The sequence below is a fragment of the Vipera berus genome, assembly GCF_964194415.1.
Source record: "Vipera berus genome assembly, chromosome: 3".
NCBI classification, from domain to species: domain Eukaryota; kingdom Metazoa; phylum Chordata; class Lepidosauria; order Squamata; family Viperidae; genus Vipera; species Vipera berus.
In genome coordinates, this window is record NC_138204.1 from 61110289 (window position 1) to 61182377 (window position 72089).

General features: G+C 38.0%; 1 protein-coding gene across 1 annotated transcript; it reads right to left on the bottom strand.

The window, feature by feature from the left end:
- Positions 1-7113: 7113 nt before the first annotated feature.
- SPATA6 (spermatogenesis associated 6) lies at positions 7114-52943 on the bottom strand. The gene is made up of 16 exons (XM_081325478.1): positions 52706-52943; positions 48744-48881; positions 47113-47161; positions 45490-45531; positions 45338-45369; positions 44395-44622; positions 36275-36361; positions 33248-33523; positions 30477-30555; positions 27340-27380; positions 26126-26307; positions 18681-18780; positions 18222-18277; positions 16375-16531; positions 12021-12139; positions 7114-7480 (listed from the first exon to the last, which is right to left on the bottom strand). Exons 1-16 carry the CDS (start codon positions 52754-52756, stop codon positions 7303-7305), a joined length of 1815 nt encoding a protein of 604 aa, XP_081181604.1. The 5' UTR covers positions 52757-52943; the 3' UTR covers positions 7114-7302.
- Between the last annotated feature and the right edge of the window lie 19146 nt (positions 52944-72089).

A 72089-nucleotide genomic window follows, 5' to 3' on the forward strand; every position in this document is an offset into this window, starting at 1 on the left:
TCTGAAATGGTATAGGTTCTCCTGCTTGAGCAAGGTGCTGGACTAGAAGACCTCTAAGGTCCCTTCCGGTTCTGTGCTGTTCTATTCCATTCCATTCTATCTCATAAAAATAGCTTGACCAACCCACAATCTTCTCAATACATTTTACATTGTTTTATTTCTTATATTGCATTTTATAGCAAGAACAACAGCAGGAACATTCACAATGTGCAACAATTTTGTTGTTTAAAGAAAAGAAATGCACTCTAAATCCTGGCTCTTTTCATTTATCCTTATTTCCCCGAAACAAAGCAGCTCTTTTAACAATGCAAAACGAAGCTGGTGGAACTGTGCCATTTCCCCCAGCACTGACAGACTGGCTTTGTGGACGGGACAAGATAAGGAACAAGGATGGCAAAGTACTATTTAAAAACCCACTTGGGAACTTAGACATTTACATTTGATAGAAGGGATTTAAACTGCATCACAAGACAAGGTGCACAAAATAATCACTGTTTATTTCTACATTGATTCATTGCCTCTAACTTCAGTTACCATACACCGTTCTCAAGGAAAAGGTAATGTCCGTGGAAGCTGTTTGCCAACTCACAGAAAATTAGCCAACAGAGAGTCAAAGTGATTTGAGGCTTATCCATGAGCAGATCCCAGGCTTTTTACCTGTTTTTCACATCTGAAATACTCCTTAACAAGCCAAATTGATGACATTATAGTTGAAAACATTCACAGCCACTTCACTTTGCTGGGAAAATGTGAAGTGGCTGAGAATCCACACATTTGCAGAGACCGCTGGGACATTCATTTAAGCAAGGCTGGAAACAGACACACTAATTTAACTATTTGGAAAGAGATGCTTCTTTCACATTCCTGTGTCTGCTGAACAGCACCTTTATTTTGGTGCAAATTCTTGCATTAAAAAAATGGGGGGGGGATTTACAGAGTCCTACTGGATGAAACTTGAACACCCAGTGTTACTGTAACTTTTGGTACTGCTAATTTCAGGCTCATTTTTAATAAAATGAGATTCCATAATAGTAACTGGAAAACATGAGGAAAATGAGGCGGGATATTTATCAATCGTGCAACAAGAAGCAGCTTTATGCATTATTTCAATGTTTCTCAATTTCAGCAACTTTAAGATTTGTGGACTTCAACTCCTGCAATTCCCCAGCCAGCATGCTAGGATTAAGAAACATTGCATTATGCTGGAGAACATTGGGCTGTGCAGATCTTTGTGGAGGCAGTTCATTTCACTGAAGGAAGAGCAAAGCCTTCACTTGCTTCATTTGCCTGCACTAATGCTTATGGTAGCTCGCAAAAGCTTTTAAGCATATGCCTCTTCCAGTTCTTGAAAGTGTCTCCAGGGGAGGTAATGATGAAACATGAACTGCATCAGCTCTTCACCTCAATACGACAGAAGGCGGTGCTTGTGCACTGCCGAGAACCTCAAAGAGGTGAATTAAAGCTGCTCCAGACAGATTTCATCCTGTTTAATCAGTCTGCATTTTCAGTAATGTAATGTATCAAAACAGGGTGGGAGACTTGTTCCGGAAGGTTTAGGAGCACTTTGCTTTCACTTTTACCTTATCTTTACTATGCTCTGGAGAGTGCAGGCCTCAAAGCAGTAGGTAGATACACAGAGACTGCACTGACAGTATTCAAAACCACAAATAGAATAGAATAGAATAGAATAGAATAGAATAGAATAGAATAGAATAGAATAGAATAGAATAGAATAGAATAGAATAGAATAGAATAGAATAGAATAATAGCTGGAAGGGACCTTGGAGATCTTCTAGTCCAGCCCCCTGCTCAAGCAGGAGGACCTATACCAGGGGTAGGCAACCTTGGCTCTTTTATGACTCGTGGACTTCAGCTCCTTGGGAGTTGAAGTCCACAAGTCATAAAAGAGCCAAGGTTGCCTACCCCTGACCTATACCATCTCAGACAAGTGACTGTCTAGCGGCTAGCCTCTTAAAAATCTCCAGTGATGGAGCGCCCACAATTTCTGGAGACAAGCTGTTTAACTGGTTAATTGTCCTCACTGTCAGGAAGTTTCTCCTTAATTCCAGGTTGCTTCTCTCTTTGATCAGTTTCCAACCATTGTTTCTTGTCCTGTCCTCTGGTGCTTTGGTGAATAACGTGACCCCCTCTTCTTGGTGGCAGCTCCTCAAATACTGGAATATTGCTATCGTGTCTCTCCTATTTCTTCTTTTCTTTAGACTATCCAAACCCAAGTCCGGCAGCCGTTCTTCGTATGTTTTAGTCTCCAGGCCTTTGATCATTTTAGTTGCTCTTCTCTGAACTTTTTCCAAAGTCTCAACATCTTTTTTGTAGTATGTTTTAGTCTCCAGGCCTTTAATCAGGAAGCCACACAGAACCCCATTTTTTCCTGAGTAAATACCTATACACTACTAGACAAATAACTCTTCAACTGCTCTACCATGTCAGTGGAACGGTGTTCTAGAAATCAAAACACTTTTACCTGGGGGCAAGCTTCTGAATATTTATTCAAATCAGGAACCAAATAGGAGAAAACTCACCATTTCGTCTCCTTTACAGAGAGATCTATGACTGTGTGTCAGCAACAGCCATTAAAAAACTCAGGATCTGTTTTTAATGTTACACTTAAGAGAAAACATTCTTCAATATTTGGATGGTTGAGCACACAGTAGGACTAAGATTACATTCCTCCATATCCGTTTGCTCTCCTGCAGGGAAGGAGGGAGGAAAACATGGAGTCTTAGGGAGATAAAAAGCAACCAGATTATTTTCAAACCTTTTGACATGAGAAGGTGGAGCAACCTAATAATCTAGCAGCTTTTCATCTCTTATTTATACTCATAAATCAGGTTTTGTTGTCTAAATGAATAACTGAAGAAGTTTCTTGGATGAGAAGCGAAATGCCTTCAAGGAAAAAGAAAGTCCAGTTAGTTTTTGAAAAAGCACCTTTGGGACAATCATGATCTGCATGACTGAGACTCTCCATAGACATTTTATTTTGTAGTTACAGATGTCATAATGGAATATGGCAAAAGCACAATGCAGTATTTCTTCAGATCACAGAAAACAATCACTGATGATATTTTGTATTAACTGTATCCATTTTTCCTTTGCATTCATCCAAATAGAAGATTTGTTTTCTCCTCGGTTCATCTACATTTTCAATTAGTATTTAAACAGTCAATCTAAACAAGCTATAGATTTTTAAAGGACTCTTATAGCACATAACCTATTTGACTTCCATGGCAATGATTAAAACCTTAACCATTAAAACCTTAAAACCCACCAACTGCTCTGGAAAAGAATATGTAAATTGTTAGTGGCATTTAGCCCTTAAACCTACAGTTTCTAGTAATTTTAAAGATGTTATATTCCAATAAAGTAACATTGCTGGGCTCGCATTACTTTTTATATGTATACTGCTAGCTGAGAATTGCCTAGTTTCTTTGTATTACGATACAGTCTAAAGGAAGACAGATGCTACAGAACATGGGGCCCTTTGACATTTTTATGGAATGGATTGTTAGGAGATTGTGTCATGCCAACCCAGCTTGCATTTCACATCAAGATATTTTTGATTTACCCAGTTACTTTCCAGTTACCTGAATCATTCGGATGTTCTGTTTTATTAAAGTTTGGTGCACCGCTTATATTTTATCTTGACACATTATGATTTTCATTACACGTCACCCTAAAAATGTTGCTAATGGCAAGTCCTAAATAAATTTGTTTATCTGTCCAAATTTTATACCTGAATCCTTATAGAAACATATTTTTTTAAAAAAATGGATAAACTTATCAGTGGAAAATGGGGGCAGATGGCACTATTATATGATGTACTTTGTGCTGGAAAAAATACAGATGAAATTATCTTTGATAGTCTATTTCTGGACGCTTTGAGAGGAAATATTCCAAAAAATACAACGTATTCTTTTTCCTGGCTTTAGATCTTTTGATGCTTGATGAAAGTGGGCAGCCTGTTCTGATTTGTTCATGTGGGATATACTGAGTGGAAGGCTAGAAAGGTTTCTTCTCGAGGGAAGTTTCAAAATGGCTGGTGAACATTTGGTGGCCTTTAGCAAAGAGATGGCAGCTTTGCCAATACAGTTCTGCCAAGACATCCTTTAAGCTCGCAAGGACAGAATCCAAATCTGTTCAGACTAAAACAGGAAATATGCAAAACATTGATATTTGGGTGGATATGATACCCCAGGATGCCTGAGGTTTTTTCTTTATATATGTAAACAATGCACTGGCATCTCCAGTAACATTGGGCTCTCGGGAAATTTGGGAACAAGTATAATAAGAGAGTTTTAAAAGATCTTGGAGGTCTTCCAGTGTAATCTCTTGTTAAATCCAGGATCAGCAAAGCAGGGTGCCGTGTATAACAATTAAGGTAATATACGTATAATATACAATGGACTCACTGGAGAAGAGCCTAATGCTGGGAAAGATTGAGGGCAAGAGAAGAAGGGGACGACAGAGAATGAGGTGGCTGGATGGAGTCACTGAAGCAGTAGGCGTGAGCTTAAATGGACTCCAGAAGATGGTAGAGGACAGGAAGGCCTGGAGGAACATTGTCCATGGGGTCGCGATGGGTCGGACACGACTTCGCAACTAACAACAAATAGTATACAATACTATACTTTCATACAAGTATGCATGCATGTCTGTCTGTCTGTACACACACAAACACAAAATCAGCCCAAATCAATGCATTACAGATTGGTACATAGATGGTTCTCAACTTCCAGACTCAGACACTGACTGCCCCAAATCACTCAGCTTGGCTAGAATCTGGTTTTTTCCCCGGTCCAAAACTGAACCATTCCACATTGTCTCTCACTCATACACATAAGGTCTACTTCTATGTATGTGTGAAGGAGGCAGACTCATGGGAATGGCACATGTTGATGAAATGATCAATGGACAACCACACTCCCTTGATTTGGACCACCCAATTGGCTTGAAAAGATTTGGAAAACCAAAACCAAAACCAAAAAAACCCCACACCCATTCAGTAGATGATGCAATTCAGCTCAAGGCGTTAACTGGAAATGACTTGCAGTGTGTTGAAGCAGTTGAAAAGAAGTTGAATAGGCCTTCACCCTACTGTGAATTGATTAGGACCGATAATGATAAAAGTCCCCCTTTTTTCGTCTCACTTAGAAAAAACACCTGAAACACATGTTTCGAGGCAGAAATGTGTGTAAATTGTTTGACCTGCACTTAGAAAAAGTTATTTAGCAAGCTTTGCAGGTATCACTCTCCTCTGTGAGGATTTTATCTGTATTCCTATTTGGGACAATGCAGATAAAGAAGTCAGCATCAATTTCCTAATCTAATCCCTGCCAATGGGAGGGTAACGCTGCACTCTTCTCACAAACATAGCTAAGAGTCAGATTCCCCAAATTATTGACCATACGTGTTATCAAACCATCTCTAGGTGCTGGTTGCTAGAAATGTCTCATCTCTGGCAGTAGGCTAGTTATCCACATTCCCAAATTATGGGCCAGAAATGTCAATGCACTATCCCCAGGTGCTGTCTGGTAGGTACCCAGTTTTATTGATAAATGTCTCTGACAGAGGATTCAATGCTTGGAGTTATGATCAAGTCCCTGATGAGATGTTCTTATCCAGTGATCTCCAGGTGTTTGTTTTAAATATAATAAAAGCACACCAGGAGCTAGGATGGTGTAAAACTACTGGTTCCAGGATGCTCGCCTGGCAAACTGAATGGATCTGTGTTGCTCCTTTTTTAAAATTCTTCTCCTTCCTACTTTCCTTCCACCCATCCGTCCCTCCCTCCCTCCCCTGTAGATCAGGGCAGATAGGTGTGATAAACAGCCAAGCATAGAAAAAGTTACTCCTCCCCCTGGTCTTCCTCTTCAATTTGGAAACGTTGCATGTTATTCTCATTCCTAAACAAAGCAGTGCTTATGCAAAAAGTGGCTCTGTTTAGCAGTGCTTATGCAAAAAGTGGCTCTGTTTAGCGTGTGTCTGTTGAAAATTCCTCTCCCTCTTTGCTGTGCTGGCAACAGCATTCCCCCCCCTTTTCTTCCTTCTGTAGTTGAACACTAAAGTAAAACAAATCACTTAGAATCAAGTTGGAATGTTCCTGCTGTGTGTGACACATCACGATTCAACCTGTTTGAAGACCTCTAGTGGACAATTCAACATTTCACGTGGGCAGCCTTTGCCATTGGCTGACAGCTCGTTTAATCAGAAAGACTGTCCTGATATCAAGCCTGAACCTCTTTCTTTCCTTACAACTATAATTTACTGGTTCCCTTCCTATATTCTGGAACTATGGATATTATATTCATTGCAAAAGACTGTGTGACAATCTTTCAGATACTTGAAAGCTGCTATCATACTTCTCATTTGTTTGTTTGTTTTTTGCAAACCAAATTTATTTTTTAAAAAAAATCCTTTAATTTTTCCTAAGGCTTCTTTTCCAGACACCTTGTTACTTTGCTAGTCCTCCAAAATCCAGTTTATCATTGCTCTTTTTGAACTGCAGAACTTCCTGAAACCTTCATTTCACCTACCGCTCTCTGAACTCCTGCTTCAATCTTTCCCCCATTTAACTGAAAAGACTATTTCCTCTACTTTTTTTAGAATAAAATACTGCTTTCCTTTCTCTCACTGAACTGAATAATTTGCTAAATTCTCAAGAGACTGTCATCTGCTTTTTGTACCACCTTGTATACCACTAGTCTCAAATATTATATAATTGTATTAGGTGGTTATTAATTAAAGTTCCATTTTTTACTTCTGGAAAGTGTAATAAATGGAAGTTATAGTTCTGAAAAATTGATGCTGTCGGACACACCACTTCACAATATTATTTTCATCACCACTCACGCATATGAAACAAAAATCCAATGACATGACTCAGAGCGAGAGGAATGATGATGATGATGATGTATTTCAGAAGCAGAGTTAGAAATACAATTCCAGAAGCAACAGGGAAAAACCTCGTATATTTGCACATAATGCAAGTGCAAAATCATGGACAAATGACTTAGATTTCCCTTAATTGAAAACTTGATGTTTGAGGTTGACAAACTAAAATTGCTGACATGCCTATAAAACCACACACAAAAAAAATACATTGTAATAAAAATCCTCCAGATTTTATTTTCGTATTGAAAATCCCAGTCTCAAAATTTCACATATGTATGTAAAAACAGTTCAGTTAGAAATAGAATAGAGTTATTAGGTAATTAATAATCTTCATAATTAAAAAATACTGATGTTGTACACTGTTCATTTTCACCTATAGCACTTATCGGGAATTTAGTTGGATTTATTCTTTGAAAGTGTGCTGGAAGCATTTCTGTACATGTTTCGATAGATTTTTTCCAGGCTGTCTTCAAAGATGGCTCTGTGGGGCTTATTTTTATACTCCGCAAGTTGATTGGTCCAATATTCACCATTATCCAAATGAACCATGACGTCTGGCTGGCTGAACGAACTGGCAAAGTCCACAAACACCCAGACCAAAAAAATAAAAAAAAAATAAAGCAAATCATTACCTTTCAAAATTCAGAAAAGAGTAACAGGCATTTATCATTTATTTATTACACTTAATATAATTTGCATTGTGTTAATCATAAGCTAGGGTAAGTCCATGAATGCTGACAAATATTTGCTTATATGAAATACTATTTAGAAAAAAGTACATAATGCTAAAAATATAATGTGCTGCTTGCCAGTCTGGAAAATTCTGGGAAGTGATGGTGATCTCTTTTTAGGAATATGTATGGTGTTATTACTTTCTATCTGCACCTGCATTTTAATCTGCCTGATTAGAGCTCCTGCTTATCAGTCTGCTTCTCATTTCAGTATCATATTATGCCTCAAGATTACACATTGCACCACTTCTTTCACACTTCAAATAGCATGCGGGCCTCCTTACCTCATGCTTATGTTTTTATATAAAAAAAACCTGACCTGCTGGAATGCAGCTCCAAAAGTATCAATACTTTGCACGTTTTACGCTACTAAAGGCAAATTTTCTTTTTCTTGTTCTCCTTTGGATGACCCTTAACATGGCCCTGTCAGTCTATTTATCACAGAAGTTGTACTTCCTTCTCCTTTCCTCACTGTGAAGATAAAAAGCTCAGATGCAGATTGAAGGAGATGCAGACCTGGCCTTGGGAATAGAGGAGATACGTTAATGGGAGACTTTCAGAAAAAATTAATTAGTCCTGAGAAAAACCTCAAAATAGCCTTGCTTTACTTTGGTTTGGTATAAGAAGAGGCAGAGAGAAACTCTGATAGGCTTTCAAGATTGTTATTCTATCCTACAACAGTAAAGAGCTTTTGGTGAAATCCCTGCTATGCCTGAGTTTGACCTTGCCTACTTCAAAGGTATAGCACATGCACATAATAGCATGTAACTTCTTTAATAAACTTTACTTGCCCTCAGACATCTGTTCTTACAAACTTTGAATAGTCTTGATTCTATTCATAGAAATATGTTCTAAACACAAATCCTCATGAATGAATTGTATTCTGATCAGAGTTTTGATAGTCCCCCAAAGTGCTTTTTTTTCAAACTACAACTGGATTTCCTTGATTTTTCTTGAAGACATTTAACTTCTCATCCAAGAAGCTTTTTCAGTTCTAACCAGCTGGTAGGGAATGAAAAGGATTTATACTCTGCAGGTGGCACTCTGAGGTTGTTGAAACCAGCTGGGAGTTAATCTGTATCCTCAGAGTCACCTGAATCAGAGTGCAAACAAGCGTGGAACATTTTGGGGACCACTGAAAGGCTGCATTGTAAACAGGAGATAAGTGTTGTCATTACACACACACATGCCCTTGAGGGAGGTATGTTCAGTTTTAACATAGATAGCCTTTTTCAAGGAATCAAAAAGTGGCCCTTTCTATCAAGAATGAACCTGACCGCTCTTTTCTTTTAGATGCTGAAGGACTACTGAATTCTATCCTTGTTGCGTTGCTTCTCCTGTGCTGTACCATGCATTTGTGTAGTAGTTGTTTCATTTTCTCCAATGTACAATTTAGCACTGCACTGCATATACAATATTGCCCTGTTTGTGTCTGGGTGTTTTGGTCCTTGCAGTGGACAAAAGCTTCTATCTTAATGTGCTCCTGATTTCTCCAATTCAGGTGACTCTGAGGACACAGGTTAAGCCCCAGCCAATCCTCAGAGTGTTTCAAAGAATATAAATCCTTTCCATTCCTCACCAGTTAGTTAGTTAGAACTGAAGAAACCTCTTGGATGAGAAGTAAAACATCAAGAAAAATCAAGCAAGTCCAGTTGTAGTTTGGAAAAAAGCACTTTCTGGGACAACCATGACCTGGATGACTGAAAACCTCCACAGAGAGTTTTAATAGTTTTCTCCTGTGTGAATAACTTTGGGACCAGGAAGACTGCCAAGGAGACTTGCAACTGGGTGTGCATGACTAACAGAATGCCATCTTACAATTATTCCTAAGTGAAACTTGTCTGTGATGGTGCCTGCTCCTGAAATGCTCTCTCTACAACAGGGATGCCCAACCCCCTAGGCCAGGGGTGTCAAACTCAATTTCATTGAGGGCCACATCAGCATTGCGGTTGCCCTCAAGGGGCTGGGTGGGTGTGGCCTGGATGGGCGTGGCCTACTGGGTGGGCGTGGCTAGAGTGCATATGGCCTACTGGGTGGGCATGGCCAGCTGTACATCGTTCGTATCAAGGGTGCCTATGGGGGCCTGGGCAGGAGTGGGACAGATCTGAGGGTCTCTGGCAGAAGGAGAGTCTCTGGGCCAGGGCCAAGGCAGTGGGGGCCGTTCCCTCACTGTTTCCAGGATGGCTTCGCGGGCCACATGAAACCACTTCACGGACCAGATCTGGCCCCCGGGCCTTGTGTTTGACATGTCTGCCCTAGGCCTTGAGCCCTTTGGAACCGGGTCCCGGAAGTGGTGGGTGAGCTTATGCACACATGCATCCCCACTTGCATGAGCGATGGGCACACAGGCCGACTGCTCATGCAAACGGAGGTGCACTTAGCACACCTGTGTGCCCACCACTTGTGCAGATCCATCCCCTCTCCCCACCCACCCCAGCCAGTCTGCAAAGCTGGAAAGATTGGGGAACTCTGCTGTACAACAACTGTGAAGTGCTTGCTAATATGTTGCCTATGGAAGTTCTGTGACTTTGTCTTTCTTATGTAAATATTATGGATGTGGATTTTTAAATATTTTCTTTCCATTCTATATCACTTCATTATACTGAAATGTCTTTTATTTGCAAACTTCCAAGATAGGAAACGGCATTGAAGTGTTAAGAAATGAAAACAAAAATAAATAAAATTAGCATTTGTTTGATTTAATAGAAATCAAGAGAACAGTTTGTTGATTACACCCTAAACATATCTGTATATGCCAAATTCTGAGTTTTTTACGCTTTCATTCTTGGCTTGCATCTGAAACAAGCGACTTCAAACTATCCATAATAACCTGGATTTGCCAACATATTACTCAGAGTTAGCTTCTAACAAATTCAAGTTCCTTCACTTAAAACTAGTCATCACAACAGCCTAAGATTTATTTACAAAGAGTAGCAGTGATTTTTGTTAATTTCAGATCAGCATACTGACAAGGTCAGCAGTCACTTTCATGCAGGGCCATTAGCCATCCCTTCCTCATGAGAAATCCCACAATGAAATGGACAGATCTACATCCATGTTGGAAAAAATGCTATCTTAACTGAAAACTACTCTGACAAGCTAAAGTGAAGTGATCTGGGGATTACAAGCAGAAATTGTATTAAGAGCAGGATAATGGCACTTACTCCACTTTCAGAAATACCTGTCATCTACCTGTCATATGGTTTTGTTCCATACCCTTTAGAGTTTCACAAGTTCCTTTCACAGTCACTTTCATACTAAATATTTCAACATCACATATCTTCTGTGTAGTCCCAGAGATTTTCAATCATTTATTTTAGTGTGAACATTTGGTCAGCAAAACTACTTCCTCTTTTGAACTCTAGTTTGGCATGCTATTTATGAGGACATCTTCAGACTTGAAACTGTCAGAATATCCTTCAGCCTCCTCATTTCCCAACTCGTTGACTGGTCTAGAGATGGGACAAACCCATCAGTATCTGACCTTACTTGAATATTAGCATTTCAAAGTCAATTATTCTCAATTATGTCGTATCACTTAAGAGTTGTAAATTCTTTATTCATGTATTGTACCTCCCAAATTGACTCCATCAGAATATAAATATATGGGTTACAGAAAAATTCAGCATATGTGAATGGTTGGTAACATCAAAATATGGGCTAGGTTCTCAGTTAAAAGGAGAAACTTTAATATACTGGTAAGTACAAACTCTGCATGCAAAAAAAAATATTCCTGGTTCAATTCCTGGTATACAACGGTGATTGGAAAAGCTCCAGCCTAAAATTCTGAATGTCACTGTTAATTATTGTAACTGATACTAGTTTAAATAGCTCAACAGTCTGAGTGAGTATAGTTTGTTATATACCATATAACAGTAAAGGGTTTATTTTTAGAGTGACATCAATACACTGTACATGATAGTAGTATGGCTTTTATTTATACACACAAAGACACAGTACTCAGGAGTTTCAGTAATATAAAGATGACCTGCATCACAGGCACATCTGACATAATTTTGGGCATTAAGTTATCCCAGTTATATCACTGACATGGAAAGCTACAAAGATACAATGACTGTTATGTGATTAATATTATATAGGAGGAAGCAAAAAGGCAGAAAATTGCATCTGCTAAAATCCACAAAGGTTCACTTTGAATTACATCATGGTTCACACACGCTAAATATCAAGCACAAATGACTTGCATGGAATTAGTGCAAGAAGTTATTTAAATTTAGTTTCTAATAGCTATAGTATGCACATAATATAAACCACATAAGGTCTAAACTTATGTCAGAGACAATCTGGAATTGGACTGAGAACTGAGGGTGGGGAAAGGAATAATGGGAAGAGGGGAATCATAATTAAAAGAAATCTTACCTGTTCTGAAAATTACTGTTTAAAGAATCTGTATGTGAAACATCTCTTTTTCTGAAATCTCTTGTCCCACTGGAGTCCCTTGTCTTAGCAGATTCTTCCTTTGACAAAGAAGTCTCATCCTAAGAAATAAAGATTAAAAAAAATCCAATAATTTTGTCTGATAGTCAAAACACATTACTTACTTTTTAAAAAGTATTTAAGCTATTTTAAGTTTAAGCCTTCCCCAGCAATATAGGGATAGTAACATGACTTTTATAGGATTTAAGTTACTAATAGAATACATGTGAACATTAATTAAAACCTACATCATATATTTTAATAATTAGAAACAATTTACTATTGTAAGGATCTACTTCAATCTACATCTTAAGAAAACAGAACTCTTGGAAGTTATTTTCTTCCAACAGGAATCATTAAGAGAAATTGATAATAGGCGTGCTAGACAGGATCTGGGGAATTCCCTCCACCATTCAATGTTTTAAAGTGTTCTCAAGCGCCCCCCCCCCCACACTCGCAGTTCTTCCAGGCAATTCAAATTGGCAGATTTCTAGGTGTTACTTCAGGAAAAATAACATCCATTCGGCTCCATCGGCACGATCATTCATCTTCTTATTGCTCAGATTCCAAGTGTTGCCTCTTTCCCCCTCCCCTTTTCCCTGGCTGTCAGTAAAGAGCAGATCTTCAGAGAGGCATAGGATGAAAGGCAAATGGCCACATTGTTTGGTTAATAGACCCAAAGTGAATCAACAAAAGGTTACTTTGTACTGTATCTAGGAAGTGAAAGTAATAAAACCCCCATGCATACCCCCTCCCCTTTTTTTAGTATAACAGAATCCAGGAGCTAGTAAGGATTAGTAATTTAGAGAAGATAGACAGAAATGAGTTATAACTGGATTCTGACACACGGCTCTCCTTAAAAATAAGAGAGATCCACCTGTAAAGAAAACAAAACAGGTATAAAAGTTAATCTGGCTTGTTAGGATACTCTGAATGAAACTTCTTTAAAAACTTCAGGGCTTTTACATGATGTTTGTGAACCCACTCGTTTTGTGAGGAGGGGAGGTGTTTCCATGCTACTAAATATTGAGTTGTCCCATGGTATCTTCTAGAGTCTAGGATTTCCTTTATTTCGAAGTGTTGTTCTCCTTCCGCCTGATTGGAGGTGGTGGTGGCGGTGGGATTTTTGGCCGTAATGGTGACTGTTGTTCTCTTTTCAACAAACTGCAGTGAAAGATTGGATGTATCTGTCTAAGATTTTTGGGTAATTCTAATTCTACTGTTACTAGGTTTATGATTCTTTTAATTGGAAATATATTTTGGTCCAAGTTTTTTACAGGGTTGTAAGGATTTTAGGTATTTTGTAGATAAATATACCATTTCACCTATAATGAATGGTGTGGGTTCAATTCTTTTTTTATCTGCTTGTGCTTTATATGCTTGCCTAGCTTCGTCTAGGTCTTTTCTAACTATTGGCCAGGTGTTTTGTAATTGTTCTATCCATTCTTTCAGTGATGGGATTACCAGTTCGTTTGGGGTTAGTTCTGGTGTGGGGTTGAAACTTTGACCAGTAGCTATTTGAAAAGGAGTGTAACCTGTGCTGGAGTGGACTGCATTATTATAGGCAACTTCTGTGAAAGGTAGTAGGTCCATCCAATTTGTTTGCTGGAAATTAATAAAGCATCTTAAATATTTCTCAAGTACTGAGTTAGATTTTTCAGCTTGACCATTTGCTTGAGGATGATTAGATGTCAGTCCCTGAGTGGTCCCTAAAAGGGATAAAAATTTCTTCCAAAATGCCGATGTAAATTGCACCCCCCTATCAGATATGATACATTGTGGTGCCCCATGCAATCTGTAAATATGCTGCATGAAACGTTTCACAAAGCGGTGGGAATCTTTTGGCAAGGGATGAAGTGCACCTGTTTGGAAAACAAGTCTCTGACCGTCCAGATTACAGTATTCCCATTGCTTTCTGGTAATTCCACTATAAAATCCATGGCTATTTCCCTCCAGGGGCTTGAGAGATTTGCCACTGTTTGTAACAGTCCGGGTGATCTCCCTTGCAACCTCTTTGCAGTAGCGCAAGTCAGGCAGCTGGCCATGTAACCCTCTATGTCCTTTTTAATGGATGGCCACCAAAACTGCCTTTTAATTAAGCGTAATGTTTTTACAAACCCAAAATGTCCTGCTGAGTTTGTATCATGGCACAATTGCATGAAATTGATCCTCTGGGTGGCAGGTATGTATAACTTCTCACCCACCCAGGGTAGTCCGTCTTTGACTGTGCACACGTCTATTTTTCTGGAACCATTCATCAATTTCCAAAGACTTTCGGAATTCTATTCCAGTTTGGCTATCAACCTGCGGCTTTATTTTAGCTTGGGCCCTGATGGTTACTGTTGCTGCCAGTTGTTGTTCTGGCATAAGTGGTTTAGTGTCAGTGGCCCGTGTACTGTTATATTGGGGCATGCGAGATAATGCATCCACCAGGAAATTCTTCCCCCCCCCCCCCGGTAAGTGTTTGAGTGAAACGGAATCGGTGAAAATGTTGAGACCAGCGGGCTTGTTTAGGAGTGTGTTTCCTGGGTGTCTTTAGTGCTTCCAAATTTTTGTGGTCTGTCCAGACCTGGAAGGGGATTTTATTCCCTTCAAGGAAATGACGCCACGTAAGTAATGACCACCTCACAGCGTAAGCTTCCTTCTCCCACATGGCCCAACATTGTTCTGTCTCCGTGAGTTTCCTGGACGTATATGCACACGGTTGCAATGCCCCGTCATTTTCCTGTAATAATACAGCTCCCACCGCCACATCGCTCGCGTCTGCCTGTATTACAAAAGATTTATCGGGATCTGGGTGTCTCAGTACAGGTTCAGCAGAAAAAAGTCTCTTTAGCCTCTCAAATGCTGCTTGACGTTCCATTGTCCACTTCAGGGGCTGGCTAGGTTTCACTGAGCGCCCTCCCACTAGTTTTCAACAAGTTTGTGAGGGGCATGGCTATTTGGGCAAACGAACGGATGAATTGGCGGCAAAAATTTGGAAACCCCAGGAAACTTTGTAATTGCTTCCTTGTGCAGGGTGGTACCCATCCTAATACTGCCCTGACTTTCTCGGGGTCCATTTCGATGCCCTGTGTGGATATGCGATACCCCAGGTAGTCTACTCTTTCCTGGTGGAATTCACATTTTGATAATTTTGCATATAGGTGGGTGGCCCACAATTTTTTCAGAACTGCTTTGACTAGATTAATATGCTCCTCTTTGGTCTCAGTGAAGATAAGGATGTCATCTAGGTAAACCAGGACCCCCTTATTTTTATTAGATTTATATACCGCCCTTTCCTGAAGGTGCACTCTTAGCACTTCATTAATTAGTTGCATAAAAACTGCGGGAGCCCCTTGCAGTCTAAATGGCAGGACTTTAAACGGGTAGCAACCCATTGGACAATTGAATGCAGTCTTCCATTCGTCCCCTTAATCCTAATGCAGTAGTATGCATTTTTTTAGATCTAGTTTGGTAAAAATCCTTCCTTTCAATAGGTGGGATAGCATATCCTTCATTAGGGTAGGGAATACAGATTACTTTCACTAATTGTGTTTAGAGCCCTGTAATCTACACATAGGCGCAGCGTGCCGTCCTTCTTCTCCCTGAACAGAGTGGCCACTTTGGGTTTGGCAGGCTCAATAAATCCCCTTTCTGGGTTTTTATTTATGAATCTTTCCATCTCCGCCGTCTCTTTAGGGCTCATGGAGTACAGCCTGGGCTTTGAGAGTTTTGCCCAGGGTTTGAATTCTATAGCACAGTCTGTGGGTTGGTGAGGGGGGGGGGGAGCTCATCTGCCCATTCCTCACTGAAAACTTCAGCAAGGTCCTGGTATTCTTCTGGTATTTCTGGTAGCCCCTTCTCTCCCCCCACTAATGCTGTCTCCTCTCCTGAGGTTGGGGAGGTCCTTTGGGGTTTTAAGTTCATATGCTCCCCCTCCGGGAAATTGAGTTCTGCTGTCCTCCAATTTACCCAGGGGTTCCATTTCTTCAACCATTCCAGCCCTAAAATCATTGGGCATTCCACGCCTGGGGTCACTACAAACGTTATGTCTTCCTCATGGGTCCCTAGGGACAGGTGAACTGGTAAGGTGGCTAGGGTAGCTGATACAAGACCTGCTATGGACCCATCTAACTGGCCAAAAGAGATTGGTTGCTTTAGTCTCCTCACCGGAATACCCAAATTCCCCACCAGCGTCGGGCTGATGAGGCAGCGGGTGCAGTCAGAGTCTATTAGGGCTTTTACTTTGACGGCTTCGGGCATGGAAGAAGCTAATATAGTCAGTCTTAAGGATGGGTGGAATGGATCCACTTACCAGGGTTTCTCCCTCTGAGCTGTCTCCCAAGGTATCCACCACCCCTGTGATGTAGGCTGGAGTCTTCTCCCAGTCCTTGGCAGGGGTTGGGGACTCTACAGCCTCTATCCCCCTCATGGCAGTTTCTTTTGATTTGCCTGGGGACTTCCCTGATCTCCTGGACGGTGATGGCTCTCATTTGTGTTGAGGGGCTTTTGAGCAGCATTCTGCGGCGCGGTGGTTTCGCTGGCTTGCATGTTTGCTCGGGCGGCGGGTGGCCCCATGGTTTCCATAGGCAGTGCCTCTTCAGTAGGTCTATCTCCGCCTCCTCTGCCAGGATGTACCAGTCATCGAGGTGGTGTGGGTCTCCCCGAGGCAGGCAAGCATCATACAGGTCAGTTTAGCTGCAGTTCTGCTGTTGTGGCTGCGTGATTCAGGTTTCTACTCTCTTAGAGAGACCAGGGTTTCTTTCATCAGGTCAATAGCTTTCTCTAGGATCTACTCTGCATGTGGTGCATAACTTCAGTCCTCTTCGCTGACATGCAGGAAGCTCTCCATCTTTTGCTTCCATTCGGGTTGATGGCCGCTTTGCCTCAGGGTCACTTTCCTAGATGCCTTTTCTCACTTGCTCTTCCTTCCAATGCCCATCGACCACCGCGGTTTGAGGTCGCGCGTCTCCACCACCTCTTCCCCGCAGGAATATGACACTTCAGCTTCTGATAGTTGGTGGGATTTTGGTCAGGGGGAAAGTTCTCTTTCCATGGGGCTTCCCTCCTCATCGTTAGACACTGTATTTTTTGCAAAGTTCCCCGGTAAGGTTCTTCCTTCCAGGTTGATCCTTAGTGCAGATCCTGTCTAATGTAAGGATCCACTTCAATCTACATCTTAAGAAAACAGAACTCTTGGAAGCATTTTCTTCCAACAGGAATCATTTATTAAGAGAAATTGATAGTAGGCATGCTAGACAGGATCTGGGGAATTCCCTCCACCATTCAATGTTTTAAGGTGTTCTCAAGCACACACACACCCCACTCGCAGTTCTTCCAGGCAATTCAAATTGGCAGATTTCTAGGTGTTACTTCAGGAAAGAAAAAAACTATTTGGCTCCATCGGCACAATCATTCATCTTCTTATTGCCCAGATTCCAAGTGTTGCCTCTTTCCCCCTCCCCTTTTCCCTGGCTGTCGGTAAAGAGCAGATCTTTACCGACAGCTAATGGCCACATTGTTTGATTAATAGACCCAAAGTGAATCAACAAAAGTTACTTTGTATTGTATCCATGAAGTGAAAGTAATAAAACCCCCATGCATACCCCCTCCCCTTTTTTAGTATGACAGGATCCAGGAGCTAGTAAGGATTAGTTTGTAATTTAGAGAAGATAAATAGAAATGAGATATAACTGGATTCTGACAACTATGCTATATCAGAAATCCATAAAGACAACTTTTACCTAGATGTCAAACTAAAAGTGAAAAGCACTTCTGAATAATTCATAGAAAATAAACTATTTCTATTTACTCTTAATCAAAAAGCTGAAAAAAGTAAGAATCCCTCACTGTATACCTCATTATCAATTTCTTGATAATCTCCCTGTCACAGAAAACAAGATTCTTCCCGAGTTACTTTATCAAAGAAATATTGAGAGGATAAGGTTGCACAACTCTCAGCAATGGGATTATCGTCCCCTTTTTAAATGTAAATGGTCTTCCAGTTCCTAAAGTCGATACACTCTAAGTCTCTTATTCATGGCTTCTGTATGAATTGATGAGGAGAATCTTGTAATTGACAACAGAGGAGTATCCAGCTGCTTAAGGATAAGATTCAGCCACCAGTTCTAAACAAGCCATTATGCTGATACTTGGACAAACCAAACTTGCAATAGATCCATTTCCCTTTTGTCTAAATGCATTTCTTTTTTTCCCCTCTAAAATTTGGCACAAAGCAAGAGAATATGCTCCTGAATTATTTACTCATGCCAATGAACAACTTGTATACAAACTGAATTAGAAGACAGAATTACATTATTTATTCTCCTATAGCCCTTCTAGTCCAGGTACCATTGAATAGTGCTTTGAAATGGGAAAGATATTTCCTGAAAAGTTGTCTCATCCCACAGAGAATGTCCTGGCGGCCTTTTCTTAGAAGTTATGGGGATGTTCTTAGCATCCAGAGAGAGGAAACTGGAATGCCTGAAGGAACCAGCAAGCTGAACAGTGAACTTCTGTGTGCTATCGCTGAAGGCTTAGCAATTGCATGAAATGGTTGCTAAGCCTTATTGCTTAAAACCTAAGGAAGGAAAAAAGATGCCAACAGATTTTCAAACTTACAAATGTTAGCCTTTGCCTTGCACTGTGCGTTCTTAAAATATTTTTCACTCGTTTATGAATCTCATCCCCATTTACTGGTGTGTTCCAACCTGTATAAAACCTAAATTAAAAAAAAAAACAAGTTAGGAAACTTTATATGAAGATTTTAAATTATAAGCAGGGGTTAGTATTTGGAAATGGATACAATACATTATTTTCACTTTTATGGATACGTATGAAAGATAAAGCTATCAATAGCTATTTGTTATCATGGCCAAATATTATTTTTAGAAAGAAAGAGGTTATATCTCTTAGTATCAACTAAAGAGGATGATAAATAGGAGAGTGCAACTGCACTTTATAAATGTACCTACTGGGCCATTGTGGGAAGAGAATGCTGGATATTCTTAATTCTGGTAATATGTAGCATATACTTTTATAACTACAAATGCATACTACAGGTGGTTACACTCACTCCTCCCATATTTGTCACTATAGTATCAGAACAGTATCAGATGGAATAAAAATAATTTAGTTAATGTACCACAAGAGCAGAAATCAGCAAAAGTCCTAATATCGAAAAAGGGAAAGCAGGAGAATCCAAGAAGCTACAGACCAGTTATATGCAAGTGTTTAGAAAAGAATACTATCATTAACAGATGCCTTCTTGGGTTTGTCAATAATAAACTATGTCAACTGATCATATCCTTTTTTATGATAAAGCAAATAGCTTAATTAGACCTTGAAATGTTGTAGAGCTACTGCTGTTTGATTTTGGTAAAGCATCCAATACAGCGGATCATATTGTATCTTTGTGTCAAGGCCAGATCAGGAAACAGACTCCACATGATCTATTGAAATTCTTCACTGATGCAAAGTACATTAACAATATCTTGAAAACTTGACAGAATTTCTCTCTGCCTTTATATCAAAGAGACATAAGGTAGGGTAATCTTGAGGGGTTTTTTTCACCCCATTTTCCTTTTCAGGGCTAAGTGGGTGTTTATCTCATGGCTACTGAATTCCTTCTTTAAAGCTATCTCCTCTCTCCTCTACACCTTGTGGCCAAAATAGATACATGAAAGTTAATACGGTTTAGTGGATTTTTAACTGGCTCAGTTGCATTCAAAAAGTGCTTGAAATTTATTTTCCATTTTTCAGGAAAGATGTATCGATGAGGTTCCACAAGAATAGTCCTCAGACCTACAGTATGCCATTCAACTTTACAAATAACATAGAACAGGGGTCCCCAACCCCCGGTCCGTGGTCCAGCACTGGTCCGCGGCATACCAGAAACTGGTCCGTGCATACAAGCAAAGCCCCATCCATGGGATTCAGGCAGTACACAAAACCACACTCCCTCCGGTCTGCAAAAAAAAACAACCCTCTCCGCAGAACCAATCCCTGGTGCCCAAAAGGTTGGGGATTTCTGACATAGAAGATGGAACTAAACTGGTGTTTATTAACCTTGTAATGATATTAGTGGGATTGATCAACATTTTAAGAGAATAAGTTTATAGTTCAAATTTATTTTGACTAGTTGCTATTCAATGGTGACAAATATAAGGACCTACAGAAAGATCAAAGATGTCAATTCAGGATTGGAAAGCTCTATTTTTTAAAAAACCAAAGACAGAACAAAGATGAGTGGATTAATTTTTTTAAAAGGACATGCAAGTTGAATATTAGGCAACAATTCCTGATGCCAAAAACCGGTTAGCATTGAAATAATCTGCTAAAAGTATTGTGGATCCATCCACCTTAGAGATTTTTATAAAAAGAGCAAGAAAGCCAAACGTCACCAATGGCTTAATGGACGCCTGCAATAGAGTTTAACCAGATGGCTTATAATATACCTTCCACTTTGTACATGCTGCAATTCTATGATATGTACATGACTTAAGCAGACTTAATTTTCTAATGTATGATACAAAAATCCTTTTCTATAAAATGTTTATTTTTTTCCTGAAATGACAGAAAAATCCACTAGTGTGCGCTATAGCTTAAGAAATGTTTACTGATCATTTTGTCCTCAATCTTCTAAATGGAAACAAGCATTACTAAGTATTATTTGTTAACTTTTTTAAATGAATGTTTACTTATAATATTAATGAAAATATTTATATCACTGATATCACATATTTACATAGCACTATACTATACTATTCTATATTATACTAGACTAGACAAGACTAATCTCAGTTACTTTTTAAACATACTTTTAGAAAATAGAAAAACTAAGCAACCTTTTAAATCATTATGGTAGCATGTATACCATGCACAGGTCACCATACAAAAAAGCTGTATGTTGTAACAACTCATCATCTGTTATATTCTTAAAGACTATAGAAGACATTTTCAGAAACTGATATTCAAACTGTATTTTAAAAATTATAAATAAAAGTATTCCCATAATGCAAAGACTCTAACAAAAATTGGCTATCACTATCTAGATCTTAAAAATAGGATTATGACATTACCAGTGCTGCTGGAATATATTATTTTACTGACTTTACTTTGACCTTTACAACTATTATTTCTGTTATGCTTTCAATTTTCTTTGCCACTAGCAAACATTTTATGTCTGTTTAAATTGTTACTGACTCCTATACATTACATAAACATTTTATATATGTATTCCTCATTTAGCGACTGCGTCGTTTAAGCAGTTATAGTGGTGATGAAAAATTAACTTTGTGAGTCCTCAAATGTATGAGTTTCATAGGCTGCAAAGTAAAGGAAAGCTGAAGTAAGATAGTAAAATTGTGATCTTTTCATTTAGTGACTGGTTGGCTTAACAAATTGCCAATCATAATTGGGTTGCTAAACAAGGACTACCCGTATATAGGACATGGCCTAGAATAAGCCAGATCAACAAAAGACTGCTTATAATTTATTTCAAAGTTGCAATATTTACAGAAATCAACATTATTGTATCTGATAACTGTACTATAACTAAAAACATTGTTCTTTTTTGTAGGAATGATTTTTTTAAAATGCACAAAAAATGAAAAAAAAACAAGAAAACTTATGTTCCTAAACTTAACTCTTCCATATCTGAAAATACAAAATGAGGAATTATAGAACGCAGTTTTACGTTTGCCTACTTTCATCTAAATTCCACTTCATTTCAATGAATTCCATTCCCAAGTCGGTACTACTATATAAATAGGCACAAAGCACGGGGAATTTCAAACAAATGCTTGCTTGCTTATTAGCACAAAAATTATTTGCAAAATTATTACAAATATATTCTGCAAAACACTGTGGCTCTTTATTAACTTCTTTCCTCTTTCAAAAGAACCTCTCAGGTTCAACCCTACATCTATGGCTTCCATGATTTTTTTTATCATTTTCAAATGCAGAGGATTTGTGCTGAGAAGAAAAAGAAAGTCCACATACAAGGACAAACTACCATAAGGGGGAAAAATCAATATACCTGTAGTACGGAACAGATGCATGTCTACAGTGCAAACAGCTATTGTGGAGTCTGGTGAAAGGAGATTACTCTATAGCTAAAAAGAAATTGCTCTATGACTGAAATAGCTAAAATGAATTTTTGAGAACTCAACAACGAAACAAGCTTGAATTTAATGCATTAAGACAGCAATGCTATGCACAATTGTAAGTTCCACTGAACTCAGCAGGACCCACATTTCTGCACCCCAAAAAGACTTAACTGTAAAGGAGCTAACAGAAAACAGGTGGGTTATGGGAATTCACCCTGAGTAGTGGAACTATATGTTGAGAAATGATCTATGAATTACTCTAATGCACATCTGAAATTAATACCATACTATGTAGAAATGTACAATGTGTAACAAAAATAGACTGTTTCAAATATTGATTGTATAAATTACTCATTTTCTGTTGAAGATAGGCATGACTTAAGTGAAAAAAGATTTTTTTTATAGGTGCTTCTAGCAGGAAAACAAACAAGCCATTTTCTTGCCCAACTGCAGTTTTTCTCTGCCACTGGGAGGAAAAGGTTGCCTTGTCCATTTTTTTCTCTTTCAAGTGAGTAAAGTGGCAGGTGGAGAATAAAGGTCTGTATTTTCCCTGAAATCTTTCTTCCCTAATTGGTTACCTACTACGACAACAAGAGTTTACATAAAAAAATTATCAACTTATAATTATCAATTATAATTATCAACCTTATCAAGGCTTATACTGAAAAGTCCTAAGCATTTTGAGCAGTCTCAGTCAGCTATTTATCCAGAAAATACCAATAAACATCAAGGTGAATGGCTAACTTCAATAAAATAAATGCAAGTGAGCTAAGATAGGGGTCCCGAACCCGTGGTCTGTGGACTGGTACCGGGCATGCCAGCAACTGGGCTGCACAAATAAGCAAAGCCGCATCTGTGGGATGCAGGTAGCATATAAAACCATGCTCCTTCTGGTCCGCAGAAAAACCTCTCTCCACGTAACCGTTCCTTGGTTCCCAAAAGGTTGGGGACTTCTGACCTAAGATCTTGAGAACAATAATGGGAAAAAAAGATTTCAGCTTAATTGTCCTATGCCTTTCAACCCCTTTTCTATAGCAATCAATTGATCCACTATCTTTCTTCTAAACCCTTTTAGCATCTTGCCTTAACAGGTAACAACTCATTTGATATGTTTTTTTAATAAGCTAGTACAAGTATATTTGGAAGCATGATATTAGTCCTTGCTTCTAAGGAAAAATTTAATGGTAACTTAACAGTTTGGAGAATTACCTCATTTATGTGAAAAATTATACAATATACATTTTTTAGACTGTATCTTTAGCTGTACCTTTAAAATTTCCTCCCCTCCCCTTTTCTTCCTCTCTTTTTAACTTCTTTGAATTGCCTGTGTGTATGTGTGTGCATGTGTATATAGAGAATTGAAAATGTGCTTCATGCTTTGAGGTATTATATAAATGGAGGCTATCAGATTCAAGAGTGATTTCAAATAAGATCATTATGTTTGTTCTGACAAATATCTTGGAGTACTTTGAATATAAATTAGGTGGGAGGCTTTGATTCATATATTGAGAAATTAATTTCTCCAAAAAATACTTTAAAGATCTATTGTTTTAGCTTCTAACAGACAAGATCAAGTTCTGATGAACCATAACAGACAAACAGTAAAGATCAATAGTAACCGTGATGAGCTGTATTTTTCTTACTCTATAGGCCAGCCCGGTAGTTTCGTCAATTATCAATTAATGTTACCTAATACTGAGTAAGTTACCCTGCTAGAATTTATTGTAATTAATAAATAAATACATGAATAAATGTAAAGAATAGCATGATTTTATAGCAATGTAGCTTCTTAGAATCTTTGGCAACCTTCTTTTAAAATCAAAAAGCAACCAAGAAAAAAGAACTGAAAAGCTTTGAAAATTACATGACTATCAAGTCTCTGAACCTAATAACAAAGAAAAGATACTGGTAGATCACAAAGAGTAGAAAGGAATATTGAAGAATGGATTTGAATGCCAAATAAATCTCAGGCTGCCTTTGTAGCCATGAGACAGCAATCTGTCCATACCAAGTCTCACAATGAAGAAAAATAAAAACATACAGTAAGTATCCAAACTTAAAGACAATTATATACATTAAAACAAACAAATAATACTGTAGTATTAATTTTAATACTAATTTAGTGATCAGGGAAATACAAAATGGAAAAAGGGTGAAGTAAAGAGTCAATGTATGAATTTTCTCCCTGCTCCCATCTATAAAGAATTACTTTTAAAATGGGTTTACATCCATCAGCGAAGACATTTCCATTTCTCCTAAACTGGAAATAACTCATGTTTCATGTCAGACAATATATGATTTGCAGTCTTCCTTGTCTCTCAAACCATTTGGGATTAAGGAAAAAAATACACAGATCTTATGCATTATTGCTGGTACTCTACGCATTGTGTGAAAGGTCCAGGATATCAGAGTAGTTAAAAAGCAGTACTGTCATAGTTTGCTACCATACAGAAAAACTGGCACATTAAGAATGGATTGCAGAATTCTTTCTGGTATCTGGATCATCCTAAAATACAATGAATGCATCCTGTGTTTACAAAAAATATTTTGGTACTGAGTTAAGAGGCAAATTCTATTTCTAACATTCCCTAAGTGGAGACACAATAACAAGAAGAGCTGTGGTGCTGTTAAAATCTGGAATGCAAGTCCCAAACCAAGCTAAGGATACATTCTGCATGAGATAGTATATATTTTACATGATAAAAGGTACAGACTTAAATGAATCTTGAAATAACACTGAAATGAAACTTTAGCTGTTATTTCAGTTTATTCTATGAGGACCAGGATAGCTCAGTATTTCTTAAGGTGGTGGCCCTCAAACTTTGTGGTGCCGTAATCCCTAAAATAATAAACAAATTTGTCTTACATTTAAATGATAAATAAAATTACTAGATTACTCTGTGTATAAACCACCAGATCTGCCCATACCATGTCCAAGCTCCAAGCTCTGCTTGGAAAACCTGATTGTCAATTTTATTCTCCAGCTGATTGTTTTGGTTTTCTGTGTAGCATGTGTTGTCCAGGGTAGACTGGATTTCTAAGAAGTTCCCAACGTGCTGGTATCCATTTTGCTCATCGCCTCCTCTATCACTACCTTCTTTCTCCCAACAATGGAACAGCATCTAAAGGCTATTTCCACCATTTAAAGGCTCTCTTCTATGAATTGTCTTTGGCATCCCTGATATTGAGAATTGCCACTGTAGAATAAAATCCTTAAAACCCAAATTCTCCTTCAACTGTTTTATGTCTTTGTTGCTGTAATCATCAGAATTCAAGGCTTTTAGTTGCTGCTCCACTGGAGAAGGAAAGACGGGGAAAAAGGCGGTGGCAATTGATGGGACTTGCAAGCGGAATGTGTCATAGCAGAATTCAGAGATCTTGAAGCCTTAGGTTTACTCCAGATAGAGGCTGCTACCGTGACAACCAAATAATCATTCAAAGAATACAGAAAGATAGCTGGCTTGTCCACTTAAGTGGAAGTAGTTTATCAAAGCCCACCCCCATTAATGTCCACAATCAAATTTGTTTGCAATAAGGGAGCTACAACTCACAATATGAGAACTCCTATATTAAGGGTATCAAACTGTGGCAGATTGATGCATATATTTGAATAAAAGGCATTTGGAAATAACAGTGGCTGACCTGTACAGCCTGTTATTGTCAGACGCTCTATAGTCTAATAGTATGTATTGCTAATAAGGAATTTATCTACTTTTCACTGATAAATTAATGTGGATTAAATACCAATGTTGATTCATGTACTGCTGTATTGGTATAACATTAGGTATAATTCAAACTTAACTTTTTACTGATTGCCATACCAGATTTTAAACAATGGCCAATATTCTTAAAAAGTAAGACCCTGATTAAAGTACATTCCAACTTAAACACTGAAAATTCAGGATAAACATGAAGACAGCATACTATTTTAAATTTTCCAAAAATATGTGTCATTACCTTTCTCTAAGAGATGAGCGATTTATCACAGGAGTTGAAAAAAATTTCTGCAACGATGCAGGTGCTGAATGTATTAATAGACGATCTGAATAAACCTGCCTACTGCTCATTTTTGTGATCAAGTGCTCATCATAGGTGTCAGGAAAACAATCAAAGTATTTCTCATGATGCGATCCAATAATCTGTTTAGAAACACACATACACACAAAAAAAACCCTCCAAATGATCTTTGTAGAAGATATAGTTAATGTCTTGGTTAGATCTGATAGTTAATTGTTAACAATGTAACAAATACATTTCATAATATATTAGGATGATTGCAGAGGCAGAAATGAAACGTAAGAAATTCAATTCTTTCCATTGCCAATGCTATTTTTTTCTGTCAAATCATGTAATTTAACATTTCTACTACAAATTTCAATTTTCTGATATTTATGTGAGGGGTGTTAAATTTAATTGTTTTATACAACTAGTTGGATATATTTCTTTGTTTTAGGCAACAGGGAAAAAAGTGGGCAAAGACTATCAAGTTGACTTTCAACAAGGACATATGTAAAATCCTACCTTTGAGAAGAAAAAATCAGAAACACCAAGTATGGGGAGGACTTGTATTGGCAGTAGTACGTATAAAGATCTGCATTGGTCTGACCACACCTAGAATCTTTTGTCTAGTTTGAGGAATTGTGTTTCTAGAATGGCCCTGCATACTCCTGCACACAGAGAGTGCCAAGATCATAAAGAGCCTGGAATAATTCTTATGAGTTATGGTTGGAAGCTCTAGATATGTTTCTCTCAAAGTGACATGAAATAAACAGTGGGTTTTAATTATAATGAAGTAGATTTCAGTTGGGCATAAGGAAAATATTCCTAAAGATATGAAGCTGCTCAATAATGGATTATTTCAGAAGATAGTAGTTGTGTTTAAACAAAGGCTTGAGTTCATCTGCTGGGAATGATACAGTAAAGGATTCCTCAACTAGGTAGGGATTTGGCTATGATTTCCAAGTTCCAATCCTTTCATTCTACTATTTTGATTTCAGATGTTCAATCAAGAAATAAAAAATGTCCTTTAAGTTTGTGAATTTTTCATATCTTAACTCAAACATATACTCGCTGATAAAGCAGGTGACAATGACAATATTGTGCAGAAAATCAAAGGATTATAAGAGATTAAATCAATTACAGTTAATAGACTATTCTGTTTCTGTACTCACTTCAGTATTTTTGGGTCTGTAACTGCCAAGAAGGCTAGGATCTTAAAAAGAAAAAAAAGTTAGTAAAATTAAAGCATTTTTATTTACAATGATATTAGTAGTAGAATATTTAGATATAAAGTCATTTTTCCAAAAATACACAAAGTATTTTGGAAAAGTACAATCATTTAAACCTTTAAACTGAGAACACTGGTTTGCTTGAATACTAGTCTTAATTGTAATAAAGTAGATAAACTAGTATTTAGACAGTGAGATATTTTTCATTTGTGACATAATTATTCAAACTAATTCAAGAGCCTCTGTTGCCAAGTCATTATTTCTGAAACATTTTTCGCAATAAAACCCATATTTTTCTTTTTTGAGGTCTTCTCTTAAAACAGGCTACCATCACAATGCACCTGAAAACTCAGGAGATTTCAGAGACTTCTTCCCATCCCACTAAGCTATAATCATCTGAACATGCTTTCCCACTCCAACATCCGAGAGGAGGCTGTCCAAAATTCTTTTTCTGATGTATATGGGACCCAGGAATGACAACTGAAGAGGAACTAGGAATAGGCAAGGGTTGTACTCAATTTCAGTAGGAGGTGGAGCCAAATGAATCCAGAAAGAAGCACAATATATTTTGGCCTGCCAATTGCAATTCCTATTCCTAGTTCTTCTTCAGCGCCTGCATAGATTTCTTGCATATTGCCAGGCAGGAGATCTGATCAGGAAGAATACAGCTCTGAAATTATCAAGACTCAAATAAGGCAGCATTCTAGGTTTGAATGTGGGGACATGGTGGCATAGCGACTTAATGACATTGGAAATGCTGACCAGAAATGGTTTACACTCCAGCGGTTCAGGGCCAGCTCTGCGAAACCGCTTAAGCTCCTGCTGCTCATTCCCTGGCTCATGGCCACCCAGCAGTTTGAAAACATGCAATATTGCAAGTAAATAATTGGATGGGAAAAACCTAGCTGCATTCATATGTGCAGAGAGCTGAAGCTGGTGCTGGACCTGGCCGGAAGTGAGGCAATGCAACATGAGGCAAGGTGAGGTGAGCTGAGACCAGCAGGAGTTCAGAAGAGCCAGCAACCTGAGCACTGCGAGTCAGCTGATATAAGCTAGCTCACCCTCCTGGGGTGTACTAAGGATAGGCAGACAAGTACCGAACAGAATGAACTGGCAATTCAGGCTGTCAGGACTGCATTGTGTCTAGCATTTGTAGATTTCCTTGACATTGTATGCCGTACCCTTAATAAATAATCACAAATGTATTCTATCACTGAAAACAAGGACCTTTGGGATAGCTGTTAGGTACAATTTTATTCCACCTAGCATTAATTGCTGTCTTATAGAGACATATTTTGATCAACAGAAGACAATTGTACAACTAAGATCCTAGCATGTATCCTGTTATAGGATGTATGAATGTGCATTTTTATATTCAGCTTTCTTTTTCAATATTCTGCCTCTGAGTTTTGCTTCTTTAGAATGCCTATCTATAAGAATTGGATTTTTTTTCTTTCTGAATAAAATGCTTTCCTATATAGTGGTCAGCAGCTCTCTTCCCCGACTGGAGGAAGGATTGATAAGTATCTACTTTCCTTCTGTTCCAATTTTTTTAGCTAAAGATGTTTTTCCTTGTTAACCTTTTTATTACCACTTTTCTGCATGCAAGATCTCTTGAGGCATCAAAGTCCTGCCCTTCTCTCACCTCCTGATTTCCAAAGAAATGTCTAGTTGCAGGCCATTCAGGAACTGTTAGTCTTGAATTACATCATTTCCAATCACCAGTTCCTCAGAAGGAGGTAGCAATATAAGAGGGTCAGTCCCATAATATGTATCCATTCAGAAACTAAGGATCAGCATGAAAGCAATTCAGATCTAGTTCTAATAATCAGAGGTAGCATCCATCCACCCATCCAACTCTTAAGCCAAATAACAGTTCCTAGAAGTAGAATGCACCCATAATAAGTGTTTTAAAATATAACAACAAAGCTTTTATTTAAATGTTTTCGTTTGTGGTAATCTTTTAACACTATTGAACACAGCACAATTGGCAAAACAACTATTTTGATCTTACTTTATAAAATGAGACAATCAATTTTATATTATAATATATAAAACAAAAATTAAATTATTTAAAGAAATTTAGTGTTTCTTTTCATTTTAATATTGTATGGCATGGGAAACACGGCAGACCTTTTTTCTTCTTCTATTAGATATCACTGAAAATATGTGATTTACATTTTAGCTCTTTTGTGATTATGAAAAAAAAACTGTGACATGTACTTCTCCCTCACATACCACTGCAACACGGAAAGAAATGCCAAACAGCTTCCACATCTCCATATATAATGGGGGGGGGGAAATTGTGGGATATCAGCTAAAATGGAAAAGATTTAGTATACATCAAAGTATAAAACGCTATAAACAGGATGTAGATAATGTGAAAAGGCTTTACTTTCAAGCACAGCAGTTTATTTAGATGAATTATTTTTTATCCCAAGGACTATCTATAATGATAGCATCCTCTCTTCTCAGACTACTGAAGGTTTTTTCAACTAAAATCACATATTAATTGATTGCTAAAAACAATCCATCTGAATAGCAACAGAAACCAACCAACAAAAATACTTCTAGGACACATAATAGTTTAACTGTAAAATAGGTCAGGGAAGAGGCAAATGCTATAGGAAAACACTATGCAAAAATATAGTTTTCCTTGAACAGGTAACAGGAATGAAACAACAGAACACATAATCCAAGAGATATAAATGGGAAACAAGATGTAATATACTTCCTAAAAGTAATTTAAGTTTATTTTGTAAGACAACAGAACTTAGTTTTTTATATCAATTGTGTGACCCAAGTCACAAAATTCCCACAGTAAGAAACTGAATGACTTTTAAAAATTTCTACAAAGAAATTGCTGCCAATTAACTAGAATTGCACTAGCAGCTTTAAGAGCACTTAGAATTGCAGTATTTTTTGAAACATGTTATGTCAGTGAAAATGTAAGAAATAAGATACTTTTCTCCTGAACCAGAAATGTCAATGAACTAGACAAAGCAAAAACATAATTAAGGCCACTAAAATAGGTTTTAAACCTGTAACTGCCACATCTTTTGTACGCTAATAATACTTGCCATAGGCTGCTCCTTCTTTGTTATTATCCTTAGGACGACACCAAGGATGAACCTGAGGTGAGGGAGTCAACTCTTCAACCTAAAATGAAGTAATTATTAAAACATCTTAATATAGATAGTACTCTTTAATGACCCTAATTGGGACTAGCAATTGTGCCACTAAGCAAACCTGCCACTAAGTGTCAGGAAGGGAGGGTATGTTAAGGGCCAATTAAAGAATTTCAGCTGGCAGGGACTAAGAAGAGAACTATATCTGCCATTGCCCCTTCCCTACAGAACACCTTGCCCCCAGAGGGGAGGCTGGCCCCATTCTCCTGACCTTCCAAAAAAGCATCAAGACCTGGTTCAGATTGGTTTGCAACCTTAGGGTAGTTGGTAGCTTGAGAATGCTCCCTCTGGCTTTTTAATTTTGTTTTTGTGTTTTTATATAGTTTTATGGGTTTTATTGTAAACTGCCCAGAATCACTTAGATAATGAGATGGGCAGTATATAAATTTGATAAATACATGTGAAAATAAAATCACATGACTGCAATTCTGTTTTCCAGCTGGAAAGAGACAAGGCTATCAGTTACAAACCATTATGAAACCATACATTCGCCCATACTTTGTAATGCCCAAGTGTCTGCTTACTGTCTTGTATACATCAAAAGCAATGCAATTGTGCTGCAATGTAAGGCTGGGAGCCATGAGTGTGCTGGGCAAATAATTTACAGTACTCTGTAAATATGGTGGCAGGGAGTGTCAAGCAAAGGAGAGACTGCCTACAGAAATTGCTTACTTCCCCCCTCACACTCATTGCAGAGTAGAGAGAATGGAGAGAAAGAGACTTCAAAAGAATAAGCTGTTTGTTCTTCTACACATCAAGAATAGTAGCATTGCACTGGCAGTGAGAAAGGGTTAGGCAAGAGATTATCTACAGAAATAGTCTACGGTTCTCCCCGTAGAGTAAGTTGTCTGCATAGCAAACTGTGGCTCCACAGACTGCCAACACCATCGCACTGCTTTCAGTGCGTAGAACAGCAAAGAGCTTATTTTCTTGCTATTTCTTTCCCTCCAATCAATCTCAAAGGGCTGGGGAAAAAAAAACACAGGACAACTGTACCTGTAATCGCGGTGACATGACTGAGGGATACTGTGAAGTCTTAAATGGTCTGCAAAATTATTTTTTTGCAGCATCATACATTTGAACTGTCACTGAACAAATGGTCAGTGAGAACTACCTGTTTAACGTAAAGCATGGGTAGAACTATGCCTTTTCAGACAGAGCTGGTCTGTAACGTGGGGGTGCCTCCTGGACTTACCACTCCTGATCTAGAGAACCTTTATATATCCGCATCTGGCACATTAGCTGCAGCCTACTCTTTTGTGCACAATCACTCAGGCCTGTGTCACACTGCAGCTGAACTATTGCAGTTTGTTCTCTGTATGACTGGTCTTGAGAGCTACTGGGAAGCTTCAAGTATTGCAGCATACAGCTTCAAGTATTGCAGCATACAATAGCCTGAGTAGTAAACTTATATATTGGAATTTATGCTATTCCAATCCAGAAAAACTCTTAACTGGCAAATATTTCTTACTTTCAATAAGGTGATTAAAATAAAATAGTGTGACAAAAAGTTGTCTAACACTATCAAGTAAAATCACAAAGAAAATTATGGCCTCAAAGAAAGAATAGCCATTCAGGCATGTCCAAAAGTGGTGTTCCTAATTCATATGAGATCCTTTTCTAGGGAATTTCATAAAAAGCCATGTTTTTAGTTTTCCTAACACTCAGCAGTGGGACTAGTTTGCTCCTTGGAGGTAAACTATTCTTTAAAAAATGACTGTAGCTGAGGTTTGACTCCTCAGGCACTGCAGATAACACTACCAAAACAAAGGGCCTTGAGACGCAATCTCTACCTCCCCATTGCCATAAAGGAAGCACTGTAACATAGTGCCCCCCATCTACTATAACCTATGCAGAAGGATACCATGGACAAGGCTACTGAAAGTTGCTGAGATGTTCAGCATCTTCAGTAGGATTGAACTTTCCTTATTCTGTGCTTGCCAAAGATCACTTAACAGGGCAGCTGAAGCATTTTTTATTTCATATTTAAACCAGAATCCTGATGGATCGGGATCCAAGTAATTTATTTAATTCAAGATTATCTGAAGCTATATCTCAATCACCTATTCAACAACCTTCCCTAAAAAGAAAAGACTGGAGCCAGAATAGCTAGGTTGAGCAACAGCTTCTTGGGGACGGGCACAGTTCTACTTCTTTCAAGATGGAATTAAATGCCTTAAGTTGCTAGATGTTACAATGACCCAGCAGCCAATTCTTCAGCCTGGATTTCCAACAGAGAACTGAGAGCTTCAAACTTACTATAATGACACAGGTTTGGATTTGAACTCTTACTCATGTCCCAGCATACTTATTTGTCTTTCTTATTCCACCAGAACTCTAGGAATCTCATCTCCATTCAATTTGATTGAAAACAATAAAGAAATGGCTTGCCACTGCTTTCTTTCAAATGTTTTTCTAATATCTCAATCTAGCCTAAACTCCTAGAATTTCTGATGATCTCCCATTCAAGAGCTTTAACCAAATCTGATCTTGCTTAGTTTTTTGAGATCAGGTAAAGAACTTGAATGCTACTTAATCTTTCCTCTAGACCAGGAAAGAACTAGTTGTCACAAAAAGTGTAAAATTAAGTAAAAAATTTCTAAGATAACTGGAAGAGAAAGATTTGATCTATGCTTAAACTGTTACTGTTGGAGGGTACATACACGACGAATTACAAATGGAGGTCTGTCTGTTTCTTTCCTGAAATCAAATGGCCCTAGGTCTAAGTGAGCCAGGCGTTGTCTGATTTGCAGAAGCTCACACATACGTCTCTTTGTATAAGGAGAAGGAGATCGAGAGAGAGATGCTACTGTGGGTTGTTCATAACTCTTTGTTGCTAAACAGGGCCTGTTTCTCTCAGGTGAAGCTTTGTTCTTCTTTGAAGATTTGATCTGTCGCATTCCTTCTGTAGATGAATGAAACAGTCCATCTACATTATCCTGAATTAAAGGAAGAAATTATTAAGACTAAAAAGCTTCAAAGTATTTGGTCTCACCACTGAACATATCATAACCAATAATTATCTTGCTTGATATCTCCATAATTAATGAATAATTCTGAGATCACATATTTTGCTTATGTTGAAACCTCAAACAATCCTCCTCAATTTATTTTTAAAAAGTGGGAGGGGAGAAAAAGGAAAAAAAACCTAAGAGATAATAATTTTATTAGATTGTCCTTTTTTCTAACCATATGGCCTGATGGATGAGTTCTTGGAAACTAGAGTTTCCACAAAACTTCAACCAGTTTAGTAAATTATTATCTTGGCTTCTAAATGAAAGAAAGCCAGTTTTTCTATCTTTAGCCCCATGTTTCCCTACTATCTAACACTATTTACTGCCTCAGTTACCCTACATCTGAAAGGAACCATTTTCCATGGTCTGAAAGAATAGCAAATCTACCTCAGCTAGTTGAAAAATGAATACTAGAACCCAAGATGGTGTGCTGATCAGCGGGCAATTCCTTTTCTCCTGCTGAACAGCTGATTTCATGGCCAAAACTGGTTATTTGGTTACTTACTCCCTGTTTTTGAAGGGGAAACTAGGAAAGACCCAAGATGACCTTAGGATGACCATTTACCTATGGAGAAGAGGGATCTAGAAGACCTCAGTTCTCGCTAAGGAATGACCAGAAGGTCAGATCTCTTGCCATCTTTTTCCTTTAGCTATTCATTTTTTTAAAAAGGTTGTCTGAACTTTAATTCCACTTTCTGAAGTGTTTCTAATCTTTGATCTACATTTTAACCAACTAGTCAACTACTTATCTATCCTACAATCCATTGTTGGACTTTTATTACTTTCTTCTGGTTTTTTATTTTTTACTATTGAATTCTAAACCACTTTCACATTCACTGTAAGGAAGTCAGTGGTGAAAGTACATTTTCTGGCAGCAAAAGTCATCCAATTGGACTTACATTTTATACAGGATTTTATTACAAGTTTTGTTCTTTTTAGCGCTTAAAAAAAGAGTTCTGATCTTTATTTTTTAACTTTTGATGGAAAAATTACCTTTCTAGTAATCACTTTTTATTCTGAAAAAAAAATAATCTCAATTTTTCTCTGTGAATGGTAGGATATGATTTATCTGCTTCTCTTGTCCTTGGAAGGAAAAGTGTTTTTTTCACAATGTTCACAAAGCATTTGAAAAAAGAACGCTGTACAATTCACAGGGATTTTTTAAAAATGTAAATAAAAATTTGATAGGTCAACAACAGCTTTGAACCAAATCCAAGATGATACCCCAAACCAGGAAATAATAGTTGGGCTTGATTTGCAACTTGATGAATTGGAATCTGATTTATTGCTGTCAGATATGAAAAAGAAAAAAATCTGGTCTGAAAATTATAGATCTGCCAGAAAAGATTGAAAGGAATATGAATACAAGAAATTCTGAGATAATGGAATTGATAAATGATGGACTGGACTTTCTTGGCAAGATGAATGCTGTTTTTAAAAAAAGACTTTTTGAACAATGGATGCTGCAGAGATATTTACAACAGAGTCTTATGAACCTGGGAAATGTGATGCAATTTTTGGCAAAGTTCCCAATTAAAATCCTAAGAAAAGGTTTTACTATTAAATGCCAAACAGATATTTGATCCTGAATGGGGTGATTTGTAGTAGATAATACAAATAGCAGTAGCACGTAGGCTTATATACCACTTCATAGTGCTTTAAAGCCCTCTCTAAGAGATTTACCGAGTCAGCATATTGCCCCCAACAATCTGGATCCTCATTTTACTCATACTCATTTACCAAGGATGGAAGACTGTCAACCTTGAGCTGGTAGGATCAAACTGCTAGCAGTTGGCAGAATTAGTCTGCAATACTACATTCTAACCACTATGCCACCATGGCTCTAGATCAGGGGTGTCAAATTGCCGGCCTGTGGACTAGATGCGTCTCGCCAAAACTGTGCCCAGCCATTGCTGGCAATGGGAAAAAAGTTACGATACATCACGGCATGTCACATGATGTCGCTAGTTTGACACCCGTGCTCTAGATGAATAACAAACCGTGGTAGACTTTCAATGAATTAATTACAGTAACAGATTGTTAACAGAGGGCTTACGTATGTAATGTACTGTAATATATGATATGTCAGATTGGGTTGCAAATAGACATAAAAGTTTATGAATCTTGGACCTGTTTTGCAAGAGGGAAGCTATTATTGTTGCAATAAATTTGTTAGTGTTCAACTAGGGAGGATAATATGTGTTTTTGTTTTGTGTCCTTTTAACTCATCTTTTTTTCTTATTTAATGTTTTGTCTAGTTTTGTTTTATCTTTGTTATTCTTTTCCCTTTGGATGTTGTATTTTATTTTCTGAATAAAATAAACATTTATCAATAAAAAAGAAAAATGAATAGTAAAAAGCCAAAGTTTTTCTACTGACAGTACTTAATGATTATATCAAAAACTACACAGAGTGAAGGAAACATTTACCACAGGAATAATAATATTTTGTTTTGCTAACAGATGATTGTCAAATACTTTTAACTATTTTAACTGTTTTATTAAGCATATAAGATTTTACTCAGCAGTCTTTCACTTTCAAGCAAACATTACAATTTAAGCAATCTTTTATTTAAGAATGAAATTTACATGAAGCTTCATAAAAGTTATTTCAACGAAGTACAAAAGAATAAATGTAATAAAATATTATAGGAACTGTTTGCCATTTTATACTAACCTGTTTCTGCTTCTGAACTTTTGGTGAACTTAACAGACTGTCTGAAATAACACAAGTTGTGTGAAACTTCAATTTTGGTGCAATTCCCTAAGAGACAGTAATTGAACATAAAGCTCCAAATGAATAGATACATGATGACAAAGAAATAAATGATATACACTGTAACAAACTATTCCTAATTTTAATAATTTCTTTTGTTAATTTCAGCCTTTAATAAAAATAGACAGAACAGAAATAGTAAATGTCAAGAAGATAACATTTGCATTTTTGACAATTCAATTACTAGCAATTATATTGCTTTTCTGCAACAATTAAAATCTGATGTTATTTCAACTTGTTGCTTTTTAAAAGCATTTCTCAGGAATTTTCAAGGCATATTATATAATACTAAGTAAAAGTAGACATTCTGTTCAGCCATCAATCACATAATTTCTAAATGTTTTTTATACAAGTTTTATTGATCTTTTGATATTTACATATACATGTATTTATGAAGCAATACGGTGGTTGGGTAGTCAAAATAACAAATAACAAGTTGTAAGTAGTTCAGGTTGCATCAACAAGGATTCCCTCTCTGATTCCATTAATTATCAGATAGTCAAAATAGTCAAATTAATACATTTCTAGTTGTAACCTAGTCAATTAACAAAATTTTCAATATATTTTCATTAATACATATCAATATCCTGTTTTTAAATTTTATCTAATTGCAACAGAATATTCTAGAATAGCCTATAATATAAAAAAGAAAGCTTAATTTTTGGGTGACCCACAATACCCTATTTCAATAAAGAATAATTCTCTTGTCTATAAAACTTACATTGTTCATTACAAAACATTCTTATGTTTTATCATTAAAATCTCATTTTCATCTTAACAAATCACCAATTATTAGGAAGTTATTTTGTCTTAACCATTCAACAACTATTAAAATACTATCTTACATCGTCTTAACCATACATCAATTGTTAAAATAATATCTTTTGATATATCATTCCAAATTCTATAATATAGTTCAGAATTATATTCTAAGAGCTTACTTTTGTCTTCCCTTACAGATCTAAGACCTAAATGTAAAATCAATTATATTTTTTAGAGATTCCCCTTAATCCATTGAAAGGTATTTTTATACTCTAATCTTAGGAAACCCTCCCAAAAAAACAAGTTCAGTTTTTTTTTTAAATCTAACTCTTGCCTTCTTGCCTTACATTCTCAAATATATCTCCCTTTCTTCCTAAACCCCTTATTTGAATCCAGGGAGAGCATCCAAATATCAGTTTTGCAAAGAAAATGTCCCCTTTGTAACCACTGAAGATTTGTTTTAATAGTTCAGTTTTTGATGATTGATGTAATATAGTTGTCATTAAATCATGCATGTCTTTTCCTTCTTCCAGTTCCATCTGGATTAGGTAGAGAGTAGTAGATGGTTGTGATGGTTGTCATTTGATTAGTTGCATTCTCACTAAGGTATATTTGAAGGCCTTTAGTGTCTTCACTCTTAATATTGCTTTCTTCAGGTGCTATTGCTTTTTGAGCTATAAGTTTTGTAGTTGATGTTGAAATTTGGACTTTAAGATTCTCTGTAGATTGCATTTGTTGTTCTTTGAAATCTCCTGTTTTAGTGTTGGTTTCTATTTCTTCTATTTGCTCTTGGATTATTATTGCCTCATTTAAGGTCAGAATTTGATTTGGTGGCTTTAAGTTGTCAGATTTTTCTTGCAATTTGGCTTTAATTTGCTCTGTCATTGCCAAAATCGTGTCCAGTATCAGTTTATAATCAAGTGGTGGGATATATTCATCCATTTTGTTGTTATTTGCAGCTAAATCTTCCATGGAGGCTATTTTAATAATAGTCAAAGATTATCCACCTCCAAGAGTTGTTTTCAGTGACAGGTGTTCCCACACTTATCTTTAAAAGTAATGTCAAGGACAGCTCTGTTTTTCAGTCAATTCTCACAACAAGAGAAAAAAATCACTTGCTGTACCAGGTTTCGCCACAAGATGTCATCACTAGCATATACAATGCAATGTAGAAATTACCTTTTTCCCCCATATTAATATAAAACCTTTGCAGCATTAGTTCTTTTTTTTCTTTAATTCACAGCTTAGAGAGGAAATAGGGTAGTAGATCCCCACCAAAAAATAGGAACTTTTTAGTAAACACAGATAAAATTACTCAATTCCTTTGCTAAATTACTTGATTTTCTTTAAGGCTTTAAGATTTGTTCCCAAAGTAAATATTTGCCGTTTTCTCAAAAAGTGGGGAAAAGAAATTTTCAGGAAAAGTCCCACAGGAAATTAGTTAAGGGAGTAAAAAAGGTAGAGTCTCACCCAGGTCCTCCAGATTGCTTCTTTGTGCTAGGTAGTGCTTTTGGCTTTCAGCAGGGAGCAGCTTAATGATCGGCCATCTTGATGGCCGGTCTCTTCTTCTTCGGGCCAAAGGAGTTGTCCCAGATTCAAGCGGAGGGCTGCTGCCCTTCCGCAATCGCAGGGAAGGCCTCCTCACAGTAGTCACCCCTCCAGGGCAATTTTTTACACTTTTCAGGGTCCTCCGAAAGAGAAAGAACGGACGGCAGGAAGCTGACTGTTCCTGCACGTCCGGAAGCGCCGCATGTGCAAACTGGAACCATAACTTCTAAATGTTTTGAAATATATACTAGAGAAATGAGGATATCCTTTCTAATAACTTATCATTTCTTTCCTATTTGTATTAAGTATATTAGTGATGACAAAAGACATTGTTTACAGCATTATTCTCAAATTTGTAAAGCAAACAACCAACCTAAGTAGAATGGTAGTAAAGGGTGCTGCTCTTCCTTTCTTGAACATGAGTACAGTATCTTTACCCAAAGCTTATGTAAGTAAGGAATGAAGTGTTACAATTCAAAAAAAGTTGAGTCAATGTAATTACAAATCATATCATTTCTGATTCATGAATATCATGGATATATGTATATACTGTCTTCCTGATTTATACCTAATCATATGGTTTACTCATCAAGCCCACTACTATTTACTCTCAACATCACCAAATTTCTGCAATATTAAGAGAACTATTTTGTGTTGTTAATGATCCTTTGGATCAGATACTAGGTTTTGAATTTAAGATTTTTCAATGCAAAACACGTATCTTGATTGTAAGCTATGAATTTTCACTTTGCTCTTTACAGTGTGTGATAGTAAAAACAAAGGAGAAATACAAAAGTACATCCCCAACTCACTGATTTAGCAATACATATCAAATTAATTTAATGTTAGCAAGAAGAAAGTTTAGACGTCCGGTTTGCTGAGCCATCCGACATGGATGTCTGGAGTATGGCTCTCATCTTCCACGTCCAGTTTCACATCGCTGGGGGGTCCTAAAAGGGCCAAAGAGTCACCCTGGAGGGGCAACCAGCAAGGGGCTTTTCCAGAAACACGGGGGAGCTGCAACCCCCCCCCATTAGTGCCTGCATTCCCTTTGAACTGGCGGACGAAAGACCGGCCATAGTAATATGGCCAGTTACTAGGTTGCAGACAGCCGAAATAATACTTACCACCAGGCAACATTAAAGCAGCGTGGAAGAGACGGGGTTAAGATTCCTCTCTTATACCTTAATCTTCTTCTTTTCACCTAAATAAGCTGCTAAGTACCTTCCTCCCTGTGGAGAGGGAGGGGGAAATTCAACCCTCCCTTCAAATAAGCAGCGAGCAAGCTCAGGGGTGTTTTTTAAAAAAAGTTGAAAAAAGAAACAGACTAAAAGAAAAGAACTTTCAAAGCACTTGGGGGACACCCAGTGGCTAAACCTGAAATTGCAATCTGACTCTTTTAAAAAAAAAATAAGAAAACATTTAAGAAAAACAAGATAAGATTAACCTTGAACACCAGACGTGAAACTCCACCATGGAAGTTTCAAAAACAAATCTATGCCATGTGGGAAATATCCTACCAAATTTATCAGTTCCTTTCTACAGCTGGCGATGAAATAAGACCTTTTGGAAAAGAATTAGAAAGCATCTCAAAGAAACAAACTCAAATTGTGACTACAACTAATATTTTATCGGGACAGAACTTAACAGAAGAAATTGAACAATCAAATACATTGGCAGAAGAATTAACTATTCAACAAGTACAGACTTTTGAAGACCAAAATGAGAAACAGGAGGAAAAAAATTTATTCAGTCCAGGACAATTATATTAAGAGGTGAAAATAATGAGATGATTTGGCGCTGTTAACAGACCCCTCAATCCTTCAAAAATGGAGACTGAAGGGCTACTTCAATATGATATAACAACACAAGAATGGTTTGATGACCCTGAGGCAAAGAAGCGAAAAATGACATGGCAAAGGAAGAAAGCAAGAATAAGATTGAAGGAATATGGACATACTTAAGAGGCCTGAAATAGATACCGTATATACTTGAGTATAAGCCGAATTTTTCAGCCCACTTTTTGGGCTGAAAAATTCCACTTCGGCTTATACTCCAGTCAACAAAAAAAACTTACCGAGGACTTGTGCGCGGCCGAGGCTTTGGTGCTTCCGGGATCGCGCGCACCTCTCCCAAGCCACCGCCGTCCGAGACCTGCAGGTCTCCGTTCCTCCGCGCCCTGCCTGCCTGCTTCTTTCAGCTGTCTGCCCATCAGCTGTCCATAGGGATGCTGCAAAGCTCTCCTTCTCTAGGCCTTGGACTCCCTCCTGGCTGAAGAGTAGATGAACCAAGCCAGCAAGGAGACAAAAAGTTTCTGCAGCTGTTTTTCCTCTGAAGTTTTTTTTTGTTGTTTTTTTTAAAGTAATCTCCGAAGGTTATGCCAGAAAATGGAGGACGCTGGGTCTTTGCAAGCTTTAGCTGTCCGCCTGGCTGCCTGAACCAAGCCAGCAAGGAGACAAAATGTTTCTGCAGCTGTTTTTCCTCTGAAGTTTTTTTTTGTGTTTTTTTTTTAAAGTAATCTCCGAAGGTTATGCCAGAAAATGGAGGACACTGGGTCTTTGCAAGCTTTAGCTGTCCGCCTGGCTGCCTGAAGGCCGCCCTTTTCAGGCAGTCTGACAGACAGCTAAAACTTGCAAAGACCCAGCGTCCTCCATTTTCTGGCACAACTTTTAGGGATTTATTATTATTATTCCTACTACTACTATTACTACTACTACTACTTCAGGAGTAAAAAGTTGCAGAAAAAAATTCTCTCCTTACTAGCTTAGTTCCTCTACTCTTCCATCTGGAGCCAAGGTAAGATTTTAAAAAGGGATATTGGTTGGAAGGCAGAGGGAGAGTTTAGTTTTAGCATCTAAAAAAAGGGGGGGGGGAAATCAGCGAGTACATCCCAACCAGCTTTTTATGTTTTTGTTATTGAAGAAATATGGGGGAGGGGGAGGGGTTCTGGGGTGGGTTGGGGAGGGGATAATATTGTAACTTCAATAAAAATTTTCAATAAAAAAAAAAGAAATATGGCTTTCTGGGGGAAGGTGGGGAGGGCGTTAAGGAAGGAAAGGGTTTTTGGAAGCTCGTCCTGAAGCTGCCTTTTGTGCAAGGGGCCTTTTCTCAAAGCCTAGAGAGGCAGCTTTGTTGCCTCCCCGTAGACAGCTGATGGGCGAACACCAAAAGCTCCAAAAGGCTAGGGAACTAGTCCCAGAACACCTTGGTAGGAGGAAGGGCAGAGGCAGAATTGGGAAAGAGGTAAGACAGGGTTTTCCTTCCCAGATGTTTCTCTTTGGCAAGACAGCCAGCTGTGCTGAAGCCCAGTATCTGGGGGTGGGGGAGACCTGAGGCAGGCGGGCTGGTGCTTGCATTAGGCCTCCCAGGATCTCCCCCACCCTCAATTAATGACCAGTGCACTCTTTAATGAATGCACTGAGGAGAATACGTATGGCTGGTCATTACTTGAGGCAGTTCATTTAACATTATTTAATGGCAGTCTCCATTAGGGTCACAACCTGAAGACTATCTGTGCAATACTTATCAACAGAATGTGTGGCTGGTACAGTCTATGACATATCTGTTTTTCCCCCTCCTAAGCTTATACAAAAGCTAACAGATGTAGCAGAAAAATGCCAAAGCAATCAACTAAAGAAGTTGAAAGAGATTTGTGAAAGGTAAAAACTACTTAACAATTCTTTTGACTACCATTCTAGATGTACTTGGAGGGGAATAATCCCCTGTCAGGACAGAGGGAGTCACTTCTGGGTGAATGTGTATAGTGAGACCTGGGGAGGTTTGGGGAGGCGCCCAAACCTCCCCAAACTTCGGCAGGAGGAACGGAGACCTGGGGAGGTTTGGGGAGGTGCCCAAACCTCCCCAAACGTCGGCAGGTCTGCGCGGAGGAACGGAGACCTGGGGAGGTTTGGGGAGGCGCCCAAACCTCCCCAAACTTCGGCAGGAGGAACGGAGACCTGGGGAGGTTTGGGGAGGCGCCCAAACCTCCCCAAACGTCGGCAGGTCTGCGCGGAGGAACGGAGACCTGCCGACGTTTGGGGAGGTTTGGGGAGGTGCGCGCGTACCTCCCCAAACCTCCCCAAACTTCGGCAGGTCTCCGGACGGCGGCGGCTTGGGAGAGATGCGCGCGATCCTGAAAGTACCGAAGCCTCGGCCGCGCGCAAGTCCTCGGTAAGCTCCGGGCGGTCACTTGCTTCGCGTCTCCTGAGGGAAGGGGGGGCGACTGGAACGGGCGTGTTTCCTCGCCTGCTGGGCGCCGCGATTTGCCCGGGGAACGCGCGGGCCCCGAATGGCAGCGTGGAGTGAGGAAGCGGACAGCCAGGGCTTCCCCGAGAGCCGCGGCCACACAGGGTATTCCTGTGTATTCAGGCTTGCAAAATGGCGGATCGAGCCTCTGCTGGCGGCAGAGGCTTGCAGAGCGCGGATCCAGCCTCCGAGGCATGCAGAACGGCGGATCGGCTTATACTCGAGTCAACAACTTTTCCCAGTTTTTGGGGGTGAAATTGGGGGTCTCGGCTTATACTCGAGTCGGCTTATACTCAAGTATATACGGTAATACCAAAATAGACAGGATTGTACTTGGATTATGAGAGATTGTTTTGATGAGTAGATAAAAATACTAATTAAAAAAACAAAATACAGATGTATGAATACTAACATTGAAATATTGAGCTCTTTAAATGAAATGGATTAAGATGTATATATGTTAAGAATGATACAATGTAACTAATATACTTGGATGTAGTGACATGAAAGGATGTATTAAATGTTGAAACGGGAGAAATTTTGGTTAATTTTCAATATGTGGAAACTATAAATGAGAAATAAGAATATTATATTGTCCTCCTCCTCTTTCTCCTCCTTACAATTGGTATTCTAATGACTACCATTCTTATATTGTACTACTAACTTGTTGATATGGAAATGAGATAAATAAGAAGTGTATTTACATTACTAGGTATCGGAGAAAATTGTGTAAAGGGAAAGGTGGTTATTTAGAAATATGAAAATGAGAAACTTTAAACGTTTAATTTTAATATTAATATAAAATTAAAGCTGGAAAAATATATAAGGTGTTTTGATGTCTTAAAGATGGAATGTTAAAATATAAAATATACCAAGGTATTGACAAATATAAGAAAACTATTAAATGACTAATGGATAGCAATGAGAAGTATGTTAATTTAGATAAGAGATAATATGTATTAAAGGAAACAAGAGAGGAAATATTGGTTACAACAACTTGGAGATTTGTAATAATATGTATTTGTCTGAAATGGAACTATTGTAACCCAGACACCATGTTGCTTTTTAAAGATACTATTGTAATATTGGAAAATTAATTAAAAAAATAAAAAAGAAGAAAGTTTATTTCAAGGAGAAAAAAAGAATAGTTTTCCAACAGAGAATAGGAAAAATAAATAATATCTTAGCCTACTGGGCCATAATAGTTTGCATTTACAATTTTCAAGAATTCTTTTTCTTCCCTTATCTGCAGTTCTAAGATGCCCTGATAATCTCCTGTCCAAGCACTACTTAGGAATGACTCTCGTTACCTTCTGAGTCCGGATAAGTTTCATTATAAATAATAAAAATTAAAAATGGTTCTATATGATTAACCATTAATATGTCAAATAAAACCCAAATATAGATGAACATTTGTATTCTTGTGTTCTTGTGATGTATTCTTGTGATATATAATACACACTTACTGTAAAATCATAGCCCTTTTTCATTAAAACCTCACGGATTGAATTTCGTGGTTGATGGAGAAACTTAGGAGCAGGAAAAAGGAAATCTCTTGTATTTTCTTCATAACTGGCTAGAATTTCTCCCACTGAAAGTGAATTACATGTTTTAACTGAAAAACAGTAACTACATATTAATACATAGACATATAGGCACTGAAGCAAACAAAAAGAGACCATGACACAACAAAGCTAAGAATGTTTAGATTCCCTTGATCCCAATAGAATATAAATATGAAATTTCATCTTTGCTGGCTAATGCCACAGAGCAATATCCCATTAGATTAGAAAAGCCTAAGACAGTACTAATCCAAGATGGAATCAAAAAACTATCTTGAAATGTTTATGGTGATATCCAAGGTCAACAATAAATATGGCTTCTTTTGGTGGAAGTAAAATATTAAACATATTTTGATTTTGGAATTCACCAACAATATAATCTATAAATTAATCAAAATAAGGGTTCCTAAAAATCATGGCTTTTTGAAATGCAATAAAGAAAACAAAATTATTGAGAGGAGCTAATATTATCAACCCAAATTTAATGTTCAACAATTTTGTATGCATGTTTGTGCGCCACTTCAGAAAACCTACTTAAAATTATGAATCCAAATTTATGCACAACAAGAAATCTGGGATGACTGTGAAGGGTTTGTTATATTTCTATTCTATTTCATTCAAAAGTAAATAACTACAGAACCAATTACCTTAATATTGCAAAGACAAAAACTGGTTAAAATTACTGACCTCTACACTTTGATCAGCATTTCTTAGTAGGCGCTAAAATCAAATAAGTTGTTTCACATATAAAATAAAATGTGTATACATATCTGAAAAACTGTAGGAAACTGATCACAAGATAAAATCCATGTACAGATGTTGCACTGAAGAATCAATTCAAGTTTTAAGAAGTTGGTAAATACTGTGCACAGCTAGGACCTATTAATGGACAAACATTGTACTCTAAAAACATTTTCTTAAGAACTATATTGTATGGAATAACTTGTCATACACAAAAAATTACCATAGAACTGTGTTACAAAAACATTGTTACTATACCTGGAGGAACAGTTTGAATTAACTGAACCACTGATGTGTCAGCTAGAAAAAGGGGAAACTATAATCAGAAGTCATTTTAATAACAAAGTTAAAAAAACCAACAATCAGATTATCTGTAACTTTGTACAAATTATTGCATTTGTTATAATCATGGACATCTATTGGTTACTGGGGGGTAGAGAGAGAGAGAGAGAGAGAGAGAGAGAGAGAGAGAGAGAGAGAGAGAGAGAGAGAGAGAGAGAGAGAGAAAGAGAGAGAGAGAGAGAGAGAGAGAGAAAGGGGGGGCAGTTTAGCTCCTAACCATCCGGATTCCTGTAAATTGGATTTACTGACCAGAAAATGAAATTATCATGAATCAGATGATCTAAATGCTAGTTGTTACTCTTGAAGTACAATCCTTTACGTAGTTTTTCTTTCAAGAAGGAATGCTCTTTTTTTGATTGAAATTTTTTCTACCCCACATTAGATAGCGATAAAGACCCAAAGCATTTTCCAGTAAGCTATGAAATCATACTGAAAGCTCCAGGTGTCACTTTAGGTTAGAAATTGATATTTGATCTGTGGAGCAAAGTCCTCTCTTTCTTTATCTCAAAATATCCCCGTCTTGCCAGGACTAAAGTATAAGACAATGCAGAATCATAATTGGAGTTAGAGAATGTTCTGTGCTGAGCTCAAGCATTTTGGTCAGTAGGTAGATATATCAGTAGGTATACCACATTCTAAATAATAATATGATAACTTTTCTCATCACTACTCAGTAAGAACATGCAGCTAATTTCTCAATTTAGCTGTTTCTAATACATAAATCTGGCATATATCAGGTGGTAGGTAAATGTTTTTGCTTTCAATTTTTTTCAGCTCAAACCAGGTTTAATAATTTCTTATTTATTTTTACTGTAGTTTTGCATACCACTGTCTGAAAGCTTAGTGGAACTTACTTCTGAGGGAATAGGATGCAAAGCTAAGTATTTAATTAGTACACCTGTACCCAGTATTTCAGGCATAATGATGTTCAAGGCAAACTACATAGTATCTGCAGAAAGTCTTCCAATTTTTTTTTTATTAATCCAATTTATATCCCGCCCTTCTCCGAAGACTCAGGGCGGCTTACAATTTAAAGCACAAATCAATGTGCTTAGCAATTTAACACTAACTAGACTCAGACCTATTTTTAATGCCCTTTGCTGAAAAACAAACTGATGAGCATCTTAAAAAATCAAAAATAATGAACCTGAATACGCAATAATTGACATTCTGTCTTAAATCCTATCATTCTCTTTTTAATCACCCTTTTGTTATTTAGAAATATTGAGGAAATGAAAGAGGGCCTGTGACAAACCTCTAAAATCACGAAAATTTCAGTTATTTAAAAGCAGATGTTTCTAGAAAATATACTAAACAGTTATATATATAATCATCTAAAATATTAATGAGATGTTCCAATGAAATCATTTTTATTTTAATAGTTTAATTTGAATTTCAATTATTTCAGAGAAAATTTCTAATACATTACATATTATGACTGAGCTTTTTCTGAAATATCCAATTGATTTTTGATGTTGTATACTATAAAATAATTTATACATGGAATAAAAAGTAATTTAAAAAAATCTAAAAACCTACTTTTAAAAAGTTCAACAAGATCTCCTGGGTCAACTACATCAGAATATACCTAAAATGAAAGTTTTAGAAAATGAAATGGAACAATTCCGCTAAAACAATCCTTAGGACATTTAACAAATATGATCACTATAATAATTTAGAGGAGTAAGTTATTTAAGGGAATAAAACAGTCAAACAACATCAGCAACTTCTCACTGCAACAGAATCTTTTTTTCTAAGCAGCAGCTATTTTTTCTGTTGACTTCTGAACTGTTTTGGCACTGGCTTTGACTCTTAAATTAAAAATTGACATAAATAATAGGTGCAAGTCTTTTACTTTCAACCTGGAAAAACATACCTTTTAGAAAATGAGCAATTATTTTCTTTCATTCTAGTAGAGGATGGAATATCACTTATATTCTGTCAAGGAATTAAAATATTCATTCAATATATGTCTACTCAGAAGTAAGTCCTGCTAAGTTTACGAACATGTATTTTCAGACCAGTATAACCAACTGGGAATTACGGTAATCCCAATAAACTGAGTAGGACTTGTTCAGTAGATTCCATAATTAAGATTTGATTCCATAATTAAGATTTGATTTGATTCCATAATTAAGGTTTGATCTTAATTATGAACGTAGTATGAACCCAGAAAGCAAGGCTGGAAAGTTTGTTAAGACCATGAAGCAGTTTATTTATTTATTTATTTATTTATTTGTTTGTTTTTATAAACCGCCCTTCTCCCGAGGGACTCGGGGCGGTGTACAGAATAAGGTAGGCATACAGAATGAACAATAGTGAAAACAAACAATAGTAAAATACAAACTGGGACCCCAGATGTTATGGCAAGGTTTGCAATTTTGTGCTGTGCTGAAAAAGTGAGGGAATACTTTATTTACTTCAGTGTCATAATCAGCTACCATCACAAAATGAAGCATGCTGAATCAAGTTTGGAAAAAATATAACTTTCCTAGAACTGATTTTTAAATAACCTTTATTTTAAAATGCACAATTTAAATCCAAACACAAACACTCCCATTTTGAACAGTTTCCCTGTGGTTTCTGATGTTGACAATATCCATTTATATGAAATAGCCACAGTTACACAGTTTTACCATATTGCTGGAAAATTTTATTCAGACCAAAATATACACTGCAATGTAAGGAACAATAAATAAAATCAAGACTGCCAGAAAAATATTGTTATATAGTAAACATAAAGCATAATGCACAGGGTGTCTATAAAGCCATATCTGTAAAGATTGCTCTATGTATTTTCATAAAAGTTTCCTTTTTTTAGAAGTTCTTTTCAATAGTTCACATACTATAGTTCACTCATGCCATTCAGGGACCAAACTGTCCTATTAACCAAGTGACTGTAGAAACAAATTATTTCTACAAATAGAATGTATGCAATTCCTGAAGAATTCATAATCTGCATTTCTTCCATAAACAATAGCCTCAGCTATTAAAAAATAACTTTAAAATAAAAAATGCAAACAAACCTACAATACTTACATAAGCATTAATTCAAAAATAAAGTGAGCTGAAAATAAAATATTACAGAAATATGTATAAGAATGTGGTAAAGAAAGTGCTGGAAGAGGAATTATATGTTAAATGTTACACATTATATTTTAAGTACCTACTTTTTCAAACATTAATTTCTCATCAAATATCAGGGGAAATATTGCACGAACACATGAAGTTTTCTTATGTTGTCCAAAAATACATGCACTGACATAGACATCTTCTCTGGATTTTAATGCAACACCTGGACATGTTACCTGAAAGAGCAATTATTCATATTAACTATGACTAATAAATGTTAACTGCATGAAACGCACAGTAAACTTGATGAGCATGATTATAAAAACAATAGTGATGATAATGCAACCATCCCAGGTACCTATAAACTACAATCCAAGTTATAGGAAATATAACTGAACTTTTAAATAAATTGCAATCAAATGGTTGTACACAGTCTATGCATCATACTTTGAGCATTCCTTGATCAAGAATAGCTAGTTAAAGAGTTGGGGAAGTTGAAATTTTCTTCCACTATTTGTAGAATACTGCTCTTTCTGATGTGTTCATTTATTCTTTCATGCTAAAAAAATTTCTGTTTGATTACTTCTTCGAAATGACAATATATATTTTAGTAGAAGATGAGTGGATGAATAAATGTTTGGTGATATGGTAACATTAGCAACCTGTAATAATAATTTCAAGAGTAAATGTGGGAATTCAGTATCTGGACATCTTGTACAAGCTACTAGCTGTATATTAGAACCCCCATTAAAACCCCAAACCCACTTCCCAAAAAGCACAATTCCAGCTCCACTCACAATGGTTAAATGACAACTTACATGTTGCACCATGACACTAGCTCTGTGATAGTAAAATGTCATTATGGTGAACTCAAGTATTGAACAAAAAGTATCACAATGCAGAACACTGCTCTCAGAATTCTGATGAAATCTGTGGATCTTGTGGATGCCTAAGCCCACCCACATTTGGAGCCTGGTCCTGTGTACTCTTATTAAATTTGGTGTGATGTTCAAGATGAAAGAAGTTATGCAGCATTTCTTTGTTTCTTGAATAAGCCAACCCACTACATCAAACCAAGCAAATCACATTATGCCTTATTTACCCATTCACATTGAGAGAAACCATGGGTGGTTCCCCACTTTTGTAAAATAAGACATTGTTTTCTATAATCACATCTATGTTTATAATGGTTCCCACTTTAAGCTATATTAACCCTCTCACAGTAGTCTTCCGGAAGTGCTGAAGATAAGTGTATTTGGAATTAAACTGGGATTATCTACCAAAGATTATTGTTTAGGCTTACTGTTTCTTGCTCTGCTTGAAATTGAGATATATTGTTTTAATATGTCATCTGCTCGTGTTACCATGAACATTCCAATTTATTATTTACTGGTACATGTTGTGCATGTAAACTATTCCATGTCTTGACAGCTATGGAGCTATGCACATGTGATAAATAAAAAACTAGAAAAATAAACCCAATTTGAGAAGCAATTTTCTCTAATATTTGTAGATATTTTATGTATCAATTTAGTCTTGCTGAGCTTTTGGAGGAATAGATAGTTGTCTTGTTTTTTTATGCAACATATAAAACTTTTACCAAAAACAAAGTAAGTATCCCCACTTTATAGAACAAGGGCAAAACCAAGCATAGTACCAATTTCTGAACAGCAGTTGTTTAGCCACTCAAGTCATTGTGCACTAATTTTATAAATCAAACCAGGAGCAAATATAAACCATTAAGACAGTGATTCTCAAAGAGTGGTCTGAGGAGATCCCTCAAGATCTTTCAAGGGTCCAGGAAATCAAAATTATTTATCAGTCTATGTTAAAAAAAGAATACAATATAAAAAATCCCATCAAACAATCTGAAAAGCAGTAGTGACAGCTAATTTTAATTTTTAATACAAAAATATTGATAAATATAACCCATACAATGTTCTTTTGGGGTCCTCAGCATCTTTAAAAGGAAAAGGGTCATGAGAAGAAAAATATTAAGAAACACTGCATTAGGAGAATAAGATTTCTAAGCCATTATCTGGGCGGCATAAAAGAACAACAATCAGATCAACCATCAGGTTAAAATTAATATTTTTTCTTAAAAACAACTGCAAGGTGGAAAGCGTTTACTCAATCTGGAATGATCTGATGAGTAAACGCTACTTTTTCAGTATTTTATTTTGTACATCTGAATTGCAGCAATACTCAAGAACTAATCTATAAGATACACCTGTAGAATTCACTGGCTTTCAAATTTACACTTGTTTTGTGCTTGATCCTTTTTCTTTCCTATGCCTTTGAGTCATTGTTGACTCCTGACAACTTCCTGGACTAGTCTCTGTACTTTTCTTGACAAGATTGTGAAGATCCATGTACTTATGGCTTGTTAGTGACAGGCCTGAGGCAGGACTGGAACCCATAGTCTCCCAGTTTCCAATTTAGTGCCTTAACCACTACACCAAACTGGCTCTCTTGAGTCTTTGTATGCAGTTTTAATTTCATAAAAATATTATTTTAGGGGGGGGGAATTCATTCACGTAAAAGCATCTAACTGACTATGTTTGTGCATGGACACTAAACCGGTTTGGTTACAATCTGAATTGAAACAGGAAATCTAAAATCTATAGACCAGACTGAGAATTGGAAAAAAAAAATCCTGGTCAAAGAGAATGGCACTATTTTTCTACTTTGCCAAGAAAACCATATGAATAATATCCATGCAGTCAGCACAAGCTTAGCTATTCAAAAGACACTTTACTCTCCCTCCCTTGTCCCCAAGAATGGATACATTTAAGAAACAGAAATGTTTCTGCTTTATGAAAGTGGTACTGTAATGCACTCAGCATAAATATGTGGATCAGATTTGATATAGTGAAGGCAAAGAACGTTACAATCTACTAAATGGTAGTGCATTTCATGTGAAGTTTGAGAACACACACACACACACACACACTTTTCTCATCTTGAAGCCCATGAAAGAGAAAAAAATGCTGGCTTTAAAAATATAGAAATGAAAATACTTGAACAGCACTGAATTTAACCAACTGAAATTCTTCAAAAGGACAGACGTAGAGCACACACAAAAAAGAGACAAACTTGTATTTTAAGACTGTAACTGGCCAGAAACAAGAGAGAGATGCCCGGATGTAGTCTAACGGTTAGTTCACCATTGAGGAAAGGAGAATGGGGTGAAAAAGAGCCAATTTTCTAAAGGGTCATAGATACTAACAGAAGTGCCAGATCTTGGCTGTAAAAACCCAGATGTTCACTGAACGCTTAGTGGTGCTCCGGATTTTTATTTTTTTTATTTTTTTTTTTTTGCAGAGAGTCTATGGCAGGGGTAGGCAACCTCGGCTCTTTTATGACTCATGGACTTCAACTCCCAGAATTCCTGAGCCAGCCAAGCTGGCTCAGGAATTCTGGGAGTTGAAGTCCATGAGTCATAAAAGAGCCGAGGTTGCCTACCACTGGTCTATGGCAACCAGGAGAGTCATGAAGTTAAGAGCGTCGTCCGTTCCATAAGAAGACTCGTCAGTTGCTTAATGTCGGGAGAGAGGGAATTAAAACAAGGCGGAAAGAAAATACTCCCACTAAGAAGCCGCCTCCTCCTCCACTGGCCTTTAATTCAAAGGGCTGCTCTCGAAAAAGAGGAGCGAAGCCTCGAGTCGGCCTCCTCGCAACAAGAAAGGCAACCCTCCCAAGGCTTCCCCACGTACAACGCTTCGCTCAGGAATCCGCCCTGAAGCTTTTCTTAGCTTCGCCGCCAAAAAACCCAAGTTCTCCCCTTTCTCGAATCTCTCAGCCCCCCCCCCCGCAAAAGCCCCCGTAGAGATACAGCGTCCCTCTAAAGCTGGGGGTCTTCAAACTCGGCCCTTTTATGACTCATGGACTTCAACTCCCAGAATTCCTCACCCAGCATGCCTGGCTGAGGAATTCTGGGAGTTGAAGTCCATGAGTCATAAAAGGGCCAAGTTTGAAGACCCCTGCGGGGCCCTCCAGGACGCCTTTAGGCGCTTCCGGCCAGCTCCCCTCCCCCCCCGGTCCCCTCAGGCTTCCTCACCGTACGGATGTGCAGCTCCACCACGCAAACGAAACCCTTGCAGGGCGCCATACAGGCCGCCTTGTCTCTCAGCCGCTAGGGGAGAAGAGCGGACTGAAGAGGGAATGTGTGTGTGGGGGGGAAGGGGGGGACCCTGTTCCGGCCCTTCACCGGACGCGTTGCTTGGCTAGGCCCGGAGCGCTCCGGACAGACTCTGTTGCCATAGCGCTAGAACGCTAATGGGCCCCCCCCCTGAGGGCAGGAGCGAGAAGGCGTGGCTAACGTATCTACGGCCGGTTTGGAGAGCCGAGAAAGCTGAAGCGGGCCGAGTGTCGTCACTTCCGGTTCCAATGGCAGGCGTTATCGCCTCCTGGGGCCATTGACCGGATAAGAATGGAAGACGTTTCGGTTTGAAAGGTTTTAGTTTGGCAGATGAGGAAGGGGAAGAAAACTCTTCCCGTTTTGATACATTGGTTGGAGTGTACGTTTCTGAAATTGTCCAAAATTATATAAAGGAAGATACCCAAATTGCCGTTATCTGTGATTCCCCTCCTCAAATAACTAGGCTTTTTTTTAATGGTTTGGATTGCTTAATCATCAGCCTTCTAACTGACTAATTAATAGGGAAATCAGTCGGAAAAGTTTTAAATTACAATTGATGCTGATGATACAATTGGTGCCTCTTTGAAAGAGTAAGTGAAGGAATATTGTACAAAACAAGAGTAAGTGTTGCCAGAAGAAGAGACTCATTAACATTTTCCAGTTTTATCTTTTAATTAGCAGACCATAAAAATCCTCAAAGAGAAACACGGTTTGCTTTCATTAGAAAACAAGCTGCAGGATATAGTTGAACTAAACTACCGGTAACTAGAATCTTGTTTATGCCAAGGTAGCAATGCTAGTTGGAAATCTTACCTTAATTCAGGTGAAATGTACTTAAACGTTAAGTTTCAATGCATACAACATTGGGATCACCTAATTTCTTCTCCCCCCCCCACATAGAACTAGAGCTAACAGCAGTCTTAAAAGCAGACTAGATCACTATTTTTGACTCTGATGTGATTTGTTTCATGTATAGTTTTGCATGGACTTAATAGCAAGTTACTCAACATTGTTTGGGTAAATTGTACATTGCCCATTGTCTCTTTCATGGGACCCAGCCGTCGGCTATCCAATATGCAGTTAGAAAATGAACTTACTCATGAAAACATCTTCCTGTGTTAAAAAGAGGGAATATTATGGATGTCTTTTCATTATGGTGTCCAGAAATCACCATGCCTTAATGAGGGGCTTGAATGTTTTTTGAATTTTGTAAACTCTTTGTTAGGTGCTTTTTTTTTGGCTAATGAGTGAGGTCAGCATGACACATGGGAAACCCTTTATGCTCCTGGGCCTAAAAGCTCATGTGAGTACCATAGTGGTAGAGATGGAGGTAGGACCTAGTTGGATGAGGTGCCTGACCTGGTGTGTATACAACCAGCGCTTAGATAGGACTGGGGGGAAGGGAGTCTTGAAGTTGTACCTGCCGAACTTTGAGGTTTGGCATCAGCTATAGTTCAGTGGAGGAAATGGCTATTATCCTAATAGTGAGACCAATCAAGCAATCAACTTGCCTTCATTGGGTGTGGGTGCTCCATCACTGGAGTCATTCAAAAAGAGACTGAACTACCATTTTTCTGAAATGGTATAGGGTCTCCTGCTTGAGCAGGGGGTTGGACAACAAGATGTCCAAGATCCCTCCCAATGGTGTTACTCTATGTTCTACATTCACTTCCACAAGATTTTCCCAAATCATTGAGTGTTCTCAGAGATGCTGTGCCACAGGTACCTGGATTGCCACCAGACAGTGTTGTATCCAGGCAGCTTGGGAGTTGGCACCATGGACCTGTGCAAGCTACCAAAGTCCTGATGTATATCAGTGGTCACACTTAAATCTCGTGCAAGGTAACTTGGACCTTGATTGGAGCTTTTACAGACACATTATGAAGAATATTCTAGCTTTTCTGTTAAATAAAGTTGCTCAAATACACTTAGAAGTGTATTCTGATTGGGCTATCTCCATTGGAGATACAGTTTTGTGAGGTGATTCAGTTTGTATGTTACTCCTGATTAAGTAGACAGGGTCTTACAAACTATGAGCTTTGCCAGTTGATTATTAGATCCATATCCTTCCAGTATTATTAAAATAGCCCCCAAGAGGTGAAATGTGGTGAGCTCCAAGCAAAAGAGTCAGCTTCCTTGAGGGAGATGACTATTATCTGGCCATCATCAGTCAATAATTCTGGACAAATTGGATTCCAGATGTAATTCAAATTGCTGATTGTACTTGAAAAGTCTTCATATTGCATAGCCTGGTCTTTTTTTTTTAGGGACTGCCTACTTCCTGTAGTTTCTGCCCATTATATAAAGTTATAGGTAGGCAGAGTTATCCACGCTTCAGGTTCCTTCTATTAAACAATGTCATGTAATAGAACGTGGGAACTGTGCCTTTTCTGTCATGGTCCCTGCCATCTGGAGTGGCATTTTTCCCCCCTCCCCCCATGATTTATATAGCTCCCACTCTGATGGAGTTCAGAAAAACATTGGAAACCTAGCTATTCTTCCAGGCCTTGGGCTAGATTGGGTGTTAAGTCCTTGCATGATTTTATTGTTTGCTCTTGTCTTTTGTCCACATGTCTATGATCTTCATTCCTTTAATCTTATTTTTTTGCTTTTAAATTTACATGCCACATAGAGTCTGGTGCAGTTGGTGACCTCTAAATTGTGAAATGAAATGAAATTTCATGTTTGTATCTGTATGTTGATAAGAATTCTTTCAGTCCTCAAACAACTGTTAGAGCTTTCACCACCTGCCCATACATTCCTTTGTCTGCTACTGTTTGCATAAGCTTTGTCTGATATTGTTGCATAATAATTGGCAATGGTGGCTGCTGGAGCTGTTCAGATAGGATACCTCATGGGAATATGATAGTATTGTATTCTTCAAATGCCTGAATGGAGATCCTGTACAAGAAAGGTAAGACCTATTCCTTATTTATAGAGTGTTATTATGTAATAACAGACTTAAATTACATGGAGATACATTCCAATTGAATTTTAAGAAAAAGTTACAACGGAAGGATGGACTTTCCTTCAGTGAATGTATTCAAAGAGAATCTGGATCTATCCAATGAAATGTCGTAAGATATGTTTTATAATATCTGTTTTCCCATTTCTCTTCCTGTATCTTCAATCCAATGTGCCATCTTCTGAATTCTGAAATGTCAGAAAAGAGGTCTGGGCTTTATCTAATGACAACTTTTCAGGAATGTGAATAGTTCTAATGCACCCACCCTCAAATCTTCTCAACACTAAATCTTCATAGTATGTTTGCCACATAGTGTCAAGTTCCTGGTAGTTTCTGATGTCTTTTTCTTATTCAGGATTCTCTGAATCCTGTCTGGTATATACATAGTATTCAAACTATGCTCTGAACAATGCATATTAAAGTGGGGTGATTAGGTCATGTGATCTGAATGTGTACTGTACTTTTGTGTATGTAGCCTGAAATCATGTGTCTTTTTACAGCCACATCTTGCTGTAGATAGTCCTTGACTTAGGACCACAATTGCGCCCAAAATTTCTGTTGATAAGTGAGACAGTTGTTAAATGAGTTTTGCCTTATTTTACAACCTTTCTTGTTGTTAAGTGAATCCCTGCAGTGGTTAAGATAGTAACACGGTTGTAAAGGGAATCTGTCTTCCTCATTGACTTTCGAAGGTCGCAAAAAGTGATCGCATGATGCCATGTGATCATATGACCCATTTGCAAGCTTCTAAATTTTGATCACATGACCAAACAGTTGTAAGTGTGAAAAAGTGGTCATGTCACTTTTTTCAGTGCTGTTATAACTTTGAATGGTCACTAAAAGAAAGGTTGTAAGTCGAGAACTACCTATATTGCACTGAATCATATATACCAGTAGACTATGATAAAGCACTATTCTCATATCTATTTTCCAAGCACAATTATTAAGTCAGGACTTCAATGTTAATTGTATCATATTAAGTACCGGTAATACTTGTTTAAGTACTCTACTGATAGCTCACTACATCCAATAGTATGACATATTTTAAAAAATGTGAATATCCATTTTAATTAGACACCATGGCAAGAAGTAACATTATTTCAATTTATTAACCTGCATCTATTGTTATTTGTATTTTGCTTTGCTTCATTCCAGCTCCTAATGCCTTCCATTGATGGACAATTTGTCTTATGTGGGATGGCATTTCATCTGTTTATCCCTGATTAATTGATTACCAGATTAATAGTACATTTCACACTAACCAAATTACAGTTTGTAAAATGTGTTTAGTCAAGAGAAGAAGCCAAAAATTTCAAAATGTAACAATCCAACAGACAAGCAGAATGTAATTTAAAAAAAGATTACAATTGCATCTAGAAGGAACAAACTGAATCAAATTATCAAAGTGTAATGAAATGGGGCTGGTAGAATGATAGATTAAAGTTCAGATTAAAGACTACCTGTGGATTTTGGAAAGAATTACAAATATTTTTACTTTAACATGTAAGGTAAAATCTGTTCATGCCTTAGGTAAGAAATAGTCTTGATAAATGATCTACATGGTAGTCTTTTCATTTTAAGCAAGGCCAAGCTACCCTGACTTCTGATACAACAGTTGATTGATATGGTAAACTATCAATACTATAAACATAGAACAAAGGAATGAATATATGTAATTTAAATAATCAAATGTTCTGAAATACATTAATGAAAGGTACCGCTTACAAGCCGTTGTTACTCATTTACATGATTGCCTTGTGTTTATGTCAGGTTCATAGTAGTACAATGTATTGAGGAAGAAGGTGAAGAAAAGAATGCCTAAAGGCTTTTTAAAGTTTTTTGAAAATACATGTGGAGCAGGAAATAAAAGCAAATGATTGATTATGATATGACATCTGTCATATTATTATGGTTACTCAAAACGGAGATTTATATGTTGAAATAGTGATTCCTCAGAAAGCTCTGCCACTGTAGTTCTCCTCCCACTTTGCAGGACAGTTTACTAACTTTTATCACCGGGTAATGAGTAGTTTGTCAAACTGTTAAAGAAAAAAAAAGTCATTTTAAGATAATGCTGGTAGCTATAAAAGTTACCTATAGAAATCTATGATTAAGTGATCAATAATTTATGACAGGAGTCCTGTACTCCAAAGACTAAATTAAAAGTGTGCACACTGAGGATCCAAAGTAGCAAGTGATCATTCACTCTGTCCAAATATTTTATTTATAATATTTCATAGAAAATAAAGGAAAATATCTGTGAGATAATGATTTTGAATGAATATGATTAATTGATTTAGGCCAATGTCTCATCTTTAAATCTAAACTTAAGGAAATCTTGCATTTTTGTTTCTGTTCTGATCCAAGTAACCGATTTGTTTTGCTCCCTGCTTCCTTTTCAGAGTATGGTGCCCGATATGCCTACAGAAGTCTTATTCCACCTTAACTTGAAAAAAGTACACATGCCTCTTACATTAAAGGAATTCTGGTTTATCTTTTCAATATCTTCATAAAATAAATATGTTACAGCTTTCCTATGAGATTAAGTTATAACATTTGGGACTTTTTAGTCTAGAAAATGGACAAATGTCTTGATTGAGATGTACAGAATCATGCCTCATTTTGATAGACAAGGAGAAACTATTTTTCCCTTCTCAAAATACTAGAACCAGAGGTCACCAATGAAATTGAATCCTGGTATAATCAGGACAGACAAAAGGAAGTATTTTCTTTACGCAACACATAATTCAGCTTTGGAATTCAGGACCACAAGATGTGGTGCTGACTTCTAGTTCAGCTGGTTTCCTAAAAGTTAAACAAATTCATGGAAATCATAAGTATCAATGGATATTAGATTTGATGGGAGTGCAATTGCCTCTGAAGACCTTCTGGGAAATTAGTGGTTGGTCATTGTGAGAATAGACTGCTGGACTAGATGGGCCAGAAGTGCCTTCCAACAGGATACTGCTTAAGTTCTTAAGACTTTAGGCAGATTATTGAAGCATGCATCAATGCACTTTCATCATAGAAACATACAATTCTCTTTTGCAAGTTGCTTGACAGAGAGGGCTTGACTGTGCCTGTCAAGGACAGTAGACAGTTGGTCTCTCAGCAAATTTATGATCACTCAGCTACTTTGCCACAAAGCTTCTTTCCATTCTGTCATAAAATTGTATATACAGCGACTACTCAAGTAAAGGGGGCATTTAAGGAAACCTTTAAGATACAGTTAACTTTGTTCTAAATCTCTGGTAACTCCAGTCCTTGGGAATAGTCTATTTTCTGTTCTGTGCTGTATTGGGTCCATTTAAGAGGTACTATTATAAGAGGTCTTTATAAAATGATTTTTCTTTCCTGCAGATTTTCTGCCTAAGCAAAGTTTAGCCTAATATGTTTCTTTTACTCATGTTATAAACATATGGAAACAGTGGGGCTGTAATGTATAGGTAGGCGGACATTTTGTAATAGCATCTTGAAAGATGCTGTTATAATTAATGATACTTCAAGAAGATTTATAGGCCTCAGACAGAAATAAAACAGAAATATCCTTGCTTCTTTGCTTCCCATCATTTTATGCTCAATAAAATTTTATGTGAAGTAAGTCAAATGAAAAATGTAAGCTCTTAATCTTTTCCTCAATTCCCTATATTACTTGATGAACGGTTTTGTAGAATAAATTAGAGGTTTTTCATTTCTTATGTATGTGCTATTTTGTATTTGAAAGCAGAAAAAAGAAGCTATCAGGCTGGCTAGGGTATACTAGATATAATGACAGTGAAACAAATAACCTCCAGGTTACAGACTTTTTTCTTTTTAAATCTTGTATATAATTATTCAACAGTCAACTGTTTTCCATGTTTTGTTTCGAGTCTCTTGACACCACACAGTCAGTATTACCACTAACAACCACCAGGGGAAAAAAGAATCAAGAACAAAAGTAGGAGAAAAATTAAGAAATTGAGAATGATACCTGTGAAATGGTTTTGGTACATATTTATGAAGAAACGATATTTGATTTCCTTATTTATGAATAGTTAATCTTTTGAATTTATGATGATTTCTGAGGAAGGTTATAATGCCCAGGCCTTTGTAATACCTGCCTTTAGTATATAGGCTGACCTGAATGAATATTAAAGGCTTTAGAGATCAGTTTCACAGTAGTCCTCAAAACCTGGTTAAAGAGCTATCTGCAATGGGGATAAAATGTATACGTTTGCAACCATTTTGCTTAGTGTATCGTGTAAACAGTAATAGTTATATGAAGCCAGTCTGGCGTAGAGTTTAAGCCAGGGGTCTTCAAACTTGGCCCTTTTATGACTTGTTGACTTCAACTCCCACAATTCCTCAGCCAGGCACACTGGCTGAGGAATTCTGGGAGTTGAAGTCCACAAGTCATAAAAGGGCCAAGTTTGAAAACCCCTGGTTTAAGATATCAGGCTAGAAACAGGAGACTGAATTCAACTCCTACTTTAGATACAAAGCCAGCTGGTTGACTCTGAGCTAATCACTTTCTCTTAGCCCTAGGAAGGAGGCAATGGCAAACCACATCTGAAAAACCTTGCCAAGAAAACTGCAGGGACTTGTCCAGGCAATTGCTGGGGCCAACACTAACTTGAAGGCACACAGACATGGTTCCTATGGAAAGATGGCAGTAAACTGCCCTAATGAAAAAAGGATCAAGGAGAGAACCCAACTTTGTGTTTATGATTAATGGTCAGACAGGTAAATAAATTTTGGATTGGTCATGGAATCAGTAAACTTGATTGGAAATTACAGTGAAAGATCTGTAGATCTCCTATAGATATTACAGTAGAAGATCTGAAGTGGTCAAAAGTTCTGGCCAAGTTTTTTAGTTAAAGAAAAGAAAAGAAAAGTGATTGACAGTGAGTACTGATGATTAGCTGAAAGGAACAGAGAAGCATTTTGAGAGAAGCCTTGACATGCAACAGTGTATTTTAAACATGGTAACTTTAAGATATATGGACTTCAACTCCCAAAATTTTCCAGCCAGGAATTCAGTTCTGGGAATTGAAATTCACTGATGGTTAAGTTTGAAAAATACTGATCTAGAAAAAGGGGGCGGTGGCTCAGAGAATAAGGAAGCCTCAGAAGGTTATAGCAAAGCTGCAGGCAAGTAACAGAGACTAACATCTGCTCATATACTGAAGAAAGGTGGCAGAAACTTTGGGAAGGACACTTGAAAGTTGTTCTGTACCAGCCTGCTATCGGCCTTGCAGAAAAGGCAACCCCTTTACAGACGGCAAGAGGCTAGAATACGTCTGCCAAATTTATTACAAAAACAAACAAGACACGAACCAAGATACCGGAGCTTTGAAACACTATCTGAGCGGTTGCTTTCAGCAAACCAGCCCTCCCCCCACAAGTCCTTTATAAAGAGTTCAGGGTGTGGCTTCTCTCTCCCTCCTTCTGAGAAGCCCCATTGCCTTCCTCTGTTTACTCCTACTTGACTGCCTCCTGCGTCGGGCGTCCTTGAACAGGGCCAGCTGTGGGTCATCTTCATCCACGCTGTCAGGCTCACACAGCTGGGTCTCCACCAGGTGGGAGGGGCCTGGCTGGGGGCTCTGCGGAGACTCAAAGCCATCATCAGCAAGTTCTTCAACACCCCCCTCCTCCCCCTCATCTGAGTCATCCGACCCAACTGCCGAACCCACAGGCTGACCCTGAATCACAACAAAAGTGAATACTTAGAAGATCGAAACAGCAGGAAGTGTTGGAGGCAAAAGACTGCCATATAACATCTGTTATTGTTTATAAGGAGTTGTTTGGGATGGAATTTAAAGAATTCTAATATGAGAAGGTAAGCCAGTCACTTCAAAAAAAAAATCATTGCCCCCAAAACTGCATTGACTTGTTCCTGCCATCACTGCTCATTTCCTCCCTTTCCGACTTTCCTCACTCTCCATAACCTTTCAACATCATCTCAGTATCTAATCTTTGCTATCATTTTCAGATTTGCTGCCACTGAGTTTTCTGGACGTGCTCTCACATCTTTCCAGAGTTGCTCTAGGAACAGCCAATTGTTCATGCTTCCTTGTTTTTAGCAAAAAGAGACACACAAATGACAGGAACACCAGTGGATGCTCCCAACCCAACCCTAAGTCTTTTCACAGTGTCCACTCTCGCTTCCTCTGCCTGGAATAACCTGTATCACTGTTAACCACCTCTGTTTACTCTCAGTTGCTCTACTCCTAGTATCAAACTTGCCAACTTATTTGGCCATTTGCACTTCACAAACACAGCAGTCTCCAGCATTGCTAGCATTCCCTGTCACTTCTTCCTTGACTGCATGCTTTTTGACCTTCCCTTTTCTTTCTCTTATCTTCATTTTCCAACTTTCTGTATGACAGTTGAGTCTGAAAGCCTCTCTGTCGGTAAATCCCCATTCCTGCCCCAATCATACTAGAACAGGGCTTTTCAACCTTTTCACCCATTGTACCACTTTTAGGATATGACAACATCTGAGTACCACCAGTCACCTAGCAAGGTGTCAAAAACTTGACCAACAAAAAAAAAGGAAAAAAGTGATGAAGTACAGGTAGTCCTTGACTTACAACAGTTCGCTTAGTGACTGTTCGAAGTTACAGTGGCACTGAAAAAAGTGTCCCCCAGCCACAGCCGAGCAAGACGCCTGCCTGCCTGGCAGCGCTCTTTCTCCTGTCTGAGGTTTTCATTGTTGTGAGCATTTCTGTTGAGGATTGGCAGCGGGGGATGGGGTGAGGGGGGGTTGTTTGGTTTTTATTCCCCCCTCTGCTAGGTGGTTGCTGCAGGTTTTGGTCACTTCACATGGCCCTGGGACACTGACCATCATAAATATGAATCAGTCAGAATGTAAATCACAAGACCCTGGGGATGCTGCAACATTCCAGCTGATTTGTGCTTTCTCTGGGCTCAGAAGCGCCAGAATCAGTGCCAAGCTCCAGCTGGAGCCTGGTGCTGATCCTGGCACTTCCGCTCAGCCCTGCAGCTCCAGCCATGTCTCACTCAGGCTTGTGCGGTGCTACCACCAGTTCAGCTCATTCCCCTCCCCCGCTACCACTTTTCTAGGATGGCCGTGTACCACCTGTCAGGTGCCAATGTACCACGGGTGGTACCCGTACCACTGGTTGAAAAGCCCTGTACTAGAGGGCACTCTTTTGCTTATTGCTCTTTCATTTCTGTCTCATGAAGAACTAACACTGGTGCCATCTGAAAAAAAGTCAGTTGTAGAATCAACTTTGCCTTAGAGTCCTGGTTTTGACCTTACATCTCTTAAGTCTATGGCTGACTAGTACTTCCTGCATTGCATGATTCTCAAGTACTATGAATTTGACCTCTGATGCATTTCAGTCTTCTCTAATTCAACACTTAAACAAATTAGCTGCTCTTTTCATCAGAAAAAAAGTTATTGAGACATGACAGACTGTGCCATGCCAGGATGTCAATGGACTTCACGCTCTTGTGAGATGTGTGGGCATTTAAATCTGATAAAGAAATAAAAATTCATTTTCTTCAGTTTTTTTAAAATTTTTTAACAATCTCACTTGCACAAAGTCTGTGTTTTTTTAAAAAAAGATTATGATGAAAACACCTAAACAACTCTTAAGTACCACCTCATAAATAGGATTCTGCTTATCTTCCACAAAAATTAATATATCTCAAACTGCTGCTTTGCAGTTTCTCACCCTCCTTTTGTTGAAACTAATGAGTCACGATTACAGTAATGCTTTTTTGTGACTTCAAAACCATTTTGCTTAATGAGGTACTAAGTCTTTATAATTAGGCCCAGAAGGGAACTGGGACATAGCCGCTTAAGAGCAATAATTATTTAGGTTATTTATGGTAATAAAATGTAGAAAATAGGAATGCTTCCTCAGAATGTGGCTATTTATTCTTTTACATATTACATATTGCCTCACAGGCAATTACCCTATTAATGCAACGTTTGTTGCTAAAGACATTAATTGAAATGTAAATTAAATGTAAATTGGCTAATTAAATTGATATGTAATGAACTTGTCATGCAGGCCTCTGAGATCAGATACATTTGGCTAATAAACAAGTTTTACTAAAGTACAATTGAAGTACAATTGTGCCGCCAGAGTTAAAATTATATAAACTTGCCTTTACGTGCCCCTTTAGTATTCAGTTGCTTGTTCTGAATAGATACAGTAGTGATATTTCAAGTTCATCTTTTGTTTGGATGAATCTTTGTGGAGTTTGTTGCTCTGAACAGCAAACATCTGCATAATTTCAACCAAATAGTTCCTTACTTCTATAGTTGTTGGAAAATGTTCTTTGGCATCACAATTTTATGTTTCAGCCTACTGAGCAGGACCCCAGAAAACTCTTGAGTATGAAAGACATTTGATAGCAGTTAGCAGAATAATAATAGAAAGTAGATGGCTCTTTCATGCTTTACATTTGGCTGAATTCACATATTACATAAGTCATAATATAATTTGCTTCTTTTTGCTATAGTTATGTGACCTCGTGGCTAAGAGCAGGTGGTTTCTCATTGTGTGCTAAGTCACAATAAATTTTGTTTGGTCTCAGATGAATATTCTATGTAAACCCAACCACTGATTCATAAACTTCCTTTTTGGCTTAGTCATATGTATGAACCAGACCATAATTACTTGCAGATCAAATATTTTTTTAAAAAAATCCTTGCTTAACATGGTGATGCACACAATTGCCCTACTCAGTAACTAAGCAATGTTGTGACCAGACATCTTTCCTACCCAACTATTTTCTGCACCTTCAAATTTAGGCGTATGCCTTGCAGATATTGCTATATAACCATATCTGAATAACCTAGGTATCAATAATTACCTCTGCATAGAACAAAATTAGAAAAAGATTTAGTAGTAGAGATAGGAAATCATCATTGGAGATGTTGACATTATAGGTGGTCCTCAACTTATGACTGTAATAGTCTGCCCATTACAGATGTAAGTTATGAGAGTTGTAAAGTGGGTCACCCACGTGACTGACCCAATTTTATGATCTTTTGGGGGATGGTTGTTAAGTGAATACAGAAGTGAATTCATCGTTTGCCATGGGCCATTTTTGACAAAACCCAGAAGTAAATGCCAGTTTTCAGCAAAAACATCACACTGCAAGCAGCCATAAATGTGGTCCAGTGGCTGAGTACCCAAAATACTGTCACGTGATTGGAGGGGAGGTGATATCAAAATTTTGGAACCATGTCATAAGGAGCCCTGGGGAGGTCCATTTTAACTAAGCAACTGATCATAAGTTAAGGACTATCCATATAAAGAAGGTGATGTCAAATAGGTGAAAATTACTAACAAAAGGGTGTTTACTTGCAAAGCCACCCATCATACTTCAGTATTCTGGGATCACTATTTCATTTCTTTCTGCACCCCAGGGAGAAATATTTCCAAAGCTGACAAGCCACTGCTTTAAAAACAAACTCAAAGAAGCATGATTTGAAACCTGATTTGCAGCTGTCTTCATCTTTGTTAATGGGCCTAAAATGTCTGCAGTCTAGTCATTTTGCTTTTTCCTGTAGCATATCTTTCAACAGAGTAATTTTCTAGACAGAAATGCACAGAGGATCTTGGTTCAATAGGTTTAACTGAAGCACAACTATCTGGAAATGGCAGCATTATCTATAATAAAGTAATTCCTTCCATTTGATCTCCTATTTTAGGCTACACTGGTGAATGCTTGGAAAATTACCTCATCACAGGGCCTCATGTAGGTCATCTCCTCCAAAGTTGCCCATCATTTTTGCATTAATTTTTAAGATTACCAGAAATGTTTTAAAATTTTCTTTCATATCCCGCATGATTGCACTTTATGTGACTCCATTTTAAAAAGAAATTAGGGGAACAACCACTTGCCTTTTGAAGGTCCAAATTCTTCTGAAGGCATTTAGAATGAGATTGATGTAGGAAAAAAACAGTCCAGCTTATTTGTACAGCTACTTTATGTTTGCATCTAGGTACCAGTAAGATGCTCACAATATGGAAGTTTTCTTCCAACTTCAGTTATGAGAGATATACACTAATAAGAGTGAGCAATCACACAGGTTTTCGGGAGGCAATGAAACAGAGTTATAAAATGATGGGACATTCTGAAACACTCCAGGGCACTTCATATAAATTTAGGTACAGTCAAACTTTGCCTTGCTTGGCCACAAATCTCAGAATGGTCAAGATCAGGGGTGTCAAACCGCCAGCCCGTGGGCCAGACACGTCATTGGGAAACACACCCACCCCATTGCCGGTAATGGTGAAAAAGCTCCGATACATTGCACAACTGCATGTGATGTGAGTTTGTCATGTCTGGTCAAGATGAACACTCAAAACAATGTGTATTTCTAATTGCCAATTTTGGAAAAATTGAGGGAAGGGAATACTAAACATGGAGAAGAGAAGAGCAGACCAAGATGAAGGTAAGAGCAATGGGTCTGAAGCCTCATTCTTTTTTCTCCCTCAAGGGTTGTACCATCAGATCTAGGCACCTAGATCAGGGGTAGGCAACCTCGGCTCTTTTATGACTCATGGACTTCAACTCCCAGAATTCCTGAGTCAGCCTACCCCTGACCTAGATCAATGAAAGGCAACAAAGAAACAGAATAAAATATTTGTTACTATCTGGTGCTTCTCTGAATTTTTACTGTCACAGTCTAGTAGCCCTACTTCAGAATATCATTTAATTTGTAATCAAAATCTCTTTGCAACTGTTCTATCTTTCACCCTCCTCGGTGTATTTTTTTCTCTCTCCCAAGGGTATAAAGAGGGTCTCAAAGATAACATGAGATACAGATGAGGGAGTGCTCTAAAAATTCAACTTATTGTTAATCCTATCCAATTAAGGAATTGGCTATATTTTGATTCTTTTGCCCCTATCATTTTAGATACTCATTCCAACCTTACATATGTCAACTTGATCAGTGTTACTATAAATTACAGATGGAAGGGAAGAGATATAATCTCTCCCTTAAGGCTAACTTATATATTTATGACTAAGATGAGATTTAAATTAGAGACATTCTGATTGGTAATCCAATGTTTAACTCCTTCGTGGAGCTGCTTTGAAGTGGTTGGAAAATCATCAGCTTGAGTTGAGACCCGATATTCCACACTAAAGTATTCTTGAACATATTGCTTAGGACAATACAAGAAAGGTAAGATCTATTCCTTATTTTATAGAGTGTTATTATGTAATAACAGACTTAAATTACATGGAGATACATTCCAATTGAATTTTAACACTATAATGTAACAAGAAGCAGCAGCAGAAGAAATACCAACATATTCAAGAGTAAACCTCCATGAATAGGTTATTACTCAGTGTTGTAATACAAGGGTAATAAGTCAGCTGCATTCAGTCATGGGGATCCGTGACTTGATGACAGTGTGACCAGATTCCTCAATTAGGTGGGCCAGGGATCCAATTCAGCAAGGCACTACCTTGCTTGTATGCCTATTTTTGGCCAGGTCCACTTATTCCGTTGTGTTCAGATCCAGTTGCTGCATGGAAACTCAGTTTCACATAAGAATATCAACCGTATATTAAAGACTTCCATTTTCCGTTGCTTCAATAAAGAGAAAGTTTATGCACAAACAAGTGAATGCAATGAACTGCTTTCTTTATTGACAAAAAGGCAAAGTGTGCTATTGAATACACAAGTGCATTTTAGAAACAAGCATAGGCCTTTCAAGGCAAACAGTGATTAATTACACCAATAATCTGTTTCTATCTCCACCTGCTGGGTCAAAATGCACACTCCACCCAAAATATTTCTTTGCAACCTATCATTCTCAGCCACAAAAGCCATTGACTCTTAAAAGTGCAAATATATGCATGTTTTCTTTCAGCTGTTTCATCTCTGTCTGTTAGATATTGGGAAATGGACTGCTGGTTTTCCTCCTGCCATCAGTATTGGGAACACAGAATCTGGCTCCAACTAACTAGAATGAGAGGGTGATCAATGCCTCATCTGAAAAGTATTCTAGGAGATAATTAGAATAGTCACAAAATGGGAGTCTCTCTGACAGAAATAATACTGGGCATTTTGCCTGAAATTTACTTCCCTTAGAACTGCAACAGTTTAAAGTTTATAAAGTACCTTCTCACACCTTTGTAGCCTATGGCAAACCACTACATAGTAATCACGAGGAGCTTTATTTTTGCCAAACTAAATTCATATTGCTTCCCCCATCTCCGTCACCTTAATGAAGATATCAACCATACTAATCCAGGACTAGGAAGGCAGTAACAAAGTATGGTTCTGATGGAATTGCAACATGCTACTATTTATGATGGTTATGGCTCATACAGCCCAGGTTCATTTATGTTAGCTAGTTTAGCTCACTGTACTGAGTGGACCCCAGAAAATTGGATAATCCATAGCATGGGATTAGAATTCAGTTACTAGGGCCTCTGAGTTTTGGATAATACTCTAGACTAGGGGGGTCAAACTGCTGGCCCGTGGGCCGGACACATCACCAGGAACCCGCGCCCACCCCATTGCTGGCAATAGGAAAAAGCTCTGATATGTTGCGTGACGTCACGAGTTTGACATGTCTCCTCTAGACCTTTCTGCATATATGGGGAGTTGAAGGAGTCTCAGGATAGCCATGGTTTAAATCGAGAATTAGGCTCTTACTACAAGCTGTCTGTCAGACATGTCAAACACAAGGCCCGGGGGCCGGATCCAGCCCGCGAAGTGGTTTCATGCGGCCCGCGAAGCCATCCTGGAAACAGTGAGGGAACAGCCCCCACTGCCTTGGCCCTGGCCCAGAGACCCTCCTTCTGCCAGAGACCCTCAGATCTGTCCCACTCCTGCCCAGGCCCCCATAGGCACCCTTGATGCGAACGATGTAGAGCTGGCCATGCCCACCTAGTAGGCCATATGCACTCTAGCCACGCCCACCCAGTAGGCCACGCCCACCCTGGCCATACCCACCCGGTCCCCTGAGGGTAACTGCAATGCTGATGCGGCCCTCAATGAAATTGTGTTCGACACCCCTGGTCTATGTCATCCTGAAGTCTTATCCCATGGTCCCTTATTAAAGATTTTCTCCATTTTATAGGAAACTATTTCAGCTCTGCTTTTCCAGAACTGGATAATTCAGTTTTCGCAATGCCTTCAACTGTATAAAATGTAGATTACAATATTACCACAAGGGAGGCCAAACTTCCACAATATATAGTTAACATTTCTTCTTAGTTTCAGTGAAGTCATGGTGGCAAGCTTTGCTGTTTCAGAGTGGCCCAGAATGAATTCAAAGGGGGATTGTCCCTTCTAGACCACTGAAATTGACATTGGAATTGATCTGAAGTTGCAACATGGATGAATATTTTGACAAGCTCAGAATGCCCCACAAATGAATTCAGGCCACCGTCTCTACCTATACCTAGCACAATGGCACAAATAGTGGCTTTACTAAGAGGGGTCCTGGTTTATTATTCTTATTCTCTTCCTTCAACTATACTATCCTTTGTTCCACTAAGATGACCAGCACACAGCAATAATCAAACACAGAAGACAGTTTATATTAGATTAAAATGCTGTTTAATTTAAACTTTTATTTCATTTCTATTGGTGGTGCATTGACTTCCACATTGCAATGTTTTTCAGATTTTTTCAAAAATAAATACATTATGCTTTTGCAGTATCATTAATTAGATCTGCATTATCATTTCCTGTGGTCCGTGACTGACTGGGCAATTCTGGGAATTGAAAGGCACACATCTTAAAGTTGCCAAGGTTGAGAAACACTGATCTAGGCATAAAATCATAGCAGTAACATTCAATGAGCTGATCACAATTTTATTCTCGCTTTTGTGTTTCCTTAGGTGTCCCTGCATGGTTAACATTCAAAGTTTGAGACTTAAAAAGTGATGAGTGCAGCAAAAAGCTAAGACCTTATTAAAAATCATTCTATAAAGCATTCCTAAATAAGAAATAAAGATGAAAAAGCAGGAGAAAGAGGCTTGTCTACAATTAATCAGCCTTAGAATGGTTTTTCCAAGGCTCATGTCCTGTATTTCTTACTACCTACAGCTTTTAAGTATGCAAACAAGTAGCAAAGATATTGCTTTTATTAATCAGAAAGATGAAAGTCAACAAATGTTAGTATTTAATTTGGGATGTACATACAAACTATAGCATAAATAATAATGTTAACAAACTTTATTAAACTAAGTATTAATAATATGGGTCTCTAGTCAGTTGGCTGCATTGTTGAGATGTTAGCTAAGACTGAAAATCTTAATTGATTTCCTGGTGTGATTTGTGATTTGAATCAGATTCAAATTCAAATTTCCAATGAGAGAGTCTCTGGAAGTTTCAGTGTTCATGAAGTGATTGCAATGGATCTATTATTTCTTAGCTTTGGAAACACACATTTAAGGTGTAGAATATACAGGAAAAGTAGTCTCCATTAAGCAGGTGCCACTGTATTATCTATTGTACTTATTGCTACAATATGTGAAGCAGTGAGTAGGAGCAATCCTAAAAATATGCACAAGTTCACCTGAATTGAATATGCAGTCAATTTAGAAATAATCTAAACCTAAGAAAAATTATTATAATTTACTGTATTATTACATTCATCCAATTGAACCAGAATGAACAACTATTACAATCTTTATCTTCCACATTTTACCATGATTAAGCAATCAAAATCAAAATATTGATTCTAGATACTGCTTATTCAGTCACCACTGCATTATGGGCAATTGCCCAATATCATTCTGTTCCTCTTATGACATTCTTCCAGCTAGCTTTCATGACTCTTCATCTGGCAACAGTTTTTAAGAGATTTATACGTGGTTTGGGAGCGGCTTAGTTTGCCATGTATTTGTTTTGTCTTGAAACTGCTTCTGGACACATTAATATATCAGAGTTCTTCATTCAACTGTTATTTTCTACTACAAACCATTTCAGATGAAAATTCAGAATTGTGATTAAAACATTAAAATGTAACAAATAAAAACAAATCAGTATGACAGATCCAGCATCCATCAGAATAGAGAACAACAGGGAACAGCAATGTCAACTCTGATGCTAAAAGCTTATCTGAATTAAAAAAAGGTTTTCCTATTGGGGGAAGAAGTATCAAAGATGGGATTAGTCTAGCCTTTATTTACATTTTTAAAAAACTGTTCAAGAATTTCTGCCATCTGCTCACAACAAGATGGGATGAGTATGCAGGCAAAAAAGAGACATAGAACTCTCATGTATTAGGGCATTGGTGGAGAACCTATGGCACGCATGCCAGAGGTGGCAATCAGAGCCCTCTCTGTGGGCACGCGCACCATGCCCGGAGATGGTAACTTTCCCTCTTCAACCAGCTGCCCGCTAACTCACCAAGGTCCCACATGGCCGGATGCATCCCGGCACGGTGGGTTTCCCTCCCCTCCATCCCCTCCATCCTGGCCTCGCATGTTCTCCTTTTCCCAGGCACAACCCACTGCATCACCTCCTCAGCTGTCAGCTGGCCATCCATCTCAGAGGCGGCTTCTTTGAACTGCTGGAGGCGGGCTGTGGAGCCCCAGAGTGTGCCAGTTGAGGGGCTGGCAGACACTGGCTGCTGACAGACACTGTCGGCCCCATGAGCTCGCTGGCCTCTGTGTGCAGGGGCCAATGGTGTCAGGCAGCAGTCTCCCCAGCCCTTGCCTTGCCCTATGGCAATGGCACCCCCACCCTGTCTTGCCTCACTTGCAGGATGAGCCTCCTGCCTACCACCCCACCTACCAGAGACCCCCTGTATCTCCCCCAACCCTGCCCACCCCCCACAGGCATCCCTCCCCACAAGCAACATTGAGGTGACCACACCCACCTTGGCCACACCCACCCAATCTGCCATGACCACCACAGCCACGTCTACCCAGTAGGCCACGCCCACCAGGCACCCAGCAATAAATAAGTGGGTTTGGGTTACAGTTTGGGCACTCGGTCTCTAAAAGGTTCGCCATCACTGTATTAGGGTTTGTCCCTAAATGATGCACAATAAAATAACAGCAATTACTAGTATACTTTTACCATGGGAATGGTTGCACTCATTATTCTACATAAGCATAGTTGGCCATCTGCTTCAACTAGTTTGAAACAAAACAGGTTATGACATCATGGTTTTTAGCTGTTTTTATCAGTTATTTTTTTCTAATTTTGTACACAGGTCAGAATCCATTAGAGCCGAGCACCCAATACAGTTTAATAATGAATGATTTTCATTAAAGAGGCATAGGTTCCTGAAGCCTTATTCTCTTATTCATTCTTGTCTGAAGCTTAAGGGAAAACCATGGCTCTCTAGTGTCTGGATTGATCCAGGAACAGGGTAGTAGAAGAAATAC

What these genes read in the sequence shown, in the direction of transcription:
- SPATA6 (XM_081325478.1), bottom strand. Translation starts at nt 52,756, where the DNA reads ATGGCGCCCTGCAAGGGTTTCGTTTGCGTGGTGGAGCTGCACATCCGT. An exon ending in AGAAATTAATGTTTGAAAAA is followed by an intron (nt 47,162 to 48,743) that starts GTAGGTACTTAA and finishes CTTTCATTTTAG; the next exon opens with GTATATTCTGATGTAGTTGA. An exon ending in CACAGTATTTACCAACTTCT is followed by an intron (nt 44,623 to 45,337) that starts TAAAACTTGAAT and finishes AAACATTCTTAG; the next exon opens with CTTTGTTGTGTCATGGTCTC.